Source organism: Oncorhynchus kisutch, unplaced genomic scaffold (genome assembly GCF_002021735.2).
Source record: "Oncorhynchus kisutch isolate 150728-3 unplaced genomic scaffold, Okis_V2 Okis07a-Okis12b_hom, whole genome shotgun sequence".
Classification (NCBI taxonomy): domain Eukaryota; kingdom Metazoa; phylum Chordata; class Actinopteri; order Salmoniformes; family Salmonidae; genus Oncorhynchus; species Oncorhynchus kisutch.
Window position 1 is genome coordinate 5,584,592 of NW_022261984.1, and position 70,118 is coordinate 5,654,709.

Sequence of the window (70,118 nt, forward strand, 5' to 3'; positions counted from 1 at the left end):
TTAGGGTTACACAGTGTTATAGGATTAGGGTTACACAGTGTTAAAGGATTAAGGTTACACAGTGTTATAGGATTAGGGTTACACAGTGTTATAGGATTAGGGTTACACAGTGTTATAGGATTAGGGTTACACAGTGTTAAAGGATTAGGGTTACACAGTGTTATAGGATTAGGGTTACACAGTGTTATAGGATTAGGGTTACACAGTGTTATAGGATTAGGGTTACACCGTGTTATAGGTTTAGGGTTACACAGTGTTATAGGATTAGGGTTACACAGTGTTAAAGGATTAGGTTTACACAGTGTTATAGGATTAGGGTTACACAGTGTTATAGGATTAGGGTTACACAGTGTTATAGGATTAGGGTTACACAGTGTTAAAGGATTAGGGTTACACAGTGTTATAGGATTAGGGTTACACAGTGTTATAGGATTAGGGTTACACAGTGTTATAGGATTAGGGTTACACAGTGTTATAGGATTAGGGTTACACAGTGTTAAAGGATTAGGGTTACACAGTGTTATAGGATTAGGGTTACACAGTGTTATAGGATTAGGGTTACATAGTGTTATAGGATTAGGGTTACACAGTGTTATAGGATTAGGGTTACACAGTGTTATAGGTTTAGGGTTACACAGTGTTATAGGATTAGGGTTACACAGTGTTAAAGGATTAGGGTTACACAGTGTTATAGGATTAGGGTTACACAGTGTTATAGGTTAAGGGTTACAGACAGTTTTATAGGTCAGGTGATGCAATCACAAGTGGCAGTCTTTGGAACTCGCACCAATCACATTAGTTCTGCCCTAATAAGATTGAATAACGAAACATGTGATGGGAGACTAGTGATTCATTAAGCATCTGACCCATTTCAGTTGATAGAAAGGTAACGTTCCAGGTCATCTGTTTTTTGCAGTCTTGTTGAGCACATTATCTGATGTCACAAAACCTGGAGAAGAGTTTTCAGCAACCCCATTCATGTGATATACGTGGCTAAATAACAGATGGCAAGTTACATTTCAAGCCCATGATCTCAAAATAGACTTAAAGCCCTCTGCTTTACACCTCTGAAGCCCTCCCATTGTCATGGTATATTTTCATAGAACGATACAGTGCAGAGGAGGCTGGTGGGATGAGCTATAGGAGGATGGGCTCATTGTAATTGCTGGAATGGAATGAATGGAATGGAGTCAAACATGTGGTTTCCATACGTTTGATATGTTTCATACCGTTCCATTTAAACCATTCCAGCCATTCCAATGAGTCCATCCTCCTATAGCTCCTCCCACCAGCCTCCTCTGGTACAGTGTCATTGAACCTCCTTTACTGAATCAAAGTGTATCGATGTGAACAATCCCTCTGTAAATATTGATGGAGATGTTTACTTTCTGCATTTCTTTTTACCGTTTATGTTGATATTTTTACTGGGGAAAAGGTAGATATTCACAACTATATAGCCTCTATAGCTCATGAAGCATTGTGGGAATACATAGATACACTGTTGTTCACTAACTCTGTAGACCAACTAGTGCATAAATAAAACATGGAATGGAACATAGTGTATCAGTTATCAGTATAATGAAAACATGGACTGGACTGCAGTAATGTTCACTAGTTGGCTACACTACAGTAGTTATCAGTATAATGAAAACATGGACTGGACTACAGTAATGTTCACTAGTTGGCTATACTACAGTAGTTATCAGAATAATGAAAACATGGACTGGACTGCAGTAATGTTCACTAGTTGGCTACACTACAGTAGTTATCAGTATAATGAAAACATGGACTGGACTACAGTAATGTTCACTAGTTGGCTATACTACAGTAGTTATCAATATAATGAGAACATGGACTGGACGAGCAGTAATGTTCAATAGTAGGATACACTACAGTAGTTATCAGAATAATGAAAACATAGACTGGACTGCAGTAATGTTCACTAGTTGGCTACACTACAGTAGTTATCAATATAATGAAACCATGGACTGGACCACAAGTAATGTTCACTAGTTGGCTACACTACAGTAGTTATCAGTATAATGAAAACATGGACTGAAATCAAGGTATCTGTCCAGCACTGCCTCAATACTCTGGGGTGGCAGGGTAGCCTAGTGGTTAGAGTGTTGGACTAGTAACCACAAGGTTGCAAGTTCAAACCCCCGAGCTGTCGTTCTACCCCTGAACAGGCAGTTAACCCACTGTTTCTTAGCCGTCATTGAAAATAAGAATTTGTTCTTAACTGACTTGCTGAGTTAAATAAAGGTAAAATGCTGTATTAGTCTAGTGTGATAAATCAGTTGATTTAGAAGGACTACTTGTAAAGGTGCACCATGTGATTTAGTTGTAGAGTTAAAAAAAATTCAGACAGTCTCTAGACTGTAGTATTCACCATTTTAGGCCATATGTATCTGATGGAGAACCGTGATTCATTAACCTCACAAGTAGCCTAGTAATTCATAAACACCTGACCCCTTTAATCAAGAACAAGTGGTGTTTCAGATCCTGTTTATTTTGCAGTTACGCTACGAACTTATCAGATCTCACAGCGCCTGGAGAAGTATTTATCACGTCAGGAAACCCATTCATGTGACATAGCAATCTTGGTAACGCTTCATTTTAAAGGGATTCTAATTACAGTGTAATTAAATATGAGATTACACTAACAAGTATTGTCATTAATTGTAATAATTCATAGTTACACTGTAATAACAACATGCAACTGGTTGTAATTGCAGTCTGTAAGGACAGGGATGTAACAGTGAATGCCTCTTACAGGGGCTGTTATGGTGACCATATTACAGCCACAACGGCAGTCACGAGTCAGGATGGCAGTCAAACTCCATGTGACGGGTTAGTCACGGTAATTAGGCTTCTCTATGCTCTGATGCTGCTGATGGTCATTAGTAGTCTACCAAACTTGATAACTGACTGGTACTCAGCACTCTATTGTCCCTCTAATCTGACATCAATGCAAATGTTATAAAAAATCTAAGGAAAAAACACTTGATGAGAGCCCAAGAGCTCATGTTGCTCAACATTTCTATAGGCTATGAAATTGCGTGAGAAAACAGTGATGTTAAAAAGAGGAGGATCCCATCAGTTTTCTATAGGCTAGGCTTACTATATTTATGTCTCAACTTGCCTAATATTAAGTGTAACAGTATAGCTTCCGTCCCTCTCCTCGCCCCAACCTGGGCTTGAACCAGGGACCCTCTGCACACATCAACACCCTCGAAGCATCACCCTCGAAGCTCGTTACCCATCGCTCCACAAAAGCCACGGCCCTTGCAGAGCAAGGGTAACCACTACTTCAAGGTCTCAAAGTGAGTGACGTCACCGATTGAAACGCTATTAACTCGCACCACCGCTAACTAGCTAGCCATTTCACATCGGTTACATAAGTTGGGAAAAGTGTCCTCCAATCACTATTTCAGTGCATAGACGTCACGTATTGTTTCCCCCCCGCCCCTGTTTGAGACAGTTTTCAGCTCTGCTAACATAATTGCAAAAGGGTTTTCTAATGATCAATTAGCCTTTTAAAATGATAAACTTGGATTAGCTAACACACCGTGCCATTGGAACACAGGAGGGATGGTTGCTGATAATGGGCCTTTGTACGCCTATGTAGATATTTCATTAAACATCAGGCGTTTCCAGCTACAATAGTCATTTACAACATTAACAATGTCTACACTGTATTTCTGATCAATTCAATGTTATTTTAATGCACAAAAAAGGTGCATTAAATTTTGTGCATTAAATTTTGTATACGTAGATAAGAGAAAGCTGGTGACGTTCATAGCAGGAGTTATCAACAGCACTGCTGAAGTAAGTCTGAAACGGAGAAGATTAAGCTAATAGTGAAAGCTGCTGGGAGACATCTGAGTATGACAGGGTTGACATGGGAAGAGGTTGGAGATGACCTCAATCAGCTGAGGGTGGAGCCATGTATTACTGGATCTTAGTTATGGTGGTAATACTACAATGGAATGCTCCAAGCCTGTTGGCCAATGGGCAGGAGTCCAAGCAGTTCTTTGTAGATATGCCAGCTAAGGCTGATGTGATCTGTGTGCAGGAAACATGACTCAAACAGAATGTGTAGTTTATAATACAGGGATATGTAGTGGTTCGTAGGGACAGATATGTAGTGGTTCGTAGGGACAGATATGTAGTGGTTCCTAGGGACAGATATGTAGTGGTTCGTAGGGACAGATATGTAGTGGGAGGGGGGGATGAGCCACCTTTATGAAGCAAGGACTTCCCTACAGGATGCTAGGCAGAGGTATTGAACAGGAATATGTGGTGGTGGAGGTGTGGTTGAGAGGAGGGATGATAGAAGTACGGTCATGTGGTGTGGGGATTTTAATGCCCACCACAACGCATAACTTCCAACATCTGATTCAGTATAAACAGACCCAGGATCTGGTGAGGAGAACTATCCCTCAGTCTGATTCAGTATCAACAGGCCCAGGCTCTGGTGAGGAGAACTATCCCTCAGTCTGATTCCGTATAAACAGGCCCAGGCCCTGGTGAGGAGAACTATCCCTCAGTCTGATTCCGTATAAACAGACCCTGATGAGGAGAACTATCCGTCAGTCTGATTCCGTATAAACAGGCCCTGGTGAGGAGAACTATCCCTCAGTCTGATTCAGTATAAACAGGCCCAGGCTCTGGTGAGGAGAACTATCCATCAGTCTGATTCAGTATAAACAGGCCCAGGCTCTGGTGAGGAGAACTATCCATCAGTCTGATTCAGTATAAACAGGCCCAGGGTCTGGTGAGGAGAACTATCCATCAGTCTGATTCAGTATAAACAGGCCCTAGTGAGGAGAACAATCCATCAATCTGATTCAGTATCAGTAGGCCCAGGCTCTAGTGAGGAGAACTATCCATCAGTCTGATTCAGTATCAGCATGCCCAGGCTCTAGCGAGGAGAACTATCTGTCAGTCTGATTCAGTATCAGCAGGCCCAGGCCCTGGTGAGGAGAACTATCCATCAGTCTGATTCAGTATCAGCAGGCCCAGGCTCTGGTGAGGAGAACTATCTGTCAGTCTGATTCAGTATCAGCAGGCCCAGGTGAGGAGAACTATCCATCAGTCTGATTCAGTATAAACAGGCCCAGGGTCTGGTGAGGAGAACTATCCATCAGTCTGATTCAGTATCAGCAGGCCCAGGCTCTAGTGAGGAGAACTATCTGTCAGTCTGATTCAGTATCAGCAGGCCCAGGCCCTGGTGAGGAGAACTATCCGTCAGTCTGATTCAGTATAAGCAGGCCCAGGCCCTGGTGAGGAGAACTATCCGTTAGTATGATTCAGTATAAACAGGCCCTGGTGAGGAGAACTATCCCTCAGTCTGATTCAGTATAAACAGGCCCAGGCCCTGGTGAGGAGAACTATCCGTCAGTCTGATTCAGTATAAACAGGCCCTAGTGAGGAGAACTATCTGTCAGTCTGATTCAGTATAAGCAGGCCCAGGCCCTGGTGAGGAGAACTATCCATCAGTCTGATTCAGTATAAACAGGCCCAGGCCCTGGTGGGGAGAACTATCCGTTAGTCTGATTCAGTATAAACAGGCCCTGGTGAGGAGAACTATCCCTCAGTCTGATTCAGTATAAACAGGCCCTGGTGAGGAGAACTATCCCTCAGTCTGATTCAGTATAAACAGGCCCTGGTGGGGAGAACTATCCGTCAGTCTGATTCAGTATAAACAGGCCCTAGTGAGGAGAACTATCCATCAGTCTGATTCAGTATCAGCAGGCCCAGGCTCTGGTGAGGAGAACTATCTGTCAGTCTGATTCAGTATAAGCAGGCCAGGCCCTGGTGAGGAGAACTATCCATCAGTCTGATTCAGTATAAGCAGGCCCAGGCTCTGGTGAGGAGAACTATCCATCAGTCTGATTCAGTATAAGCAGGCCCAGGCTCTGGTGAGGAGAACTATCCATCAGTCTGATTCAGTATCACCAGGCCCTAGTGAGGAGAACTATCCATCAGTCTGATTCAGTATAAACAGGCCCAGGCTCTGGTGAGGAGAACTATCCGTCAGTCTGATTCAGTATAAGCAGGCCAGGCCCTGGTGAGGAGAACTATCCGTCAGTCTGATTCAGTATAAGCAGGCCAGGCCCTGGTGAGGAGAACTATCCATCAGTCTGATTCAGTATAAGCAGGCTCAGGCTCTGGTGAGGAGAACTATCCGTCAGGCAAAGAGGTCATGTTGGCTTCGTTTCTGTGACACAATTGGCAGGGCGACACCTGTTGGAGAAGTGTGTGGGATGATTCAGAGGATGAGTGGGGTCAGAGGGGAGTGGTATTATCCAGTGTTGACGAGTGGGAAGGATGTGGCAGTAACAGATGAGGACAAGGCAGAGATGATGGCCGAAGCGATGCTCCAAGTGCATAGCTCTGCAAATTTGTCACAGGAGGGGCAGAGAGAGGACGAGAGAGAAGAATCCTAGAGTGCTGGATTGTAGGGAGGATGTAAATGATGCATTGAATGCCCCATTTACCATGGCAGAGAAGAAAAGGTCAATAGGTAGATGGTGGAGAAATGGCAGGAGCAGTGGAATAGAGATACTAAGGGCAGGCATTTATTTCAAACACAGAGGAAAGTTGGGAGAACTGCAGGAAGGGACAGAAGAGAGAAGGCTATATTTACAAGATTAAGTGTGGGACACAGCCAGTAGATTAAGTGTGGGACACAGCCAGTAGATTAAGGCTGGGACACAGTCAGTAGATTAAGGGTGGGACACAGCCAGTTGAATAAGGGTGGGACACAGCCAGTTGAATAAGACCTTACATGTGATAGGAAAGCATCCAACAGGAAAATGTGAGTATTTCCAGGAAACAGAGAGCGTGGAGCAAGTATTTTATTTTTATTTATTTATTTTACCTTTATTTAACCAGGTAGGCAAGTTGAGAACAAGTTCTCATTTACAATTGCGACCTGGCCTGTATTGATACAGTGTGGACATTATTGGAGGGAAAGAGAGAGGATGAGATCTAGTATGAGGGAGAAAGGGGATACAGGACATTAGTTTAAAGAGTACATAGAGTAGAACGTCATTAGATATAGTCTCAAATATTTTGTTATCTTTTTTTTAAGAGCAGCGGGGCTGGCAGGTAGGATTTAGTTGCTCCCTGTCTCTGGCCCACACTCCAGTACAGTAGGTGGCGGTAAGACACCATAACGTTGGAATCCAACCGCTGATAAACCCCGTCGAAAAAGAAGTTCAGCTGGTGCCTAGCCAAACTCGGCAAGTCGAACCGAACCAGTGCGCTCGAATAGTCTCTTAAAAAAGACCTTCATTTGAAAACCGAGAAGAAGGCGGCAATAGTCATGTTTGTCCATTTTGAGACGCCGTAACCTGTACTTTCTCAAAATCGTCAGAAGTGATTCTAACATAACTCAAGAAATCTGTCATTCATTTTGATGTTTTTGCGCAATTTTACATTTAACTAAGATGTATAGTGCAGTATTTTTCAATGAAAACGAGTCGTCTCCAGTTGGACGACAACAAAGACCTTATTGTAGGGTCCTACTGTTGACAAATCACGGAGGAAGGGGTGTACATAGACTTCGGCCCTGAACTTCGCCTTGCCTCCAGAAAATGTTTTGTGTGCCCGAACATCCGATAAACCCTCGCCGACGTCCAAAACGTCAGAAAATGTCGTCATAATATATGCACGAACTGTTTCGGCTGGGAAGCGTGTGGACGCCTTCGTTATTATTATTATAGGCTATGGTCAGCCGTGAAAATGGGTATTGTCTCTAAACCTGAAGTCAAAGCCGCAGTTTGGGTACATTTTGGTTTTAAGCCAAACGGCAAAGGAGAGCCTCATACTCTTGATGAGACCGTTTACAGGTTATGTCGGATTGTTTGTGTCAAAAGTGGAAACATGAGTAATCTAAAACATCCTACTGTTTTTCTGAGTTTATATCGGCAATGGATACTACTTCTCTGATCTATCATGTGAGTCTGCTCTGCTGTAAGTTATTTGCACTGGCATTGAAATCTACATTCAAATGTTGAATTCCTAACGTTTTAGAATTGTAGGCTTCCATGTGTTTTTCCCCATGACTAAATATTCCCAGTGTCGATTTCTCTCTCTCAATTTCACTCACTTCCATGCTGTGCATTTCGCAAAGGCCAGTGGTATACCACGACATTCTCTGTAGTTTTCCTACATTTTCATGCAGCCCATCCATAGTACTCGATATTTAAATACTTGTATACATATTTTTCTCACTTTTTTTAAAGAACTGCACATTTGGTGACACTTACAAAATTGAGCCCGGTATATCGAGTGCACGCATGCCACGACGGGGTAGGTTACTGGGCGGTCAGTAGAACGAGCGCACCCAAATTGAAAGACCAGCCCTCAACCGAGTGTAGGCTACTGCTACGCGTAGATTATAATGGTCGGTCGTGAGAATGGATCTTGTCTCTAAACCCAAAGTCAAATCCGCAATTTGGGTGCATTTTGGTTTTAAGCCAAACGAGAAAGGAGAGCCTCAGAATATTGATGAGGCGGTTTGCCGGTTATGCCGGAGGATTGTTTTTGTCAAAGGAGGAAACACGAGCAATCTAAGACATCACCTGCGACTACGACACCCTGATATATTTTCTGAGTTTATATCGGCAACGTCTGGGCATGGGTACTATTTTGAGCCATCAGGTGAGTCTACATTCAAACGTTTTTAGAATTGTAGCCTGTTTTTTGGGGGGGCATAATATTGTCGATTTTTTTTTTTCTTTCACTCGCTGTCATGCATGATGTGCATTATATACAACTCAATACTTGAACACGATTTGCTAACGCACCAAAACGCCTGAATATGATTGGTCAACCAGAAATGTCAGTCAAACTCTGTCCTCGATGAGAAAGAAGTATCGGATATCGCCATTAAGGGTCACTGATATCGTACACATTAACTTGTTGTTCGTCGGATATGTTGCTGAATTTTTTGGCAATTAAGTAACAATGTACAGACGCGGTATATTCTGTAAACATTCTAAATTGGTAATTATTGTGTGTAAATCGATAACCGTTTAGGATTTCATCATAGGGAGGCCTAATCTTTAGGCTATATCGTGGTATCCAGGTAAACCTATTTCACTGTGCTAATTAGCAAATTTGAGCCATTGAACGATGGATTTAGTCTCAAAGAAACGAGCTACATCCACAGTCTGGGTTCATTTTGGTGTAAAACCAAATGATAAAGGGGAGCCTGAAAATAAGGAGGAGGCCATTTGTCGGTTGTGCCGAAGGATAGTTCCGTGCAAAACTGGGAGCCCGACCAACCTGAGATCACATTTAAGGGTTCACCACCCTGATGTGTTTTATCAACTCATGTATGGTGATGGTGGTGTTGGAGCCTCCATGCGTCAATCATCAGAGACATCAGGTGTGTAATCAGCAAGTTATTTGCACCGTGTGTGTGTGTTGGGAATTGACAAGGACCTCACCATACGATATTATCACGATACATAAGTGCCAATACGATATGTATTGCGATTCGATATTGTGATTCAATGTCCAAACATATAACATTGCTCACTGTCTGCTGCAAAGGGGCAAGAGAGAGCCATGAACATGAGTTTTGATCAGACACGGGGAGTCCTGAAAAAAAATAAGCGCTGATGTGGTTTTTGCTCATCATTTTTTTAAACATGGAGAACAAGCTATGAAGAAATAATACTGGAGTTTTGGTGCAGATACAACTGACCAGCACAAAAAAAGATTGCGATATTGTTGAAAAATATATATATTGCGATATATCGTCAAATAATATCTCTATGTAACTGTATATACCCCCCCCCCCCCCCCCCCCATAGTGTGTGTGTGTAAGAGAGGGAAAGAGACTGCAGTCTGCTTGCTCATATTCTATTTCTGGGTGTAGAGAACAGAGGTGTCCTGCTGCCAGCCTGATTCCGGTGTGCATTTTCCTCCATCCACAGTCCAGACAGCTTCTACTAATTCCCTCTCCACCTCTACCCAGGTTCAGAGCAGAGTCACCACTACAACAACGACAACGGCTCCCAAGGCAACTTCGGCAGTGGCCATGGTAACTTCGGCAGTGGCCATGGTAACTTCGGTGGTGGCCACGGTAATGACAGACCGCTTCACTTCATCCCAGACATGGTGGTCTGCGGTGAGCCATGGTTGGAGGGCGGTGACCCCCGTGCGGTGGGTTCCATCCCCCCGTGCCTCAGCCTGCGGAGGTGGGGCAGTGGGCCTGTGCCTGGGGGGTCAGCAGAGGAGGAAGAGGCGGGGGTGTTTGCCAAGACCCTGTCACTGCATCAGGGGTGGACGTTTGGACCCTTCGTAGGAGAATTGACCCGCGGCCCTCTGAGTTGCCTCAAATACGCCTGGGCTGTGAGTATGGACAGGTGGATATTAGTCTGGGCTGTCAGTATGGACAGGTGGATATTAGCCTGGGCTGTCAGTATGGACAGGTGGATATTAGCCTGGGCTATCAGTATGGACAGGTGGAAATTAGCCTGGGCTGTCAGTATGGACAGGTGGATATTAGCCTGGGCTGTCAGTATGGACAGGTGGATATTAGCCTGGGCTGTCAGTATGGACAGGTGGATATTAGCCTGATCCACCATCCTGACTAAATCACTGTGTAGAAGAGGTAAGCGGTGTAACTGAATATTGTAGCGACCCTGGTTTATAAGCGCGGATATCGACTCTGCCACTTCAGCATGCTTTTGTGGCACAGTCGATGGCGCGCTGGGCTTCTGGCCAGAAGGTTGAGGGTTCGAGCCTTACTCCCTGCCGGTTTCATTACAATATAGAAGCTGTGTAACAGAATATGTTCAGGGCCTTCAGAAAGTATTCATACCCCTAGACTTATTCCACATGTTGTTATAGCCTGAAATTAAATAATATTCCATAATGACAAAGTGATAAAATGTCTATAAACATGTTTTCAATATATTGAAAATGAAAGACAGAAATATTGACAGAAATATTCACACCCCTGAGTGGAAGCAAATTTGGCAGCGATTACAGCTATGAGTCGTTCTGGGTAAGCCTCTCTAAAAGCTTTCCACACATGAATTGTGCAACATTTGCCCATTATTATTTTCAAAAATGTTCACGCTCTGTGAAATGGTTTGTTGATCATTGCTAGACAACTATTTTCAGGTCTTGCCATACATTTTGCAGTTTGTGGGAAATTAAAATGTTTTGCTCGTGTGGTGGGGTGTGTATGAACGTGGTTACACAGACCCACAAGCCACTGCAGGCCCTCATGATGACTTCCCTGCTATACAATATGGAGAGTGATACTCAGTAATGTGTTGTATTGAATTTGCCCCCAACGTGTTCAGGACTAAAAGTTAATTACTTTGCCACATTTTATGCAGTATTACTTTAGTGTCTTATTGCAAACAGGATGCATGTTTTGGAATATTTTTATTCTGTACTGGCTTCATTATTTTCAGTCTGTCAATTAGGTTAGTATTGAGGAGTAACTACAATCTTGATCCATCCTCAGTGTTCTCCTATCACAGCCATTAAACTCTGTAACTGTTTTTAAAGTTACCATTTGCCTCATGGTGAAATCCCTGAGCGGTTTCCTTCCTCTCTGGTAACTGAGTTAAGAAGTACGCTTGTATCTTTGTAGTGACTGGGTGTATTGATACACCATCTGAAGGGTAATTGATAATGCTCAAAGGAATATTCAGTGTCTGCTGTTTTTATTTTCACCTATTTACAATAGTTGCCCTTCGCGAGGCATTGGAAAATCTCCCTGGTCTTTGTGGTTGAATCTGTTTTGAAATTCACTGCTCGACTGTGGGACCTTACATATATGTATGTGTAGGGTACAGAGATGAGGTAGTCATTCAAAAATCACGTTGAACACTTATTGCACACAGTGAGTCCATTCAGCACAGTTGTACTCCTGAATTGGAGGCTTGTTTAGCACAGTTGTACTCCTGAATTGGAGCCTTGTTTAGCACAGTTGTACTCCTGAATTGGAGCCTTGTTTAGCACAGTTGTACTCCTGAATTGGAGGCTTGCTTAGCACAGTTGTACTCCTGAATTGGAGGCTTGCTTAGCACAGTTGTACTCCTGAATTGGAGGCTTGCTTAGCACAGTTGTACTCCTGAATTGGAGGCTTGCTTAGCACAGTTATACTCCTGAATTGGAGGCTTGCCTAGCACAGTTGTACTCCTGAATTGGAGGCTTGCCTAGCACAGTTGTACTCCTGAATTGGAGGCTTGCCTAGCACAGTTGTACTCCTGAATTGGAGGCTTGCCTAGCACAGTTGTACTCCTGAATTGGAGGCTTGCCTAGCACAGTTGTACTCCTGAATTGGAGGCTTGCCTAGCACAGTTGTACTCCTGAATTGGAGGCTTGCCTAGCACAGTTGTACTCCTGAATTGGAGGCTTGCCTAGCACAGTTGTACTCCTGAATTGGAGGCTTGTTTAGCACAGTTGTACTCCTGAATTGGAGCCTTGTTTAGCACAGTTGTACTCCTGAATTGGAGCCTTGTTTAGCACAGTTGTACTCCTGAATTGGAGCCTTGTTTAGCACAGTTGTACTCCTGAATTGGAGCCTTGTTTAGCACAGTTGTACTCCTGAATTGGAGCCTTGTTTAGCACAGTTGTACTCCTGAATTGGAGCCTTGTTTAGCACAGTTGTACTCCTGAATTGGAGCCTTGTTTAGCACAGTTGTACTCCTGAATTGGAGCCTTGTTTAGCACAGTTGTACTCCTGAATTGGAGCCTTGTTTAGCACAGTTGTACTCCTGAATTGGAGCCTTGTTTAGCACAGCTGTACTCCTGAATTGGAGCCTTGTTTAGCACAGCTGTACTCCTGAATTGGAGGCTTGCTTAGCACAGTTGTACTCCTGAATTGGAGCCTTGTTTAGCACAGCTGTACTCCTGAATTGGAGCCTTGTTTAGCACAGTTGTACTCCTGAATTGGAGCCTTGTTTAGCACAGTTGTACTCCTGAATTGGAGCCTTGTTTAGCACAGTTGTACTCCTGAATTGGAGCCTTGTTTAGCACAGTTGTACTCCTGAATTGGAGCCTTGTTTAGCACAGTTGTACTCCTGAATTGGAGCCTTGTTTAGCACAGCTGTACTCCTGAATTGGAGCCTTGTTTAGCACAGTTGTACTCCTGAATTGGAGCCTTGTTTAGCACAGTTGTACTCCTGAATTGGAGCCTTGTTTAGCACAGTTGTACTCCTGAATTGGAGCCTTGTTTAGCACAGTTGTACTCCTGAATTGGAGCCTTGTTTAGCACAGTTGTACTCCTGAATTGGAGCCTTGTTTAGCACAGTTGTACTCCTGAATTGGAGGCTTGCTTAGCACAGTTGTACTCCTGAATTGGAGGCTTGTTTAGCACAGTTGTACTCCTGAATTGGAGGCTTGTTTAGCACAGTTGTACTCCTGAATTGGAGGCTTGCCATAAGGTTGAATACTTATTGACTCAAGACAGTTCAGCTCTAATTTGATATTTATTTGTAAAAATGTCTAAACATATTTCCACTTTGACATTATGGTTTAATGTGTGTAGGCCTGTGACACATCTCCATTTAATCCATTTTAAATTCAGGCTGTAACAACATTTTGAAAACGTCAACGGGTGTGAATACTTTCTGAAAGCGTTGTAAGCTGTGTAACAGAATTGTATTTTTTATTTATTTTTACAATTATTTAACGAGGCAAGTCCGATACGAACAAATTCTTATTTACAATGACGGCCTACCAGGGAACAGTGGGTTAACTGCCTTGTTCAGGGGCAGAACAAAAGATTTTTACCTTGTCAGCTTGGGGATTCAATCCAGCAACCAAATGACGTTGGCGGCGGCTTACGGTAGAGAAATGAACATTAAATTATCTGCCAACAGCTCTGCTGGACATTCCAGCAGTCAGCATGCCAATTGCACGCTCTGTCACCTTGAGACATCTGTGGCATTGTATTGTGACAACTGCAAATTTTAGTGGCATTTTATTGTCCCCAGCACAAGCTGCACCTGTGTAATGATCATGTTTAATTAGCTTCTTGATATGCCAGACCTGTCAGCTGGATGGATTATATTGGAAGAGGAGAAATGCTCACTAACAGGGATGTAAACACATTTCTGCACACTTTTTTTTTTGTGAGTATGGAACATTTCTGTGATCTTTTATTTCAGCTCATAAAACATGGGACCAACACATGTTGCATTTACATTTAGTTCAGTATAGTCTTGATAAAGGCTGACCTATACACTAAACTACATGCAAATGTGGTCAGTTTGGTCTTCAAATCAGCTAATAGTTGATTCTCTTCTCTTGTTCCCAGATCAAAGAAAATGATTCCTACTACTTCGTAGATGCCTCGGATGAAAACAAATCAAACTGGATGAGGTGAGAAGTTAAGTTTGAAACAATGATGTCTGCATTTAGTCTCTCAGGTTGTCAGCGATTTGTTGAACCTTTTTCAATTTAAACATGTATTCCTGTAGTGATCTTATTAGTTAACCCAGTGAATATAACAATGTCATTTATTTAGTCATTTATGTTTAATGTCCAAACAGACATCCCTACTTCATATTTATCTCATATCTATTTAAATATCATCTTTAGTCAAGATATACATTTAGATAAAGATAAATGCAGATTCTCCATTGAGAATAATTTTTTGTGCAGGATTAGACTTAATCTGTGTCTGGGGAAACTGCTGCATTGGCTATGCAATGTTAATATCACTGCATTGTCATGCCTCTCATCCCTGTTCAGGTATGTAGCGTGTGCTGCCTGCGAGGAAGAACACAACCTGACAGTGTTCCAGTACCGCGGTCAGATCTTCTACAGGGTCTCCCAGCCCATCCCTGAGGGGACAGAACTCAAGGTCTGGATTGGCCAGGAGTACGCTGCCATGCTGGGTCTAGGGATCGGTACGTTTGGTGATTGGGAGTTCTAGCGCAACGGAATTAACGTTGTTCGGCGTTATTAACTGCTATAATATTATTTATTACTTGATAACAATTGGAGCTTCCTAGTATTCGTCCCATGTGATGGAAAAGTACGTTTATGGTAATAATTATGGAATTACGCTGTTATCTTGTAGTAAAAGGGAGCTGATCAGGGAGCTACAAAATAAAGCGTTGCCTATATTTTAACTCACACGAACACTTAAACACACTATTCTCTCTCTTACTGTCACTCTCACAGGTGAGAACATCAAGTGTGAATTCGGGGACAAGGAAATCCTACTGCGGATCTTCCGTGACATCCAGGTCGTGCCAGTGGGCGGAACTAGCAGTCTCCCAGACGCCAATGGCTCTTACAGCTGGTCAGACAACAGCCAATCAGGGAGCCCCCTGCCAGTCATCAGTGATGTCAGTAGCGGGTTACAGACTGATACCACTGACCCCACCCCTGTCCTCAACCCACCTCAAAACACCAATCAGACGGGACTGGCAACAACCGTGAAGTACGACTTTGTAAAGGGTGCTGAGATACTGCTGAGCCCCTCTCAGCCCAACAGCCCCGTATGGGAGTTCTTTGGGTTTGAGCCGGACCCCAACGGCCAGCCGCTGGACAAGGACAAAGTCATGTGCAAGCTGTGTGGTCAACAGGTGGACTACAGTGCTACTGTCACCCAGCTGGAGAACCACCTGGTCCAGATGCACCATATGAAGCGTCGGGACGTCATCAAGGACGGCAACAAGCCCTGGGTTTCGTCCTCGCGCTTCAGGCCTTACCCCACTACGGGCGGCAGAGCACCTCGTTCTAGCAGCCCCTCAACCCACAGACCCACCAACAGCAACTACAGTAATGAGGACTGGACTTGGAGTGGAAACGGCAGTTCAGCAGTGACCGATACTGTGACCGCGGGTTCCACCGCTACACCGGGACAGAGAACGCTCTCTAACTTCCTGACCAATCAAACCACCACAGCCATCACTAACTTCCTCATCAAAGACTTGTTGCCCCCGGGTACAGTGGAGGGGGAGGGCTTCAAGCAGCTGATCCAGACCCTGCTGCCGTCCTGCAAGGAGATTCCTTCAGCTTCTCTACTGGAGGAGGTGCTGAGGGACGTCCACACCGAGGGAAGAAAGACCTGGGCCAAGCTGCTGACCAACAGCACTGGGTTCAATGAGGAAGACACTTCCAAGCCTAATATTCCAGTTCAATTCAAACCCAGCTCCTCAACAAGAAAAGCTGCCCGTTTCCACTCACAGACCCAGAACCAAGTATCTCACCACGTAGCTGTTAGTGCTGACGTGTGGTGTCATGACTGGCAGGGAGACCAGGAGAGATACGCCACCCTGTGGGCCCATTTCATCAACGCTGACTTCACTTCCCATAACCTGGCTTTGGCCACGCAGCGTCTGGGTGAGACGGGAACTGGGGATATGGATCTGAGCGTGGTCGAGGCTACAGTGAGGTCCGTGGCTCAGGAGTGGGACATCTCTCAGCCCAGTTTCATCCTGCTTGGGGGCGAAGAGATGGAAAAGACGAAGGTAGGTGCGAAGAAGAGAGAGAGAAGTGGAGAAGGGGTGGGTGGAGGTGCCCGTCACCACCACCCGAACTCCACCACATTCCTGGAGATGGAGGACTCCATATCCTCTGATGATCTCTCAGGTTTGGAACGAGCGATCGAACGAGCCAACTCCACCAGCGAGGAGTCCCACTCTCCACCCATACCCTGTTTCTTCACAGCTGTTCAGAGCTGCATAGAGGAAGTCATGAGTCATTCCATCATCTCAAAGACCCTCAGTGTATTCCAACACCTTCTCTACAGCCTCTTCTCCCTCCATCATAAAGACATGGTAACTCTTCACCCAGCCAGGAAACTGATCGTAGTCCTACAGAAGCAGGAGACGGCTGAGCTGAAGGCTTGGGCCTATGGGAAACCAGGCTGGAATGGGCTTTACAGTGTGGTTAAGACGCTCCTCCGCTATCAAAACATGATCTCTGAGACACTAAAACAAATAGACAGTGAGATCCAAACTGGACAAGACACAGGAAGTCCCACTGACTTGGATTCGGGGGCGACTGCCGCTTTGAAAACCGCTGACAAACATGACACAAACTCCACTTCCGCTGGCCGTGCTAACTCTGACACCACCGACAGCTCCAACTCATCGGTCCCCGTGCCTCCCAAGCGATCTGACTGGAAGGTGTTGGAGGATCTCTCCTCCTTGCTGAAACCCCTAGACGTGGCGTGCTGTACCCTGGCCAAGGAACCGTTCCCCAAGCTCTCGCTGGTCAAGCCCATCCTCACCGGCCTGCTCGACCGACATTTCGCCCCCCACCCCCGCCATCGCAACGACTCCACCATCTTGAAGGAACTCAAAAAGAAGATAAGGTGGGGCCTTTCCCGCCGATACAACGACCCCCAGATCAACCAGGTATTGTGTGTAGCGTGCGCCCTCGACCCCCAGTTTCACGGCCTGGGCTTCATGGACGTCAGAGAGCAGGCGACCACCTTCGCCTGGCTGAAGAAAGAAGTGGTCCGGATCGTAGAGGAGGACCGGAGGAGGGCCGAGGCAGCGTCTCCAGGGGGCAGGAAGAGGAAGAAGAGGGGATCCTCCTCGACCACCTCATCAGGAGAGATGGAGGGAGACGTCCTGAGAAGAAGCAAAAGGCTGAAGGAGATCACCCCGGTCAGTTTCAAAGAGCGAACAGAGAGTGATTCAGACGAGGAAGCCACCGATAGCTCTGTGAACGACGACAGTGAGAGTGATAACATGGAGCCGAAACTGGAGCCCACCTCCCAGCAGACTGGCATGGAGTTCCTTCTAGGGGACCTATTCGGCTCCCAGTCCCAGAACAAGCAGCCCTCAGTGGAAGAGACAGTGGACATTGAGCTGTCCGTCTTCAGAGCAGAGAAGGGGGCCACCCTGGGCGTGGAGCCTTTACAGTGGTGGAAGGCTAGGTCAGGACAGCTCCCCCTGCTGGCCAAAGTGGCACGTGCCTACCTAGCTGCCCCGGCTGTCGCAGGCAGTGCCGTCCAGATGTTCCTGCAGGATGGAGGGGGGGTGATTCAGAGGAAGAGAACCAATATTCCTCCAGAGGGCCTTGACCAGATGCTGTTTCTGCACCATAACGGTCTGACCGCGACCACACAGGGTTACACAACGGTCTGAAAGGATGAACACAACTTGCTGACTGTCACTCAATACATAGATTTAACTATGGGGCTTCTCTCTCCAAGTTGATGAGATGGACTTTGTGAAGACTATCACTCAATCTCTGAAACTTAAAAGACGTAACCTTTCTTGGTTAAAATGTTGGACTGTTATACATGTTACTGTTGTGTTTTCAGTGTGTAGATATAAACAAAATTCAGAGAGAAGTCCCTTTTCGGTTAGTGCCTTATCATTCTTTGAACCGTTAGCATAACTACTGTACACATGTATTGTTTAAGTATAAAAGAATGTTTTACTGAATGCATATACTGTTGTTTAAACTAGTTTACTGTCTGAAGTCTGATGGGACTCCTACTTCTGAACCTATTCATTTGTTTTAGGAAAACTCTACATTTATATTTTTTACATTTCAGAATTGTATATATTCATATTTGGTTAAACAACAAGGTTGCATTTTCATAGTGTCTGTAGGATTAATTTAGTTCTCTGAGAATAACACTATATAATATATTGCAGCTAAAACAAACAGATGTGTTGGTTCTGTGGAGGAAACCAGACGTAACATACATTTTTTTTTTTTTTTACCTTTATTTTACTAGGCAAGTCAGTTAAGAACAAATTCTTATTTTCAATGACGGCCTAGGAACAGTGGGTTAACTGCCTGTTCAAGGGCAGAACGACAGATTTTGTACCTTGTCAGCTCGGGGATTTGAACTTGCAACCTTTCGGTTACTAGTCCAATGCTCTAACCACTAGGCTACGCTGCCGCCCCACATTATGCTGTAGACCGAACAAGAACAAGAACATGTAACTTTTATAGTCTTAACTGTTTAATCAAATGTTCTGAGGCTTAAATGTTAGAATAGTAAACTAACACATTTGTAATCCTAAACGTGGTCACATCATCAGTTCTTCATCCTGTGTCACATCATCAGTTCTTCATCCTGTGTCACATCATCAGTTCTTCATCCTGTGTTTGCATGTTAGAATGGCTGTTATTTATGAAAGAAACTTGTAGTATATCTGATCAGTTTGTAAAGTCATACAAATAGCATTTATCACTGTGTACATTCTGTCAATGGCTTTTGGGTATTTGTAAGTAAACTTTGTTTCAGAGAGATGTTTCAATGGGTCTTTTCATTGACACTCATATCAGGGTTTACTTCAGCCAACTGTTAGCATGGAGGAGTAGTAGCTATGAGTGAGTGAATTAGTTACACGCTGGAGCAAAACATTTTGCAACTAAAAGGGTCCCTGTCCCTGTTCTATAATTCAACTAAAACATTTTCTTCTGTTTGGTCTTCACCTGGGAGTTACTGGTGCTGCTATAGTTGTGATGTCTGGTCTGGCCATGGAGGTGACTGGTGCTGCTATGTGTTTAGCTGCTACGAGTGAGACTTGTCAGGGATTTACTAGTGTTACTATGGGTTTGGATACTATACTGGTGCTATGGGTGTTGCTTTGGATGATACCACAGGCATGTAAATTAGTCACAGAGGATGTTTTGCTGTTTGGCCTGTAGATGGTGCTGTGACTCTACCAGGAGTTCCATCTTCATTTTCTTCCGCCGCTAACTGAAGTACTCTGCTCTCTCCGTTCTCGGTACTGGACCTTTAACGGTAAGAACGTCGGCGACCTGACTTTTCGACAGCTTGGTTATCTCCGCCAGTAACGCTTTATGCAGAGAACCCATACAACGAGCCAACGGCACTTCAGAGATGGACGGAAATAAAACCACGACTTCCTCTGTTGACATATGTAAAGATCCGTTGTTTTTGAAGTTGTGTAAAACTAGATCGCATCACGTCGATCACTTCATCCACCCTTCGACTCGGAATAAAATTGTAGCTAAACGTGGTTTCCTCCATTTCTAAAGCTGTTGAGAAACTCAGGATATTGGGTGTTCATCGGCAATTTCAACTCTTGCCTACACGAGACGAAAACCTTGAATACCAATCTTTATCAGCCTAAATTTATATGTGATCGCCAACTGGTTTGTTTTGGACTGCGTGATTCAATTTAACCGGAAACCAGTTTGTTTTCATTGACGACTTCCGGCATGACGTAGTCTGCCATGACTTATTATGCTTAAAAATGAGGACACAATAATGGATAATCATTTTTATTGACAACTATCCAACAAAACATACTGATGGAATATGGGATTACTGTAAAACATAAGAATAAAAAAGCGTTTTATTATTTTACATATTCACATATTCCCTTTAAACAATTAGAAATAAGACAATTCCTGTTTCCCTTGGCTCAGGACCATCATGTAATGTGCCCTACATTTTGGCCTCAGCCAATGTGATGGCAGCACCGCCGGCCATATCCTCCCTCTGATTGGTCAGTTTCCTGCAGTGGTAGAAGATGTTGATTGGATGGATGAACGCCAGTAGAGTGAGGAGAGTCAGAGCGATGTTCACCTGAGGAGGAAAGATGACAAAGGCAGCCCTTTTGAGAGCGTAGTCTTAACCGTGTACAAAGTAGGCCAACTGCAAGTTACATGGTTTTTGTGTTATGAGGTTCAACAAAGACATTTCAATATTTACTTTTTGGCAAGTACAGCACAGTACATCTACTAATCTCATCCACCCTGCCGGCTCTCTCGCGATAGCAACTGAGCCTGGGGACGAGGTTAGTCATCTAGTGACCGTATGTTTGTATGACCCACTCACATAGAAGGGGTCTCCACCTAGGGCTCCTTTGACCAGGGCGAAACAGGGGTACTGCAGCAGTGACACCACGGCAGACAGAGACATCACCAAACCATACAGCTTCCCAAAGTGGACCCCAGGAAAACTGGTGAGAGAGGGCAGGAAGGAGAAAGACATCAACTGAGGGAAGTATGAATGAGGAGCACTCAGTCACCTTCCTTTATTGTAAACTTTAGTCTTTCAACTGTATTTTCACATTTTACAATGTCAAGTCTATTGTCTTTATTTGAGTCCCTTGTTCCTTCTTCTATAATCTTCCTTTTTATTTCCTGTCAGATCTCTCTATTAATCTGTCCCCACTATCTGTCTCTCTCCCTCTTTCACTCACGCCATGCTGATGAAGGCTGCGTTGCCTCCGTAGAGGAAGGAGCGGTTGAGGACCTGCAGGATGAAGGTGAGGTACTGAAGAGGGAGAAGAGGAGAGGAGGCGCAGATGGAGAAGAGGAGGCACTGGAGGGAGGTGAGGAAGAGGGAGAGAGAGGAGGAGCGCAGGTCTGCCTCCTTATCTGTTTCTCCTATAGAGGGAGGTGAGAGAAAGGTTGGGTGAGGATAATGATGCTGGACACACACACACCAGAACCATGGCCATGCTCATGAGGCATGAAATAGGATTAAAAAGTATATATTCTAGACTGAAACAGAAGGTAGGCCTACTACCTGAACAAATAAGGATACCCATTTTTGTCTTTAATTGCTTAACATTTAGCTACTTTGTGCTCTATTGAACACCATCCTGTTGTTGCTAAGCTAGAGCCATGTGACCCACCTGGAGCCAGAGGCTAAGCTAGAGCCATGTGACCAACCTGGAGCCAGAGGCTAAGCTAGAGCCATGTGACCCACCTGGAGCCAGAGGCTAAGCTAGAGCCATGTGACCCACCTGGAGCCAGAGGCTTCCCCTTGTGTCTGTCCATGATGAGGCCGTTCCAGGGAGCACAGAGGACCCCACACAGCTGGGTGAAGGCAAAGGCATTGGTGTACTGACTCACTGAGAGAGAGGGGGGAGGGGAGAGAGAGTATTTAGATTCATTCAGTGAACCTATGCTTTGGTGTGTGCATGCGTGTGTTCGTGTGTGTGATTTACCCAGGGCTGAGTCGTTGTCGGCCAACCGGTTGAGCATGGGGTTCAGTGTTCCGATGAAGAGGTAGTGTCTCAGCTGCATGACAGACAGCCACACCAGATGCCACAGGAAGAACCACGACTGCACACAGCTCCTGAAACTGGCCACTGAGAGAGGAGAACATTTGAGTCAACAAAATGCACCTTCCATTCCCCAGCCAGATTAAAGATTGTGGTTGGCCAAAGACACCTTTCCCAGAGTCTTCCGACTGCTGCCCATCATCAGGCTGTAGGGGCATGTCGTCAGTCTCAGCTAGCCCCTCCCCCTCTGATGTCATCCCCGTCTCTTGCGTCTTCTCAATCTCCTCTACGTTGTAGCTGTTGGACTTTCCAGGGCTTACGCTGTTGAAAAGGAAGCATCAGAGTATAATCAAATATGTTTTATCATCAGGGTCACCCATCTGATATGAATGGATGTCATTGAGACTAACTGAACAATTCAATACCATTTGTTAAATGCCAAACACTAATAATAATTTAGTTTTGCATTTATCTATGAACATGTACAGGACTTTTTCCTGCCCAAGTAATCTGACAAGGAAACACTCCATGGTCTGGAAACCCCCCAGGCCCTATGCGAGCCGTAGTTCTCTAGGTGACAACTACAACCCCCATACATACTATGGCATTATGTATCATAGGGCCTGGTCAGATGAATACTGTCGTATGTGTGGGAGTTGTAGTTCTGACCCATAGGTGAAGCCCTCAGGGAGTGGGTAGTTGGTGTGGGTGGGAGTTGGATGTAGTTCTCACCCATAGGTGAAGCCCTCAGGGAGTGGGTAGGGAATGTGGGTGTTGGGCATGAGGAAGAACGTCCTGAGGAGGTGGATGACACTGCAGACAGAGAGAATGAGGAAGGAGGAGCGGAGGGAGACCCCTCCTTCATACATCACCTGAGACGGAGGGAGAGAGAGATGGATAAGCAGAGCCACCAGCTATTAAACGACCATGACTACATATAATACAAATATTATCAATATATGGTATATATCTACAATATATACAAATGTAATCAATATATGGTATATATCTACAATATATACAAATATAATCAATATATGGGATATATCTACAATATATACAAATGTAATCAATATATGGTATATATCTACAATATATACAAATGTAATCAATATATGGTATATATCTACAATATATACAAATATAATCAATATATGGGATATATCTACAATATATACAAATGTAATCAATATATGGTATATATCTACAATATATACAAATGTAATCAATATATGGTATATATCTACAATATATACAAATGTAATCAATATATGGTATATATCTACAATATATACAAATATAATCAATATATGGTATATATCTACAATATATACAAATATAATCAATATATGGGATATATCTACAATATATACAAATATAATCAATATATGGGATATATCTACAATATATACAAATGTAATCAATATATGGTATATATCTACAATATATACAAATATAATCAATATATGGGATATATCTACAATATATACAAATTCATCTGTTTTATACACTTGGCCTTTTTAAGGCAGTTATCTAGTAACCTGACAAGCAGAACATTTTTCTCTCAGAGGCCTCTGTCCTGTAGGCTACAGTATGTGTGAGTTCTGTGATACCTTGATGATGAGGAAGATAGCCGAGGAAGAGTCGAAGGCTCCATTATAGAGGGTGATAATGGTGGAACGATGGGAGCCAAATAGGTTCCCAACCTATGGTAGCGAACAACAGTTCAACAACTGTGGACATTCATCCAAGAAGAACACATCCACCCATATAGTACACAGTATAAATACAGTGTCCATATAGTACACAGTATAAATAGTGTCCATATAGTACACAGTATAAATACAGTGTCCATATAGTACACAGTATAAATACAGTGTCCATATAGTACACAGTATAAATACAGTATCCATATAGTACACAGAATAAATACAGTGTCCATATAGTACACAGTATAAATACAGTATCCATATAGTACACAGTATAAATAGTGTCCATATAGTACACAGTATAAATACAGTGTCCATATAGTACACAGTATAAATACAGTATCCATATAGTACACAGTATAAATACAGTGTCCATATAGTACACAGTATAAATAAAGTATCCATATAGTACACAGTATAAATACAGTGTCCATATAGTACACAGTATAAATACAGTGTCCATATAGTACACAGTGTCCATATAGTACACAGTATAAATAAAGTATCCATATAGTACACAGTATAAATACAGTGTCCATATAGTACACAGTATAAATACAGTGTCCATATAGTACACAGTATAAATAAAGTATCCATATAGTACACAGTATAAATACAGTGTCCATATAGTACACAGTATAAATACAGTGTCCATATAGTACACAGTATAAATACAGTGTCCATATAGTACACAGTATAAATAAAGTATCCATATAGTACACAGTATAAATACAGTGTCCATATAGTACACAGAATAAATACAGTGTCCATATAGTACACAGTATAAATACAGTGTCCATATAGTACACAGTATAAATACAGTGTCCATATAGTACACAGTATAAATACAGTGTCCATATAGTACACAGTATAAATACAGTGTCCATATAGTACACAGTATAAATACAGTGTTCATATAGTACACAGTATAAATACAGTGTCCATATAGTACACAGTATAAATATAGTGTCCATATAGTACACAGTATAAATACAGTGTCCATATAGTACACAGTATAAATACAGTATCCATATAGTACACAGTATAAATACAGTGTCCATATAGTACACAGTATAAATAGTGTCCATATAGTACACAGTATAAATACAGTATCCATTTAGTATACAGAGAAATACAGTATCCAATTAGTATACAGAGAAACACAGTATCCATATAGTATACCGTATAAATACAGTATTTACTGAATAAATATCAGTTTTATGTGTCAGACAAAATAGTGTGTGACATACACCTGTTACACAGACAAAATAGTGTGTGACATACACCTGTTACACAGACAAAATAGTGTGTGACATACACCTGTTACACAGATGTAATGAATACTGTTTGTCCTGTCTGGAACTGTGTTGAAACTGAGGAGTCGTGGCATGCTGCTGTACCTGTATGTTTGTGATGAGGAACAATATACCTCCCACTGCGATGAAAGACAGGGCTGGGAACAGCAGCATGGACAGAGCTATTAGAGAGAGAGACACACACAGACAACATAGGCCAAGTTCAGCCTGGATCAATATTTACTCATCCAACATCCAACACTAGGAATGTGCTCTTCCTAATGCTTTTGCAGGTCCCCGTCCCCAGTCCACCTGGTCGTACTGCTGCTCCAGTTTCTGCTGGTCTGCCTGACATGCTACCTTATCCAGGACCTGCTGTTTCAACCCTCTCCCTCCTTCTCCCGGTGTCTCTCTCTCTCGACCTCTGAATGCTCGGCTATGAAAAGCCAACTGACACTTACTCCTGAGGTGCTGACCTGTTGCACCCTCTACAACCACTGTGATTATTATTTGACCCTGCTGGTCATCTATGAACGTTTGAACATCTTTAACAACGATCTGGCCTTAATGGCCATGTACTCTTATAATCTCCACCGGGAACAGCCAGAAGAGGACTGGCCACCCCTCAGAGCCTGGTTCCTCTCTAGGTTTTGGCCTTTCTAGGGAGTTTTTCCTAGCCACTGTGCTTCTACATCTGCATTGCTTGCTGTTTAGGGTTTTAGGCTGGGTTTCCTTACAAGCCCGTTGTGTCATCTGCTGATGTAAATAGAGCTTTAGAAATACATGTTATTGATTGTCTTTGTTCATTTATCAAATACACGAACGCCAAGAGCTTTTCTGATTGAATAACCACCGTTCTACTGTACAGTCTATGTTCACCTGAACTGGAGAAGGCAACCATCAGTGTACCAGTGGTGTAGAGACATCTGAGGGGAATACAGAGCAGAGGTAGATAAACAGGTGTCACACAGTGGGTTATGGTCTGTTAATAAACTTTAGTCGAGACACATTTCTCAGTGGGTCAGAAGACAACCTCAATAAACCTGTAGAACTAAGCTTAAAATATGCATACACATTCTACAAAAACAATGGCTGAGTAAACCAGGAATGGACCCTCACCTTCCCACCCCCTTTAGACTCAGTGACTCACTCACTCTCTCTCTCTCTCTGGTCTAGGCGACGGTATAGGTATAAACTTACTGAAGAATTGTAATTAATTGACTATGTGTAAATAAAACTCTGTGGATGTCCTGGAAATACTGGTCAGAGGTCAGGACCTAGTTATATTCTTTAAATGTTGACATTGTAAGAATTATTTGCAATGGATATGCCATGTATCACATTGTATATGGGTATATTGCCATCCTTACCTGACCAGGGCAGGAACAACTCTGGGCCCTAGCAATGAAGCCTGGATTTCTGTAGTTGAAAAAAAGACTCACATTCCCAGAAGCCTCGTTGCCATGGTGCCGAAGCGGTCGAAGATGAATCCGTTGGGAAGCGTGAGGAAGTTGTTCATAAAGGAGGTGACAGTGAAGACAAGAGAGAACTGTTCATCCTGTCCACTACAGTCTGAGAGAGAGATGGAGGAATGGGGAGAGAGATTAGGGAGAACTGTTCATTCTGTCCACTACAGTCTGAGAGAGAGATTAGGGAGAACTGTTCATCCTGTCCACTACAGTCTGAGAGAGAGATTAGGGAGAACTGTTCATTCTGTCCACTACAGTCTGAGAGAGAGATTAGGGAGAACTGTTCATCCTGTCCACTACAGTCTGAGAGAGAGATTAGGGAGAACTGTTCATCCTGTCCACTACAGTCAGAGAGAGATTGAGGGAAGGGGAGAGAGATTAGGGATGATGAAGACCAGGGAGAACTGTTCATCCTGTCCACTACAGTCAGAGAGAGATTGAGGGAAGGGGAGAGAGATTAGGGATGATGAAGACCAGGGAGAACTGTTCATCCTGTCCACTACAGTCAGAGAGAGAGAGAGATATGGATGGATGGATGAGGAGAGAGAGTGTGGGGGAGGGGGGATGGGGCAGAGAGAGAGATGAATACAGAGAGATAGAAGTAGAGATCCAGGTCCTTCAGTTTTCTAGTATGAACTCCTTAGCTGTGCTTCGTATTCTATTACATTCCAATCTATACTATTGTATTCTATGTCATATTGAACTGAATAGCATTGAACTACTCACCTGTTTCCACTGTACTGTTGGGTCCAGTAGTCCGATTGACACACAGGTCAGTGAAGTATCCGTCTGTCTTCAGGACGAAGACCAGCGATGCCCAGCCGAAGACCACGCCGGCAAAACACAGACACTCAACCAGCCCTGTGGCCAGGGTCAGCCTGTACCGCAACCCCACTCCACCCCCACCGCATCCCAGCATCCTCCCTGATTAACAGGCTGGCTGACTGGCTGGCTAGCTACCTGCCTGGCTGACTGAGTCCTTGCTCTGACTGGCTGGCTGGCTGACCGACTGATAGCTACCTGCCTGGCTGACTCCCTGCTCTGCCTGACTGACTGGCTGCCTGTTTAACTGTCACTCAAAGGACTGTTCTTGTTGTCTTATTAATGTGGGGTTAGTGGGTGACTGTATTCAAAGAGACCCTTTTTCTATCCTCTGACTCGTCTTACTTTTCTATACGCCCTCCCTCGCTCTCTCTCCCTCGCTTTCTCCCTCTCTCTCTCTCTCCCTCTCTTTCTCCCTCGCTCTCTATCCCTCTTGATAGTTGTTTTGAGTATTTGAGAGTGTCTGGCTGAAAAGTAGCTGTATCACTAGAAAGAAGTGCTGGGTGGGAGAGATAAGGCGTGGCATTCCAATTCAAACTGCACTTATCAGAAAATATACGGGTTAACTCCCCTTCTCAACACGTTTTTGAAATGTATTTTTTAGGATGGAAGACTTGTGTTACTCTGGATAAGAGCCTCTGTTAAATGACCTAAATGTAAATCTAAATGTAGAAGATCATTAGACTGTCTATAGAATGACTTGCAGTATCAGAAGAAATGACAGATGACACGTTTTATGACACGTTTCAAACAACTCATCCTTGAAGTGGTAGTGGTGGCCATAGTAGAATTTGAGATCATAGCACACTAACACGAGTTGTCATAATAGTACGCCTAGTGGTTAAACCCACGAGGAGTGTGACGTTTCTCAACCTGCAGTGTAAACTGATGAACAGTTGCTCTAATAACCCCTCTGTCTGTAGATGTGTTTCTCTTCCTCTTTCTTTCTCACTTCCTCTCCTTTCGGCCCACTTTGTTCCACTTTGTGTTTATTTCCCTCTCTTTTCTTCAGTGTGTAACTCATGACTTTTGTTCATTCCTTTGTTGCCATTTCATAAATGATCCTGTCATTTGCTTTGAGAGAGGCGATTGTTCATCTTCCCCCTAAAATATACAAGTAAAGAGGCATCACAACACGTGGCAGGTGTAATAATGCAATAACAATTAATAATACATAGTGCACATCAAACACATTAAGGATAAATAATTATAATACAAGGTCGGAAATCGGAATAATACAGTCTAGGGACTATCGACTACGGTCTAATGCGTAATAAATCCGCTAATGGTATGAGAATGTGCACTGAGCTAGAGCCTACATTACAGTGCGGGAAGACTACAACAGACACAGTACACTCGACCTATAACGGTAAACCACATCAGATTAGCTACAGACTAATCCGCCATGCGGTCATTGCATTACTGTGTTATTTTTGCGCGCAATCTGTAGTATGGTGCCAAAACGCCTAACAATAGACAGTAAAATAGTTAGGTTATAGCGGGACGTTGGCCAGTATACGATACGGTGCTGTCATAAAACAATAAAAACGTGTATGGCTATGGTAGAGCAACTTTTATGACAATTATTACACTGGCCACAGTTCAACCATGCAGCATTGATCATAAATCGTAGGCTATAAAAACGATGCCATACATAGGCTGTAGCCTATACATTCAGATATTAGCCTATATACCAGCCACTCACCTTGTTTAATGATCCCACTTAGTTTAATGTCGATCCTCTTGTTGATTTGTGGTAGAACTCTAAACAGAATATCGTCATTACGCGCAGGCGCCGCGATGTCCCTGTCCATTCGCTGTCTGTCTTTCCACCTGCGCTTCATGGTGCACGCGACGCAAGCGTTGGCCAGGCATTGGGGACTTGGCTAAATGGCCATGTTGGAACCATGTCCATGGACCAAAATATGGTGGTGAATTGTCTCCAGTTGCTTATATCTAATTATCAACTGGGTGGTAGAGCCCTGAGTGCTAATTGGCTGAAAATATTAGACATATACCAGGGGTATGACAAAACATGCATTTTTCCAGTTCTAATTACACTTGTAACCAGTTTATAATAGCAATAAGGCACCTCGGGGGTTTGTGGTATATGGCCAATATACCACGGCTAGGGGCTGTGTCCAGACACTCCGTGTTGTGCCTAAGAACAGCCCTTAGCCTTGGCCATATACCACACCCCCTCGGCCCTTATTGCTTAAATATATACTCTAAAAGTAGGCCTAGCTACTCACAGCTGTGTGGGATTTCTGATGATAATGTCATTAATTGTAAAATGGAAATACAAACTTGGAATATGATTTGACAGCAATAATAAAATACATCTTCTGGAATTAAAAAGTAACTTGACCAATGAAAGCAGCTATCTCAACCATCAGCATTTTACTCAGAAACTGCCTAGCAACACAGCAGGCTACAATAAAGGCCAATCCACAGAACAGATGTCTACTGTATGTATTGAACTCTTGAATTGACGTGGAATCGCCTTTTTAAAACTGGTTCAAGTCTTTCCACATAAAACTTTACATCATATGTAAAACAAGTCAATTACAGCACGCACGCACGCACGCACGCACGCACGCACGCACGCACGCACGCACGCACGCACGCACACACGCACACACACACACACACACACACACACACACACACACACAGGGCACTTCCATCACGTGTGTGTCTTCATGTGAGCTCGGAGGTGTGCGCCATGCGAGAAGTGGCGTCCACATAGTGCGCAGGCGAAGGGTCGGACCCCCGTGTGCAGCAGTTCATGCCTCCTCAGGTGACTGGGTCTGATGAAGCTCCGCCCACACATGGAGCAGTGATGCGTCCTCTCTCTCGTGTGGTTGAGGGCGTGCCGCTTAAGGCAGCTGATGTAGGGGAAACCCTTCCCACAATGTTTGCATACGAACCTCCCCTCCTTCTCTTTACTGAGGGGAGCTCGAATTCTGACAGTCCCACCATTTCCTCTTTGGTCTCCATGGTGACCAGGCATGAAGGTGACAGAGTTTTTCCCCGGGAACGATGCGTAATCGTCTGTGGTCGTTGTCAAGGAGGAAGTGTGTTGTTGTAGTTGGTTTTCTGACGAGTAGGTGAAAAATAGACCAGAGGTGTCTGTGTAGCCACCGTACCCCAGGTTCAGTGCTGCATACTCGGGGTACGTTTGGCCCAGATCCCCCTGGTCGACCTCCAGGCCTGGTTCTCCTCCCGGTAGTGGGTTGAGGTCTGGACATGGGCTCTCTGGCTCCCTCTTGAGGCAGATCTCAACTACTACAGGCTGTTCCTGGTCAAGGCAGTGAGAGCTGCTACTGAGGTCATGGTCCAGAGTTCTATGTTCCAGTTCTATGTGGTGTCCCATAGTTCTATGTTCCTGTTCTATGTGGTGTCCCATAGTTCTATGTTCCACTTCTATGTTGTGTTCCATAGAGTCAGTGAGCTCATCTCTACCCCCTGGTGGTGTACTCTGGAACCCCCAGTCCTCCTCAAAACTGCTCTGATCAGTGGGATGCGGTTGCCGGGCGACCAGTGGAGTGGTGGAACGCTCAGGAGCTTACATGCAGGAGAGGGGACAACACGGGATAGAGAACAGAAGGCAATGTCATCATCATCATCATCATCATCCTCACCACCACCACCATCATCACTATCACCATGCAATATTGCATTTTCCTTCTCTCTCGGTAGCTAGGTTTCCATCCAATTTAATGTGAATATTCTCAAATCTGCATAAGAAAATATGTACATTTTCCCACCAGTGGTGTGTTTCCACCAAACGAACTTGTTGGGGATTTAAAAACAGGATCTCAGTCTGGCTTTCAACTTGAAACAGTAGAATGCACAAGGTGCAACTTCTAAATTGGGTGGTACATTATCAGCTTTCCTCTTGTCATGTCAGTCATTGCACACCTTAGAGAGCTATTTATAACTTGTCAGAAACGTCCAGATCAACTAAACCTTTTTTTTGCTAGGTTTTTTAGCCCATAGATTTTGTTGAGTCACTCAAATATCACATGAATACACATTAGACATGGCAAAATGTAAAGAATTGCAAGAAAATTACCTTTAAAAACAGCAAAATATTCTCTGCACCCCATTACAAAATGTGTAGAATTGCTGGAAATATACTTTAAACCTAAATTATTATGGAGCTAGAATATTTGTCAAACGGCAGTCAAGCATCCCCAGAATCAGACCAATGATATTAATCGGAAAGGAGCAGCACCACCCTGAAGTTCATCATGTTATTTCATCTGTAGCCTAATAAACTGCATGATTTCCCGAGTCGTAGTGGGAGTAGCACACACACAACATACCATCACGTGACTCCAAGTTCACCTCGATATGACGGTTATAATTTCAATATTGGCGCAGAGGCATTTCAATCCCCATTTCTCGCATAATTCATTTTACAGACAAAAAGGTCCCACCATGTCGAATGAACAAATGATCTGTTGGCATTTAGAAAATTGTACTGAAACTTCCTGTTTCCATCCATCGTGATAAAAAAAAAGTTCGGTATGACTTTCCTTGTATAAAAACTGTTGATGGAAACGTGGTTTGTCTCTCTCACCATTCATCCTCAGTTCATTTGGAGCACCACATTCCCCTGGGCCGTCCTCCTCCAGTCTCTCTTGTTTGACGGTAACTGGTTCAGCCGTCTTGTCTGTTACAGTGGTCTGTTAACGGACAGACGGTGATAGTGTGATCAATGCATTGTTAATGTGAGGCGAATTACATAAACACGTACTTGCATGTATGCCTGTGTAATGCATTAATACCTTTATCCTATACATGCCTATTAGCCTGTTTTTGACAATGTTTTATCAATCCTTATGTAAATTATTATACCTTATAATTCAGCTGTAAATAATATCAGTGCCATGCCCACGATTAACTATTTTACTGCTGATAAAACAAAAAAGTGTAATGTGCGGCTACACTACCTCGTCCGTCCTTAGTCCCGCCCGCGCCGCGGGTCCATTACTCCACTCGCTGCTGCAACCCTGCTGCGTAAAGACTGGGTCGGGCTTGTGTTCTCTGTTGGTTTCTGCATGGAAAGAGAAGGGACCACATTACTTACATTTTCCGACTGTCGATTTTAAATCACCAAGCATTTCAAATGAAATACATAAACACGTACGGGGCGTGTGGAGCGGTAGGGAACCCCCGTTCCAAAGTCTCTCGCGCAGCACAGCGCCAACTCCGTCCCCGCCGTGTTCAATCGTAGATGTCCTTTTCCGGTGTCGGTTTTCAACTACTTTCAGCTTTTTCATCAGGATTTCGTTATCGTGTTTTTTCCGTGACAGTTCCCCACGTAAAAACGCGGAGTACTCGTCCACCAGTTTGGTTATCTCCGCCATGGCGGCGGTGGATAGAGCTTCCATGATGGACGACAACTGCGTCTGAAACATTACGGTCTCCGACATTCTAGCTAGAATAGCCTAGCTAGCTAGATATTGATAATGCCAATTTTTAAAGGGAAAAATAGCGATATTGAATTGTAATATGTTTAAACACTGTGGCCTGTAAGTGGACACCTGGTTGGGTAGTTTAAACCCCAGATCATATCGGTTAACAAATCCGTTCCTGTGTCTACAATAATAATGCAACATGACGTGATGACGTCTCATTCAATTTACCGTAAGTACATGAGAGAGTTGCATGCGAATCTGGAGCGCATGCTGAGAACTGCTCTACAGGCTCGCCTAATATACATTATACATTTGATTTATTTAACCATTATTTAACTAGGCAAGTCAGTTAAGAACAAATTCTTATTTACAATGACGGCCTACCCCGGGCAAACCCTCCCCTAACCCAGAGGACGCTGGGCTAACTGTGCATCGCCCTATGGGACTCCCGATCACGGCCGGTTGTGATACATCCCGGGATCAAAGCAGGGTCTGTAGTGATGCCTCTAACACTGAGATGCAGTGCCCTAGACCGCTGCGTCACTTGGGAGCCACATATTTAACCCATTGTGATTGATATTTTGACCATTCAAACCTAAACTATACTTTGGACTTTGTTGTTTCACAGTTTAGTTGTATTCTTTATTACAATCAGACAGGTTAACACACACATTACAGTAGGTCTTCACTTTGGTCACTGTCCTCCTTTGCCCTGCCTTGAACAGTCAGTGGCATTGTCCATGATGTAGTGTCAATTGTTCTGGATGCATCCCAACAGTCTAAAGATGCTTTCTCTCCTCGTCTTCTCTCCTTCACCTACAGACAAGTGAAAGCAAGATGGCGAAGGGAAGGCATCCTACAGAGGCACCTGTCTGTGCCCCAATGCACCCTATTCCCTAATATAGTGCACTACTTTTAACCAGGTCCCATCAAAAGTAGTGCCTTATCTAGGGGATAGGGCACTATTTGGGACACAGACCCTGTTTTCCACCAATTTTATCAGGAGACAAGGAGAGGAAGCGACTTTAGACTATTGAGACGCACCACTACTGTTGTTGGTTGTCGTCACATCCCCACCAGCCTGTTGCACGTGACCTTTGACCCTGAGTTTGTCACTTCCTCTTCGGCGGTAGCCCTCCTCTGACTGGCTAGAGAGCGGCAGTGGAGGTGGACGTGGAGGGTGTGGATGAAGGTGAGGAGGGTGAGGAGGGTCAGACCCACGTTCACCTGGAGGAGAGGAGGGAAGAAGAACACACAGATTGAGCCCCCCTTGTGCAGAGCCTGTGGTCCCAAAACATCCTCTCCAGTACTCCAGCCATTCTACTTACTTAATGTATTACAGTTCTAGCACATCTGATTCCATCAATCTAGTCATCACCAAGCCCCTCACTAGTTGAAACAGTTAGTTCTGGAATACACCAAATACATAGAACAACAGAGGGTACTCGAGAGGCTTGGTAAACACTCAAAGGTATATAACCCTAGTTTATTACACAGGTATGAGGCCCCTACTGTTTTCTGTAGGATAAAGAATTTGACTGACTGACTCACATAGATAGGGTTCACCGTGGCGATGAACAGGAAGTGACAGAACTGCATGACAGCCACCCAGACCAGGTGCCACAGGAAGAACCAGGACAGGACACAACTCCTAAAACTGGTAACTGAGAGAGAGAGAGAAGGAGGGGTGAAGGACAGAGAGAGAGAGAGAGAGGAGGGGGTGAAGGACAGACAGAGAGAGAGAGAGAGAGGAGGGGGGTGAAGGACAGAGAGAGAGAGAAGGAGGGGGTGAAGGACAGAGAGAGAGAGAAGGAGGGGGTGAAGGACACAGAGAGAGAGGAAGGGAGGAGGACAGAGAGAGAGAGACGGAGGAAGGGAGGAGGACAGAGAGAGAGAGACGGAGGAAGGGAGGAGGACAGAGAGAGAGGGAGAGATGGAGGAAGGGAGGAGGACAGAGAGAGGAAGGGAGGAGGACAGAGAGAGAGGAGGGGGTGAAGGACAGACAGAGAGAGAGAGAGAGAGAGATGGAGGAAGGGAGGAGGACAGAGAGAGAGGGAGAGATGGAGGAAGGGAGGAGGACAGAGAGAGAGGGAGGGAGGAGGACAGAGAGAGAGGAAGGGAGGAGGACAGAGAGAGAGGGAGGGAGGAGGACAGAGACTGGGTGTTGGTTGGGGCAATATTCTATGATGCTTGTGTGGCTGTATGAGGTGTCTGTGAGTGAATGACGTTGCTCACTTTCTCAGTGCTTTTTAGTAACTTTTACAATATGTAGGACTATTTCATGCCAATAAAGCCCTTTATATTTAATTGAATTGACTGGGATGACCAGGTTTCTTACCTCTCTCGGGCTGATCGGGTCTGGAAGGTCCTGCTTTGTCCTGCAACTGCAGCGGGGCACTCTCAACCTTCTGTAACACAGCATTCTTCTGATATTTGGCATTCACATCTCCTTTTCTCTCTCCTCCTCCTCCGTCCTTTTCTCCCCTCTCTCCCCCTCTCTCCCAACGCCGGCCACCGCAGCTCACCCTGTCACAAAGAGCTGAGTCAGAGTCACCGCTTTAAAATCATGGCGGCGACAGTCCTGCTTGGCTTCCATAGTGGTTGGTCACCATGGTGACTGTTAGTCTGGTTGTGGGGTGTGGAGGTGCATCGTGTGAGTCATAGTTCTTCTGACCCGTAAGCATATCTGTCGGGGAGTGGGTAGGGGATGTGGGTCTTGGGCATGAGGAAGAACGTCCGGAAGACGTGGATGACGCTGCAGACGGAGAGAACGAGGAAGGAGGAGTGGAAAGACACCCCTCTTTCATACAAAAACTTCAGAGATAGAGAGAGAGGGAGAGAGAGGAAGAGGGAGAGAGAGGAAGAGGGAGAGAGAGGAAGAGGGAGGGAGAGAAAGAGAGAGGAAGAGGGAGAGAGAGAAAGAGGGAGAGAGAGGAAGAGGGGGAGAGAGAGAAAGAGGGAGAGAGAGGGAAAGAGGGAGAGAGAGGAAGAGGGAGAGAGAGGAAGAGGGAGAGAGGAAGAGGGAGAGAGAGGAAGAGGGAGAGAGGAAGAGAGAGAGAGAGGAAGAGGGAGAGAGAGGAAGAGGGAGAGAGAGGAAGAGGGAGAGAGAGGAAGAGAAAGAGAGAGGAAGAGGGAGAGAGAGGAAGAGGGAGAGAGAGAAAGAGGGAGAGAGAGGAAGAGGGAGAGAGAGGAAGAGAGAGAAAGAGGAAGAAGGAGAGAGAGGAAGAGGGAGAGAGAGAAAGAGGGAGAGAGAGGAAGAGGGAGAGAGAGGAAGAGAAAGAGAGAGGAAGAGGGAGAGGTTATATACAGCATGTATGAATCCTTACTTCACCGCTTTTGATTATCAGTGATTACTTAAATCATTAATGTTTTTGCCTGAGCTAAATTTGCATCTGTCACAATGGAATAAAGCAGTCAGTCAAAGGTCAGATTAAGGAGAAGCAAATCATTAATGACCGTTTGGATTCATGTTTCATCTAGAGATGCTACATTTGAGTTGTTGTAGTCCCTTCTGAAAACAGCAGGTGCTGACTGTGCAACAGTTCAAGCACCAGAATGCTGTCCCAAATTGAGGAATATTCAGGAAGTCAGAAGGTTTTCAACAGTATAAACCTTCATTAAACATGTCCCACATCAAGGAATATTCAGGAAGTCAGGAGGTTTTCAACAGTATAAACCCTCATTAAACCTGTCCCAAATTGAGGAATATTCAGGAAGTCAGAAGGTTTTAAACAGTTCAGACCCTCATTAAATCTGTCCCACAATGGCTTCCAACACTCCAACACTCTACTCAGCAAACTGGATGCAGTCTATCACAGTGCCATCCGTTTTGTCACTAAAGCACCTTATACCACCCACCACTGCGACTTGTATGCTCTAGTCGGCTGGCCCTCGCTACATATTCGTCGCCAGACCCACTGGCTCCAGGTCATCTACAAGTCCATGCTAGGTAAAGCTCCGCCTTATCTCAGCTCACTGGTCCGAATGCAACACCCATCCGTAGCACGCGCTCCAGCAGGTGTATCTCACTGATCATCCCTAAAGCCAACACCTCATTTGGCCGCCTTTCGTTCCAGTACTCTGCTGCCTGTGACTGGAACGAATTGCAAAAATCGCTGAAGTTGGAGACTTTTATCTCCCTCACCAACTTCAAACATCAGCTATCTGAGCAGCTAACCGATCGCTGCAGCTGTACATAGTCTATTGGTAAATAGCCCACCCTTTTTCACCTACCTCATCCCCATACTGTATTTATTTATTTACTTTTCTGCTCTTTTGCACACCAATATCTCTACCTGTACATGACCATCTGATCATTCATCACTCCAGTGTTAATCTGCAAAATTGTAATTATTTGCCTACCTCCTCATGCCTTTTGCACACATTGTATATAGACTCCCCCTTTATTTCTACTGTGTTATTGACTTGTTAATTGTTTACTCCATGTGTAACTCTTTGTTGTATGCTCACACTGCTATGCTTTATCTTGGCCAGGTCGCAGTTGCAAATGAGAACTTGTTCTCAACTAGCCTACCTGGTTAAATAAAGGTGTTCTCAACTAGCCTACCTGGTTAAATAAAGGTGTTCTCAACTAGCCTACCTGGTTAAATAAAGGTGTTCTCAACTAGCCTACCTGGTTAAATAAAGGTGAAATTAAAAATTAAACAATTAAATAAAATCATTGTCAGCGGAAAACATCTATAAACACACTGTCTGTATCTGAAATGACAACCTGTAATGGGAAATTATTGGAGAAATGATTTTCTTGTATTTCATTTTCTGTTGATATGGATTGATATGTAATAAACATGATTGTATGTGTGGCAAGATGCAGACAGATGCTTTCCTTTGGGGAGAGAAACAGGTGTTAACCATGTTTAATTAACCCTGTTAGTCTATACTTATCAGTTGGAACTAAGTACTGACCCACTGGACAAAAAGTGGTTGAATCCATGTTGTTTCCACATCATTTCAAGCCAAACCATCTACGTAATTGACGTTGACGTCTACGTAATCAACGTGGAAAACGAATTGGATTTGACAGGTCTTCAACGTCATATATTGTCACCCCAAACGTTTTACTTAAATCCAACGACGTGGTGATTGTTTTGGTTAGTTTTTTTTTTTTGCGTTGAATTCACGTCAGTTGACAACTCAACCAAATGTAAACGAAAACTAGACGTTGAACTGACGTCTGTGCCCAGTGGGGACGTCCCAACCTTTGACCTGTTGAACTGACGTCTGTGCCCAGAGGGGACGTCCCAACCTTTGACCTGTTGACCTGACGTCTGTGCCCAGTGGGGACGTCCCAACCTTTGACCTGTTGACCTGACGTCTGTGCCCAGTGGGGACGTCCCAACCTTTGACCTGTTGAACTGACGTCTGTGCCCAGTGGGGACGTCCCAACCTTTGACCTGTTGAACTGACGTCTGTGCCCAGTGGGGACGTCCCAACCTTTGACCTGTTGAACTGACGTCTGTGCCCAGTGGGGACGTCCCAACCTTTGACCTGTTTAGCTGCCGGTATAAATGTCTGCTGGTGTTGAATGTGGTTCAGGTTTGGAACCAGACACACTGTGCCTCTGTGACACTGTGATTCTGTAGCAGCTGATGATGAGAATTCCTACAAGTCTCTCAGGCTGGTGTTTCCAGAATCTTCTGTGACAATGTGATTAACATTAGAAATGTTCTCTGCTTCTGTTCTGGAGGTTCTCCCTGAACTCTTGGAATAAACCGGATAGATTTTTGATCGATTTTTAATATAACTGCTCTCCTTTTGGTTCACCTGGAAATTCATTTCACACCCTGTCCCAGTGCACTACTTTAGACCGGGGCTCATAGTGTAGGGCTCTGGTCAACAGTAGGACACTAATAGGGAATAGGGTGCACTACTTTAGACCGGGGCTCATAGTGTAGGGCTCTGGTCAACAGTAGGACACTAATAGGGAATAGGGTGCACTACTTTAGACCGGGGCTCATAGTGTAGGGCTCTGGTCAACAGTAGGATACTAATAGGGAATAGGGTGCACTACTTTAGACCGGGGCTCATAGTGTAGGGCTCTGGTCAACAGTAGGACACTAATAGGGAATGGGGTGCACTACTTTAGACCGGGGCTCATAGTGTAGGGCTCTGGTCAACAGTAGGACACTAATAGGGAATGGGGTGCACTACTTTAGACCGGGGCTCATAGTGTAGGGCTCTGGTCAACAGTAGGACACTAATAGGGAATGGGGTGCACTACTTTAGACCGGGGCTCATAGTGTAGGGCTCTGGTCAACAGTAGGACACTAATAGGGAATGGGGTGCACTACTTTAGACCGGGGCTCATAGTGTAGGGCTCTGGTCAACAGTAGGACACTAATAGGGAATAGGGTGCACTACTTTAGACCGGGGCTCATAGTGTAGGGCTCTAGTCAACAGTAGGACACTAATAGGGAATGGGGTGCACTACTTTAGACCGGGGCTCATAGTGTAGGGCTCTGGTCAACAGTAGGACACTAATAGGGAATGGGGTGCACTATTTTAGACCGGGGCTCATAGTGTAGGGCTCTGGTCAACAGTAGGACACTAATAGGGAATGGGGTGCACTACTTTAGACCGGGGCTCATAGTGTAGGTCTCTGGTCAACAGTAGGACACTAATAGGGAATAGGGTGCACTACTTTAGACCGGGGCTCATAGTGTAGGGCTCTGGTCAACAGTAGGACACTAATAGGGAATGGGGTGCACTACTTTAGACCGGGGCTCATAGTGTAGGTCTCTGGTCAACAGTAGGACACTAATAGGGAATGGGGTGCACTACTTTAGACCGGGGCTCATAGTGTAGGTCTCTGGTCAACAGTAGGACACTAATAGGGAATGGGGTGCACTACTTTAGACCGGGGCTCATAGTGTAGGGCTCTGGTCAACAGTAGAACACTAATAGGGAATAGGGTGCACTACTTTAGACCGGGGCTCATAGTGTAGGGCTCTGGTCAACAGTAGGACACTAATAGGGAATGGGGTGCACTACTTTAGACCGGGGCTCATAGTGTAGGGCTCTGGTCAACAGTAGGACACTAATAGGGAATAGGGTGCACTACTTTAGACCGGGGCTCATAGTGTAGGTCTCTGGTCAACAGTAGAACACTAATAGGGAATAGGGTGCACTACTTTAGACCGGGGCTCATAGTGTAGGTCTCTGGTCAACAGTAGAACACTAATAGGGAATAGGGTGCACTACTTTAGACCGGGGCTCATAGTGTAGGGCTCTGGTCAACAGTAGGACACTAATAGGGAATGGGGTGCACTACTTTAGACCGGGGCTCATAGTGTAGGGCTCTGGTCAACAGTAGGACACTAATAGGGAATGGGGTGCTATTTCAGACAAAGTCATTGTTGCAAAAACGACGCTCACCAGTTAGTTGACCCCCAAAAATAAATGTTGGGCATCAATACATTTTTTTCACAATAATAAAACATTCTCACGTGGCCAGAGCCTGGTCGCCATGGTGCCGAAGCAGTCGAACAGGAAGCCCAGAGGGAAACGCAGGAAGTTCGTGGAGAAGGAGGCGACGGTGAAGACCAGAGAGAACTGTTCATCCTGGACACTACAGTCTGAGAGAGAGAGAGAGAGAGAGAATGGCGGGATGTCGGAGAGAGAGGACTGTTCATCCTGTCTCCTGCCTACTACATTTTGAGACAGAGAGAGAGAAAGATGGAGGGCTGGGATTGGAAAGAGGGCGAGAAGGAAAGATGGATGGAGAGACCAGAGAGAACTGTTCATTCTGTCTACTCTCAGAGAGAGAGCAGGGATGGGGGAGAGAGCTTTTGCGAGCTTCAGTCGCTTTTGTGTGTGTGAGAAAGAGGTTGTGTGTGTGAGAGAGAGAAAGTGTGTGTGTGCGAGCTCATGACTCACCTGCCTGTATGATGTTATCACCGGGCCACTCCCCTGACAACGTGATAATGTCACCGGGGTCGGTGGCATTGGCAGTGATGTCACAGAGGTCACTGAAGTAGCCGTCGTTCTTAAGGATGAACACCAGCGACGCCCAGCTGTACGCTATCCCCGAGAAACACAGGTTTTCAACGAATCCCGAGGCCACCGTCAAACTGTGGCGCAGCTTGGCCCCGCCCCCACATCCCAGCATGCTTTCTGCTACCACTGCCGCTTACTTCCTGCTTCACTTCCGGGTTCCTCCTATGGGACTTTGTGTTGCTGGTCAGAGGGGTGGTGGTGAAGCTCGGTAGTAGTGGTGGTGGGTCCCTCAATTTCTGACCACAGCATTGGTGCCCCCTTTCAGCCCCAGGGGTATTTTTGGAAAGTAAGAGGAGATGAGGCGGGACTAGCTCCAAAATATGAAGTACTAAAATAAATGAGGGCAGTGAACCCCCCTGCAGCTAGTTTACCTCACACTTCACCGTGTTGATCTGCATTGACTAGAATTAGTAGAACATGAACACAAACTAGTAGACCTTGAATAGAACTACTGACAGCCTGACTGCCTGTTAGAGAACACAGGTGAGTCCGTCATGTTTACTACAACTGTGTCCCAAACGGCATACTATTCCCTATATAGTGCACTACCTTTGACCAGCCCTGGCCCTGGTAGTGCACTTCAGTAAATAGGGAATAGGGTTCCATCAAGAACTCGGCAGGATTAAAAAGCCAGTATTAACCTTAACCTTTCTTTCACTACATCTGGCACTATAGCACTAGGTTCTCACACACAGTACACACAGTACACACACACACAGAGGGCACTGCTCCTGAAACTCTGTTGCATAGTATTGCTATCTAACAGCAAATACACCATTAACCCAGATACACTGGGCACAAAAGCAAACATACTCACAAGATGCATACTATGCACACACACACACTCTACCTGTAGAAAGGCCAACAGTGGAAGCCTCTGTCGTCTTCTCTCTCAGAACACAGTGTTCATCGTAGTTCTCTAGTCTCTATAGTACCACATAGTTCTCTCTGTCTGCTCACTGGTTCTAACTGGTTCACTGGTTCTAACTATCTCACTGGTTCTAACTGGTTCACTGGTTCTAACTGTCTCACTGGTTCTAACTGGTTCTAACTGTCTCACTGGTTCTAACTGGTTCACTGGTTCAAACTGGTTCACTGGTTCAAACTGGTTCACTTGTTCTAACTGTCTCACTGGTTCTAACTGGCTCACTGGTTCTAACTGGTTCACTGGTTCTAACTGGTTCACTGGTTCTAACTGGCTCACTGGTTCTAACTGGTTCACTGGTTCTAACTGGTTCACTGGTTCTAACTGGCTCACTGGTTCTAACTGGTTTAAATTGCTTGCCTCCCTAAAAGGCTGCCCCAACACCGATTGAAGCCAGGTTCCCAAAGTCCATGTTGTCGGCTGGAGAGAATACCTCAGTGTGTTCCATGTTGGCTGGTGTCCCAGTTGGCAGTTTTATGCGGAGTCACTGACTGAGGTTGTGTCCTGGTTGCAGCTATGTGCAGGCTGACACAGGAAAAGGCCTGACGCTTTATCAGACACATTATTGGCAGTGGCTGGAGGGAGGAGGGGGGGCTTCAGTGTGTCAATCATCCTCTACTTAGGCTCTCATTAGTTCATTGGAGTGCCTTGGCTCCTCCCAGTGGTGTGTCTGTCTGTGGCTGTACCGTCCTTATCCCCAAAGATCCTGCTCTCAGACACACATGCAGTTCCTCTGTCTGCCTTCACAACAGTCCAACCAGACCAAGGGAGTGCTGTGAGCCGTGACAAGGTCAGAGGTCGTCTCGTCTACTAGCCGCTGTCAGAACTAACAGCTAACAGGTTACAAAGGTTTACATTAGTTTAAGTTCTGTTTGTTTACCTCTAGCTCTGGTCCATATCATCTGCTTGTTTACCTCTAGCTCTGGTCCATATCATCTGCTTGTTTACCTCTAGCTCTGGTCCATATCATCTGTTTGTTTACCTCTAGCTCTGGTCCATAGCATCTGTTTGTTTACCTCTAGCTCTGGTCCATAGCATCTGTTTGTTTACACCTAGCTCTGGTCCATAGCATCTGTTTGTTTACACCTAGCTCTGGTCCATATCATCTGTTTGTTTACACCTAGCTCTGGTCCATATCATCTGTTTGTTTACACCTAGCTCTGGTCCATATCATCTGTTTGTTTACACCTAGCTCTGGTCCATATCATCTGTTTGTTTACCTCTAGCTCTGGTCCATATCATCTGTTTGTTTACCTCTAGCTCTGGTCCATATCATCTGTTTGTTTACCTCTAGCTCTGGTCCATAGCATCTGTTTGTTTACCTCTAGCTCTGGTCCATATCATCTGTTTGTTTACCTCTAGCTCTGGTCCATAGCATCTGTTTGTTTACCTCTAGCTCTGGTCCATAGCATCTGTTTGTTTACCTCTAGCTCTGGTCCATATCATCTGTTTGTTTACCTCTAGCTCTGGTCCATAGCATCTGTTTGTTTACCTCTAGCTCTGGTCCATAGCATCTGTTTGTTTACCTCTAGCTCTGGTCCATATCATCTGTTTGTTTACCTCTGGCTCTGGTCCATAGCATCTGTTTGTTTACCTCTAGCTCTGGTCCATATCATCTGTTTGTTTACCTCTAGCTCTGTGGGTTGAGGTATGTCCTCAAAAATGGCATCATATTAACACATGAATCATTTACCACCACAATCTTCATCTCAATAATTCCCCACCTGCAAATCAAAATGTGTTTACACTCACACCCCTGACGAAACATATTACAATCAGAGTGCAGTATAACTGCAGTGTTCTGACGAAACATATTACAGTCAGAGTGCAGTATAACTGCAGTGTTCTGCCAACAACATATTACAGTCAGAGTGCAGTATAACTGCAGTGTTCTGCCAACAACATATTACAGTCAGAGTGTAGTATAACTGCAGTGTTCTGCCAACAACATATTACAGTCAGAGTGCAGTATAACTGCAGTGTTCTGCCAACAACATATTACAGTCAGAGTGTAGTATAACTGCAGTGTTCTGCCAACAACATATTACAGTCAGAGTGTAGTACAACTGCAGTGTTCTGCCAACAACATATTACAGTCAGAGTGTAGTATAACTGCAGTGTTCTGCCAACAACATATTACAGTCAGAGTGTAGTACAACTGCAGTGTTCTGCCAACAACATATTACAGTCAGAGTGTAGTACAACTGCAGTGTTCTGCCAACAACATATTACAGTCAGAGTGTAGTACAACTGCAGTGTTCTGCCAACAACATATTACAGTCAGAGTGTAGTATAACTGCAGTGTTCTGCCAACAACATATTACAGTCAGAGTGTAGTACAACTGCAGTGTTCTGCCAACAACATATTACAGTCAGAGTGTAGTACAACTGCAGTGTTCTGCCAACAACATATTACAGTCAGAGTGTAGTACAACTGCAGTGTTCTGCCAACACTTCGTCCAAAAAATATGTTTTTTTTTAATGCAATAATTTCGCAGTGTAACTGCAGTTATCTGTAATTTCTGCCTCCAAAATACCGTTACTGCACTTATACTGCAGTTTCAAAACTGCAATCTTTTTTGTAAGGGACATAAATGCATATTGCAACAATAACAGCTGTTGATAATAGATGTCATAATCACATTTGCAGTTTTGAAAAACATTTGGTTTGAAGTAGGCTACTGTAGGCCTCGTTGAAATCCTGCAAACAGGTCTTTGGAAACATCAGTAAAGCTAAATTAGCATCATAAAGCTGCCTAATAAATATTCCCCTACATATCGTCTCATTTGGTTTACGTTCAAATTCACATTACTAGGCTACATACATAACCTACCTCGTTCTTCTCTCTGTCAAATCGAACAGAGTTGGCCTAGACGAGGGTTTGTGAGACAATGCTGTTTTTGTTCTTTAGGTAGGCCTAGGTTACAATATACAGTTGAAGTGGGAAGTTTACATACACTTAGATTTGAGTCATTATAACTTGTTTTTCAACCTCTCCACAAATGTCTTGTTAACAAACTATAGTTTTGGCAAGTCGGTTAGGACATCCACTTTTTGCATGACACAAGTAATTTTTCCAACTATTGTTTACTGTAACGAATCTCTTCTTCGTCTGAGGAAGAGTAGTCAAGATCGGACCAATATGCAGCGTGGTAAGTGTCCATGTTAATTTATTAGAACTGAACACACAAAACAAAATAACAACGTGAATGACAGAAACAAAACAGTTCTGTCAGGTGATACACACAAAACACAAAAAACTACCCACAAATCATAGTGGGAACACAGTCTACCTAAGTATGGTTCTCAATCAGAGACAACGATTGACAGCTGCCTCTGATTGGCAGCTGTCAGAGACAACAACCCCCCCCCCCCCCCACACACACACACACACACACACAAACGGCTTCGTCTGAATGTATCTATGTGCCAATAGGACACAATCTACTGTCATTACTGTATTACAGTACAGTGACACTTGCACAATCACAACAAAGGTCTTGGACTCTAACTCTGTGACTCTCAGATGGAACCCTGTACAGCTGCTTCATCGTAAGTTGGTGTTGACGCAAGATGTGGCAGAGTGTTGACATACTGACACGGTTGATATTATGTAATGTTGTGTGATCTGCCATGATTTGCTCTCGTAGTTGATATAGGTGGATGGTCTTGTTTACCAACACTAGACTGACAATGGCCAGTTCTTGTTCGTGGTGAACAGACGTTGCCGTCCACCCTCAGGAGGTCGTCTGGCAGTTCTCTAGAAAATGCAACGATATGGTGTCATTGGTTAGGTTATTTTTGACATACTGTACTGTCACACGGTACACAGTAACATCACAACTGTATTACATGTACTTCACAGCACTATACCTGAGGAGCATAGACCTAATATTGTAGGACTACATTGTATTGTACTGGGATGCAGAATGATGTACAACGACTACATAGGTACAATCTAGTGTAGAAAGTTGAAGACATACCTGTTCTCCAGTCTAAAGGTCCGTATTATGGATGCTACCACGTAGAGACTCCGGTTGGGCTGGAAGCTCTGTCCAGTCTCCCTCATCGCCAGGCCATGATTTATGACACGGTCCACCAAAGTGGCCCTAATGTCGTCAGAAATATGTCACTGTCTATTGCCTGGTCCCCTTCTTTATTCTTGTCCTCGTCGTCGTCGTCGTCGTCGTCGTCGTCGTCGTCGTCGTCGTCCTCCTCCTCCTCCTCTACCTCTTCCTCTTCCTCTCGCTCTTACTGCCTCCATGTTTGCAAAGTTCTCACAAAAGAGGTGATCTTACCTGAGGTCAATATGTAGTGGTGAGGCTCAAACTAATTGGTGTTCAATTACTGTAGAAGTGTGTGTGTGTGTGTGTGTGTGTGTGTGTGTGTGTGTGTGTGTGTGTGTGTGTGTGTGTGTGTGTGTGTGTGTGTGTGTGTGTGTGTGTGTGTGTGTGTGTGTGTGTGTGTGTGTGTGTGTGTGTGTGTGTGTGTGTGTGTGTGTGTGTGCTGCCAATTTCAGGTATGTTTCGCATTTTGAATAGAAGTGTTTTCCCAATGATTGCAAGAGATTACATTCTTGAATGAAGTGTCTAATGTAACAAACAGTGTGTAGTGTTTTGTAAGGTGTGTTGCAGAATTCCAAACAAAGTGCAAAGCAGAACATGTGTTTGTACTTTTGGTGCCTTTGTTTAAGGGATGATTACAACAGTTAAGGTTTTGATGCTTTTGTCTGAGCATTCACTTTCAGTGTGTCAGCAATCGGCAAAAACTGTAAACAGAATATCCAGTGTTTGTTAAGAGAGAGGGTGGGGGGGGAGAGAGAGAGAGGGAGATAGATGGGGGAGGAAGGGATGATCATTGCACTCTTGATTTCTAAGAAAAGGGTTTTCATTGATACACTCAAACACAAACCACACACGTACACACATTCAGCCAATCAAGAATTAGCTGATTAGAAATCCCAGGTGTGTTTGAGAATTGCCGACCTGCGGAGAACAGACTCTCTCACACACATTATTTCTCTCTTTGTCTTCTCTCTCTCTCTCTCTCTCTCTCTCTGACTCTCTATCTCTCTCACACACATTATTTCTCTCTTTGTCTTACTCTCTCTCTCTCTCTCTCTCTGACTCTCTATCTCTCTCACACACATTATTTCTCTCTTTGTCTTACTCTCTCTCTCTCTCTCTCTCTCTCTCTCTCTCTCTCTCTCTCTCTGACTCTATATCTCTCTCACACACATTATTTCTCCCTTTGTCTTACTCTCTCTCTCTCTCTCTCTCTCTCTGACTCTATCTCTCTCACACACATTATTTCTCCCTTTGTCTTACTCTCTCTCTCTCTCTCTCTCTGACTCTCTATCTCTCTCACACACATTATTTCTCTCTTTGTCTTTCTCTCTCTCTCTCTGTCTAGCTACACTACTCAGTCTGTTGCAGGGAGGGAGTAGGTGTGCAGGGAAAGTGGTTTTACATAATTTAGGCGGGGCCACAATAGCGGGCCCTGACTGGGACATCAACGAAGCAACTGTGGTGTGCAGACAGCTGGACTGTGGTTCTGCAGTTTCAGCAACACGAGGCAGTTACTTTGGCAGAGGATCTGGATTAGTCACACAGATTTATTTTTCATGCAGAGGATCTGGATTAGTCACACAGATGTATTTTTCATGCAGAGGATCTGGATTAGTCACACAGATGTATTTTTCATGCAGAGGATCAGAGTCTGAACTGCATCGATGCCCATTCTCATACGCCGGCTTCGGAAGCTTTTCTCACGGCGAAGGCGATGCCGGTGTGGTCTGTTCAGGTAAGACTTGTTGGTTAGATGGTGTGGAGTTGTTTGTCTTTTTACTGAGTCACTCTTGTTGTACATGATGTAATAGCTTTCTGAAGTGAGGAGGAGAAGTTTCCATTGGTAGGACATTTACAGACACTTTTCAGCTTTCAGGTTCTAGCATTGTATTGATACTCAGGAAACATATTTGTTTTGTGTGTTTGACTATTTCCGTGATAGTTTGGCTCCATTAACACTCAGAGAAACTGCTCTATTGCATTAAATGATGACTAATTAATCAAATAGAAATCCTCAATTATAATGAACTGCTATTGTATTTCAAAGTCCATAAGAGGCTGTAGGCCCTTCATCTTTGAAATAGAATAACAATAAACCTCATAAACAGGGCAGGTATCTATTTGTGTTGCTCTGTGAGGGAGGGTGTTATTAATCACTTCCACTTACTTCCACATTGATGATGTCATCACATCTAAATGAGGAAGGTCATTAGATGTTCCATCCTCTTCTCCAGATCTCCTGGTCCAGCCTGATATCTCCCTGAATGCCTCAACAAAAGGGGTGTCCAGGGGCTACCCGGGGCCCGAGCTGTTATGGGGCCACAGCTTCACCATGTCCTGCTCCACTCAGCCACAGTACCCAGGAGGCTCCTTCCTCCTCACGTTCACCGGCTCCAACAGAACCCAGATCCAGCCAGCTGTCATCCTCTTCCCTGCTGCAGATGACTCCCACCAAGAAAACTACAGCTGTGTTTATAAGAATGATGTTTTCTCTCATAACTTCTCCTCTGAGAGTGAGCTCCTCTCTCACTTTAACTGACAGACTCTGATTCACAGATGGTTCTGATGCTAATCACTAGGATGCCAACCAATACGTGTCTCTGTTCCAGGCTCTCCTCTGCTAGCTGTCATCATCAGACTGGTCATAGTGCTGCTGACCACCACAGCTACGTTTCTGCTCTGCAAGTCAAGAGGCAGGTAAACAAAAGATTTATGCATAGAGGTTGAATACGAACTAGTTGGGAGATGGACTGTCATGGTGTGTGTGTGTGTGTGTGTGTGTGTGTGTGTGTGTGTGTGTGTGTGTGTGTGTGTGTGTGTGTGTGTGTGTGTGTGTGTGTGTGTGTGTGTGTGTGTGTGTGTGTGTGTGTGTGTGTGTGTGTGTGTGTGTGTGTGTGTGTGTGCGTGCATTTGTGCGTGCTTGTGTGTGTGTGTGTGTGTGTGTTTATTGAGATCCCTTTCGGTAAACAGTAGTCTCCTGGTGCTGTCTCTTTAGGTCAGTAGGTGTCAACAGAGAGCTGGATAGCGGTGCGTGGAGGGGTTGCCCCTGCATCCCAGGAGGGAGGGCTGCTGGCAGAGAGAGGGGAGAACAGCCCAGAGGACAGGAGGAAGAGGACGAGCAGGAGGCAAGTCTTTGAACACACTGCCCAAGATCAGGTTACACACACACACATCTTCAGAATAAGCTACTTAAGATATAGGTCATTTCCACTGACTAATTTCTGAGTAATTTCCACAAAATGAGGAAATGGACATGAGTCGGGGTGGGGGGGGGGGGATGGTGCATTTCTAACCTTTTAATATCTCTCCAGTTTGTCCACACATTGAATAATCAATGTAAAGATATAGGTCATTTCCACAGTTCTGAGTACAGTATGTCCTGAGTCATTTCCTGTATATAAAACCCTGATACTAGCTGGGACTGGTGGGGGTGTGAGAAAGAAAGGTGGAGTAGAGAAAATGTATATGATGGAGAAAAAAATGAGACGTGATTTTAATTTCATATTTTGGCAACTTTCTCATCGATATTTACTCATAACTCTTTTCTTGAATTACAAATTTGTACACATGTTGCAGTTTAGTGCTGCTTTTCATAATTAATGTATCCTATATCCCATAACCTGTGTTTTTACGAATTTATGGTTGTGTCACAAAGGTCACCCTATTTTGACCAGTGCCCTATAGTGCAGTATGTATGGAAAGTGCACTAAATAAAAAATGGATTGATGTAGAAAATAATTAATGCTTGTGTAAATAATAAATAAATATATATATATATATATATATGTGTGTGTGTGTGTGTGTGTTTTTTGTATCAAAAACTGCATGTTATCAGTGCATAGTACACACATATGGGTTTGTACAAGTGCAAGACTGATACAGATACTGTAAATTGTACATTTTCAGATTTTAAATGTTCTCATTAATATTTACTTTAATATTGTTTTTTATATTAGCTACAGATGATAGAAACTACCACTACAGTAACTACTACATAGGACATTCTGTATGTGATATTATGAATTGGGGTGGCAGGGTAGCCTAGTGGTTAGAGTGGTGGACTAGTTCAAATCCCTGAGCTGACAAGGTACAAATCTGTCGTTCTGTCCCTGAACAGACAGTTGACCCAGTGTTCCTAGGCCGTCATTGAAAATAAGTCATTTGTTCCTAACTGACTTGCCTAGATATTTTTTTAAATCTTTGACTCTATTCATTGATTGGCCTATCTGGTAAATAGAAGGTCATTGATGTTACAGAAAACATTTAACTCATTCAGAAACTAAAACTTTGATTCGAGTGTATTGTATTTTTATCAAATAAACCACCTTACTTTACAACGCATGCTGGTGTTGGGGTATTGCGCAACAAATGGTAATTACGGTAAAGAACCCAACCCCTATCCTGTGTGTGTGCTCGTCATCTCGCACTCAGGGAAGGGAAAATAGGAAAACTGTCGGGGAGGAAGAGCAGTCAACACGCCGAGGAACATACCTATTATCTATTCTAGATTGGTCCTAAAAGAGTACACAGTCAAGGGGGGCTAAGCTAGTCACTTTCAGCGTTAGTTTACCCATGTGTGTGTAATCTAGGTAAAGCTATTTGCTGAATAGGGGAAATTCGACTTCACTACTCGGTCGTGCAGTGGGCTAAGAACGCCCAGAATTGGAGTTGCAACAGCAGCAGTTGGAAATCTGAGTCTGTTTCGATAGGCCTGGATCCCTGTTCAAACAACGTCTGGGGACTTGCATGAAAACAACAAAAGAACCACCCGAAATTGGTAATTCAGTACATTGTTTTTCAATCGTTTGATTTAAGTGTCTGAATGTATACAAAAAAATAGTTAACGTTAGCTAGTTAGCAAGCGGTCGCTAGCGGTGTTGTAGTTTGGTTAGCTAACGTTAGATGTCTACAGTTAGCGAATTTGTAGCTTAGCTATAATATAGCTACTGTATTCGGCTGTATTTGTTTTGCACTCATTGCACTACTGTCCAATAATAGCGACTTGCTTAGTTACCTATTAATAAGCTAACATTAGCGTAAAACAATCGTCGTTAGCTTGCTAAGTTAGTTAGCTCGTTGGCTGGTTTGCTAGCAGAAACTAACGTTTGCTTGAGAGCGAGTGTGACGTTTGTCACCTAGTTAACGTTACCCAACTAGCAATTGAGTTATGTGAAGTTTACAAAATTGTCTACCTAACAAACATTTTATGGATTTAAGTTCCATGTACTTCACAGACTCCCGGCAGTTGGCCACACTGTAGTCGTTAGGTCAAAGCCCGTAGGCAGAGTGAGCTACCAGATACTCCTCGTACACGGACGTTGGGCCGCTCACGAAATATGAGTCAAAGTCCACGTTAATCATTTTATCATAGGTCTCTCTTACATCACCATCATGTGTAGATGGAGTTTTTGCTGTCACCCCCCCGTCATGCTGTTAATGTGTAGCAGTGGTGTAGCGTTAATTACTCTAGTGAGAAGTTGTTCTCGACTAGCCAAGGTAGCTAACTAACGTTACATTGTTTAGGAAGTGTTTGCTCTGTACTAAACTTTATCTCATATCATATTTGCCAAGAGTCTTTGTAAGAAATTGCCTGTGGAAAGGATGGGATATATCGAGATGTATGTGTTGAAGTCATGAAACAGCTGCAAAGTGTACTAACGACTACTGTAACGTTACACGGCTGTGTACAGTAATAATTGTCCAACACCATCCGTGTTTTTTTTCTTCTCCTTTTCTGTTATGAAGGGGTGGCTCCCTCTTTCATGTCTTGGATTTCTTTGATATATTCACAATGAGAGCAAGATAGAAAGGGGGGCGGGAGAGGAAGAGAAGAACCTGTTTTGTGGGTCTTGGCCACGTTTTGGAATAGGATGGGTTTACATAGTCATTTAGCAGAATCTCTTATCCAGAGTGTCTTACAAGAGCAATCTGGGTGAAGTGCCTTGCTCGAGGGCACATTGGCATATTTTTCATCTGGTCGGCTCGGGATTTGGACCAGCAACCTTTTGGTTTCTGGCCCAACACTCCTATCCGCTAGGCTACCTGCCAATGGGTGGGGTAGAGTCAGGCGTGATTATTTCATTTGCACACAGACGTGACCAGGGCCATGCATTGGTTTGTTCTGCTTTATATTGTATGCTACAGTTCCATGGTTTGTCGCTCCTCACCACCAGTATCTATTGATCAAAAAGAGCACCGTACATACACATGCCGTCAACATTGACCAGTTGAAATTTGGGAGAAGCAGAGGGAACGCGTTAGTACATGCTCTCTTTTCAGTAGTAGTAGGTTACTTCACCCCTTCGCCAAATTGAACACGTCTCATTTTGCCCTCAAATTTGCCCTCTGTCGTTGAGTTCATACTAGAAGTTATTTCAAAGTGACTTGAGAGTTGTAGCCTAGCAATGTAGTAGCCTAGCAATGTAGTAGCCTAGCTCCAGCACACAGGCGGTGATTTTTATGCCAGGAGTATCATTCATGATCCTCTTTAACGACAGCCTTTCAAGTCACGCTATGGGTGTGGCCCAGACACACGGCTGCTTGTACTGTATTTGCACCTTCCTAGGTTTGGCGCTACACCTGAGATGTGTTTATATTTCAACTGTTAACTTTGTGTTAAAAAAAATACAATACTTTGCCAGTGGTTTTCAGAGTGAACATGTCAGCCATTTCATTTCCTGGTCACCTTTACTGGTCGTGCATGACTCCACTCTACCTGTATGTAAACAACGGGTGTGGCCATTTCACATTCTCTTCCCTCCATATATTTGATTGAGCATGACATCACACTGCTGTGTATCTGACTCCCTTTTCCCCAGTCAAAGAATTAACATGGCTAACTTTTTACTGTTACTTGGAAAGTCTGTCTTGCACTGCTCAATGTGCCTCTACTGTGTGTGTCCGTGTCAGAGGCCACCATACTCTGGCTAGTATTTAGTTTGCCTGCGGGGAGTGTTACATAGGCATAAGTCTAAGACTGGCACTGGTGGTGTTTGGACTGAGGCCAAGGTTAAAACACACACACCAACTGCCCGTCTCTGTCGTCAGCCATTCAAATGTGTCTGAGTCTGGAGCACCAGTATAGGGACCAGACCACAACAAGACTTTACCACACAGCAGCGATGTCACTCAGTAAAACCCTGGGGAATCAAGTTTGTGTGTGGTCTAGAGGTCGACCGATTAATCAGAATGGCCGATTTAATTAGGGCCAATTTCAAGTTTTCATAACAATCGGAAATCGGTATTTTTGGGCGCCGATTTGTCGTTTTGAAAAATTATTATTATTTTTAGACCTTTTTATTTAACTAGGCAAGTCAGTTAAGAACACATTCTTATTTTCAATGACGACCTAGGAACGGTGGGTTAACTGCCTCTTTCAGGGACAGAACGACAGATTTGACCCTTGTCAGCTTGGGGGTCCAATCTTGCAACCTTACAGTTAACTAGTCCAACGCAATAACGACCTGCCTGTCTCATTGCACTCCACAAGGAGACTGCCTTTACGTGAATGTAGTAAGCCAGGTTAAGTTGCTAGCTAGCATTAAACTTATCATATAAAAAACAATCAATCATAATCACTAGTTAACTACACATGGTTGATGATATTATCTAGTGTGTCCTGCGTTGCATATAATCTGACTGAGCATACAAGCATTAAGTATCTGACTAAGCGGTGGTAGGCAGAAGCAGGCGCGTAGACATTCATTCAAACAGGACTTTAGTGCGTTTTGCCAGCAGCTCTTCGTTGTGCGTCAAGCATTGCGCTGTTTATGATTTCAAGCCTATCAACTCCCGAGATGAGGCTGGTGTAACCGTCGTGAAATGGCTAGCTAGTTAGCGCGCGCTAATAGCATTTCAAACGTCACTCACTCTGAGCCTTGGGGTGGTTGTTTCCCTTACTCTGCATGGGTAACGCTGCTTCGATGGTGGCTGTTGTCGTTGTGTTGCTGGTTCGAGCCCAGGGAGGAGCGTGGAGAGGGATGGAAGCTATACTGTTACACTGGCAATACTAAAGTGCCTATAAGAACATCTAATAGTCAAAGGTTAAGGAAATACAAATGGTATAGAGGGAAATAGTCCTATAATAACTACAACCTAAAATTGAAGACTCATGTTAAAAGAAACCACCAGCTTTCATATGTTCTCATGTTCTGAGCAAGGAACTGAAACGTTAGCTTTCTTACATAGCACATATTGCACTTTTACTTTCTTCTCCAACACTTTGTTTTTGCATTATTTAAACCAAATTGAACATGTTTCATTATTTATTTGAGGCTAAATTGATTTTATTGATGTATTATATTAAATTAAAATAAGTGTTCATTCAGTATTGTTGTACTTTTTTGGTCCTCCAATAACCGGTATCAGTATCGGAGTTGAAAAATCATAATTGGTCGACCTCTAGTGTGGTCCTTGCATATTACTACCCAATCACTATAAAACTATTATTTCCATGTAGTATGGAAACCTACTGATCAGGCCTCATGTCAGTGGAAGCTAACTGCTACTGATTGAGGACTTTTGTATCTGGAGATTTAACTGGTCACGCTGAGACTCCTTTTTTTTTTTTTTGAAAATGTTTTTTATAATATCTTTTTCAGATGTGGTTTATTTTTTTATATTTTTTTACTCATATTTTACCGGGTAAGTTGACTGAGAACACGTTCTCATTTACAGCAACAGCCTGGAGAGAGGGTGAATAAGCCAATTGGAAGCTGGGGATTATAAGGTGGCAGTGATGGTAATGAGGGGTCAGATTTGGAATTTAGCCAGGTACTGGGGTTAACACCCCTTACGACAATTACCATGAGATATTTAGTGACCACAGAGAGTCAGGACACACGTTTAACGTCCCGTCCACAAGCCTGCACCCTACACAGGGCAATGTCCCCAATCACTGCCCTGGGGAATTGGGATATTTTATTTTAGACCAGAGGAAAGAGTGCCTCCTACTGGCCCTCCAACACCACTTCCAACAGCGTCTTGTCTCCCATCCAGGGACTGACCAGGACTAACCCTGCTTAGCTTCAGGGGCAAGCCAGCATTGGGATACAGGGTGGTATGCTGCGGGCATTAATCTAGAGCAGTTGGTGGTATTTACCTACAATCCTACATGCATGTGTTGACTGAGAATGCATCATGCACATTGGCGGGTTAGTTTTGTGTGTGAGAACTGTGTAGGGTCGGGAGCAGTAAATAGCTGTCTAATACCCATGCTATCCCATCAGTGGACACACAGGATTCACCACTGGGCTAACTGCTTTAATAATGGAGGGGCTAACGATGGCCCCACCTGCACTTAAGGCCTGCACTGGACTGGACTTGTTAGAAACATCAGCATTATGGTGATGAAGCCTGATGCTCAGAGATCTCCATATATGCATACAGCCTAGGCTAGATACTTTGTTCTCCTTGAAATGGGAAATGATTTCCACAACCTGTAAGTAATGTAATATAACACAGAAACACAACACCACAGTACAGCCATACACGGCGGCAAGCAAATCTTTAGGTTGACTCAGCGTGATATCTCTGCTGTCTCATTCAACAGCCTTTAGGGTGACTGAGCCTGATATCACTGCTGTCTGTTTCAATAGCTGTCGTGTGTGTCTTAGAACACACTACAAAGAATCTAGAATCCTAGCCAACTGATCACTGGTGTCGCCTTCAGTCTTTCAACAGCTGATAGAAATATCCTAGAACCCTACCTGGCATGCTGAGTGAGGTCAAAATGACATGCAGCACATTGAGGATGACAGAGCATCATATCACTGGTGTCTCACCTCCAGTCTCTGAACAGCTGCTGTCTCTGTGTCTCACAACACAGTCTAAGGCTGTGTTTAGGCAGGCAGCCCAATTCTGATATTTTTTCTCTCCAATAATTGGTCCGTTGACCAATCTGATTGGATGTGATTGGCCAAAAGACCAATTAGTGGGAAAAACATCAGAATTGGCCTGCCTGTCTGAACGCAGCCCTAGAATCCTAGAAATCTGGCACATGATTTTAGGGGCATGGCCATTTGGCTTCAAAATGTGTTCAAACTGCCAGGGCAGTGTTAAAAAAGAAAAAAGAAACTCAGTCAGGCTTCCAACTTACTCTTAAAAGTTGTAATAGTAGAATGCACAAGGTGAAATTTCGAAATTGGGTAGTACATCATCAGATCTTGTCATGTCAGTCATTGCATACCTCAAAGAGCTATTTATAACTAGTCCATGTCATCTGTTTTTTAGCACATAGATTTTGAGTCACTCAAATATCACATGAATAGACATTAGACATGGCAAAATGTATAGAATTGCAAGAAAATGAGCTATATAACAATGTTCTCTGCACCCAATGACAAAATGTGAATAATTGCAGAAAATAAGCTTTAAACCAGCAACATTTTCTTTCCTCCAACAAGCGGGGTGCAAATAGTTTGTGTCATGAACATTAAATTCTCTGGCAACAGCTCTGATGGACAATCCTGCAGTTAGCATGCCAATTGCACACTCCCTCAAAACCTGAGACATCTGTGGCAATGTGTTGTGACAAAACTGCACATTTTAGCTGTCTTTTAGTGTCCCTCGCACAAGGTGCACTTGTGTAATGATCATGCTGTTTAATCAGCTTCTTGATATGCGACACCTGTCAGGCGGATGGATTATTTTTGCAAAGGAGAAATGTTCACGAACAGAGAGGTACATTTTCTTTTGAGAAATACGCTTTTTGTGCTTATGGAAGATTTCTGTTGTCTTTTATTTCAGCTTATGAAACATGGGACCAACACTTTATGTTGCGTTTTTGATGGATACATACACACGTTGTTACGTTACAGCCTTATTCTAAAAGGTATCAAATAAAAACAATCGTCAGCAACCTACACACAATACCCCATAATGACAAAGTGAAAACTGGTTTTTAGACAGTTTTGCAACAACAAAAAATATATAATACAGAAATACATGATTTACATAAGTATTCAGACCCTTTGCTATGAGACTCGAAAGGTGCATCCTGTTTCCATTGATCATCCTTGAGATGTTTCTACAACTTGATTGGAGTCCACCTGTGGTAAATTCAATTGATTGGACATGATTTGGAAAGGCACACACCTGTCTATATAAGGTCCGATAGTTGACAGTGCATGTCAGAGCAAAAACCAAACCATGGAGGTCAAAGGAATTGTCCATAGAGCGCAGAGACAGGATTGTATCGAGGCACAGATCTGGGGGAAGGGTACCAAAACATTTCTGCAGCATTGGAGGTCCCCAAGAACATATTGGCCTCCATTCTTAAATGGAAGAAGTTTGGAACCACCAAGACTCTTCCTTCAGTTGGACACCCAGCCAAACTGAACAATTAGGGGAGAATGGCCTTGGTCAGCAAGGTGACCAAGAACCTGATGGTCACTCTGACAGAGCTCCAGAGTTCCTCTGTGCAGATGGGAGAACCTTCCAGAAGGACAACCATCTCTACAGCACTCCACCAATCAGGCCTCTATGGTAGAGTGGCCAGACGGAATCCACTCCTCAGTAAAAGGCACATGACAGCCTGCTTGGAGTTTCTCAGACCATGAGAAACAAGATTCTCTGGTCTGATGAAACCAAGATTCCAACTCTGACCTGAATGCCAAGCGTCACTTCTGGAGGAAACCTGGTACCATCCCTATGATGAAGCATGGTGGTGGCAGCATCATGCTGTGGGGATGTTTTTCAGCAGCACAGAGACTAGTCAGGATCGAGGGAAACCTGAACGGAGCAAAGTACAGAGATCCTTGATGAAAACCTGTTCCAGAGCGCTCAGGACCTCAGACTGGGGTGAAGGTTCACCTTCCAACAGTACAACAACTCTAAGCACACAGCCAAGACAACGCAGGAGTGGCTTTAGGGACAAGTCTTTGAATGTCCAGCCAGAGCCCGGACTGAACCCAATCGAACATCTCTGGAGTCAATATTTATGCAGCAATGTTGTGAAGTGGCCCAGACATGAATCTGATCGAAAATGTCTGAAGAGACCTGAAAAAAGCTGTGCCGCAATGCTCCCCATCCATCCTGACAGAGCTTGAGTATCTGCAGAGAAGAATGGGAGAAATTCCCCAAGTATAGGTGTGCTAAGCTTGAGGCGTCATACCCAAGACTCAATGCTGTAATCACTGCCAAAGGTGCTTTAACTATAAGTATGGAGTAAAGGTTCTGAATACTTCTGTACATGTCATATTAGTATTTCTCATGTTCTCAACTTTCATTATCCAGCAGCCAATCTTTTTAACAATCAACGCTAATTGTTGCATCTTTAGATCTTCCCTCTTCATTTTTAAAGGATATTTTCATCTCTGTCATGTGAAACTATTCGGTGTGCTTTGGAGAACGGTGTTTTCCCGCTAATTGGAATTTGGAACATATAATGTGAGTAAATAAGTTATTAGGCTATCTGTTTGGGATATTTATTTTTCGCACAGAATGACAATCTGACCAATAGAATAGGTCAACTTTTGGACTATGGGAGATAGTAAATTGACAGGCTAGGGCTTTTGCTATTTGTTACTCATCTTGATGTCTGATGAAGGTGAATGTGGACAGTGGTTCTAACATCCTGGGAGAAGGAGGAGGAGGAACACCGTAGCATCCTGACGTGTCCTTCTTCACTCCTAGCCTACTTCAGAGCTGAGATGCCTGGGAGGAGGAACACCGTAGCATCCCTGACGTGTCCTTCTTCACTCCCAGCCTACTTCAGAGCTGAGATGCCTGTGAGAAGAAGGAGGAACACTGTAGCATCCCTGACGTGTCCTTCTTCATTCCCAGCCTACTTCAGAGCTGAGATGTCTGGGAGAAGGAGGAGGAACACCGTAGCATCCCTGACGTGTCCTTCTTCACTTCCAGCCTACTTCAGAGCTGAGATGCCTGTGAGAAGGACCCAGTCACGAGACTGGCGTTGGCTAATAACAATTGAGATATCTGAGAGAGCCATGTGAGTGAGAGGTGCTTTGGAGCATGGTGCCTGGCAGCCGGGAGAAGGGAATTCTAATGATTATATTCAGCCCAAGGGCACAACGGACACTGGCTGCAAGGCATGGATTTTCGGGGGCGTTGCGGCCACACCAGGGGGTCGTCGATGCCACTGGGACATTTGAGGCCTGTATGTGGTACAAGGCTACCCATCTGAACCTGTCTTGTTAAGGGTGTTTTGTCCCTGTCAGTGTAAACCCATGAGCCCAATTTAAATGCGTTAGCCTGCTTTAGAGGTACCTTGAAAATATGTTTGCTGATAAATGAGGCCAACTTTTATCATTCTTTCTAGTTCTTATATTTCTTATTTTTTTGGATGAGTGTGTTTTGTTCTGTATCATTGCACTGTCGGTGATAGAAACAAGCATTTCGCTGCACCCGCGATAACATCAGCAAAACATGTGTACGTGACTAATAACATTTGATCAGAGATGTGAAATCATTAGAGGAATAGAAAGAAAGGCCCCTTGCTCTTGCTACCACTCCAGGGCTGAGAGGGAGAGGTAGAGAGGGAGAGAGAGGGACAGATGAGTGGATAAGTGAAGGATTAGCCACAAACACGACCTGAACAGCTGAGGCAGGATGTGACATGCCAGAACTCCCGTTGGAATGTGTGACGGAGGTGTGTGTGTGAGAGGGGGGGGGGGAGACAGTTTGTGTCAAGCGGAAAGAAAAGGGGAGGGTGAAGAGATTAAGCAAGTTCACTGAAACTTGATGTTCTGTTTTTAGTTTTCAAGGATAAAGCTCATGTCACCATGACCAGATACCAGACCTACTGTAATACACTTTGTTCATCCACGCACCACAGACAGCTGCAGACTGGGTGGGGGGTTGCTACTGTACAGTAATGATCCGGCCAGTGGCTGACTGGAGACAGGATTGAAGGGGGAAATGATTTGGATGGCTGGTCCTCCGGTATGACTACAGCTCAACAAGGATCTGATTCCATGTAGACTAATGTGGTTCTGTTTTGAACTAGGTATGTGAACGGTTATTCCAATAGCCAAACGGACGTTAGGATTGAAATACTTTTGTGAGTATGACATTTTGAGGGTTTTTTTGGGCGGGGGGGCTATTTTAACATGAACAAAAACTTTTCCTGATTTACATTTTAACATCCATGTGACATTGTTACATACCATGACATTTCAAATTTTAGTTTAATTAAACAAACTTTTTTGGGTAGTTTTTATGACGCCACAGACTGGTAGTTGACCGGTAGCCTTCACTGTTGAGCTTGTTGTTTGTGTTGGCCAATCAAAGAGGCTCAATGTGGAACGAAAATTCACTAATGCAACGCTAGATGGAATAAAATTACCCAATTTAGAAGTTAGCCAAATGAGAGGGAGAAAGCTACAACCAGCAACCAACAGGTAGGCTGTTTTATCTGAATGGGGTTTGGGGGGAAAGTGCAGCATGTGGCCGCAGCATTAGCCTAGCTGTCTACACCGAGTGTACCAAACATTAAGAACACCTCTTTCCATGACAAACTGACCAGGTGAATCCAGGTGAAAGTGATGATCCCCTTATTGATGTCACTTGTTAAATCTGATACAGTCAGTGTAGATGAAGGGGAGGAGACGGCTTAAAGAAGCCTTGAGACATGGATTGTGTATGTGGGGGGGGGGGGGTTGAACTCTGTGTTCCTAATGTTTTGTATAGTCGGTGCAAAGCTGGCTCTTCTCTAGGCTACTCTATCCAAGACAGGGACTTCTATGATGATACGTTGTATGATGATGAATAACATTGTGACTGCTACCAGTTAGCTAGTCTTGGCTGTAGCTGAGTTGCCTTGGTCTCTCCTTTTCCTCCGTCTGCTCGCTCCCTTCTCCTACGTTACCAACCGGCCCATCCGCAGCAGTAGTCATAGCGTGCCAGCCTCCCTCGTGCAGAAGAGCTCAGGTTATCTGACAGATTCATGATACTATTTGAGTAGTGAAATTCTTTCACTTTTTTTAAATTTTATTTTTTACATTTTCCCAAGACTTGACCAGGAAGTTAATCTCTGTGGGTTTCTGTTTGGTCCAGTTAGTCCAAGTTTCCTGTTCTGAATCCTCTAGCTACGTTTGGTTCAGTTAGGCCAAGTTTCCTGTTCTGAATCCTCTAGCAACGTTTGGTTCAGTTAGGCCAAGTTTCCTGTTCTGAATCCTCTAGCTATGTTTGGTTCAGTAAGTTTCCTGTTCTGAATCCTCTAGCTACATTTGGTTCAGTTAGTCCAAGTTTCCTGTTCTGAATCCTCTAGCTACATTTGGTTCAGTAAGTTTCCTGTTCTGAATCCTCTAGCTACGTTTGGTTCAGTAAGTTTCCTGTTCTGAATCCTCTAGCTACGTTTGGTTCAGTAAGTTTCCTGTTCTGAATCCTCTAGCTATGTTTGGTTCAGTAAGTTTCCTGTTCTGAATCCTCTAGCTATGTTTGGTTCAGTAAGTTTCCTTTTCTGAATCCTCTAGCTATGTTTGGTTCAGTAAGTTTCCTGTTCTGAATCATCTAGCTACGTTTGGTTCAGTACGTTTCCTGTTCTGAATCCTCTAGCTATGTTTGGTTCCTTGACATGTTGTTTAAAGGTCCAATGCAGCTGTTTTTCTCAATATTAAATCATTTGTGGTTAACAATTAAGTACCTTGCTGTGATTATTTTCCATTAAAATGGTCAAACACAAAAAAATAGCTTGTTAGCGAAGAGTAATTTCTCAAGCAAGAATGTAGCTAGGGCTGCCTGGGAGTGGGGCTGCCTGGGAGTGGGGCTGCCTGGGAGTGGGGCTGCCTGGGAGTGGGGCTGCCTGGGAGTGGGGCTGCCTGGGAGTGGGGCTGCCTGGGAGTGGGGCTGCCTGGGAGTGGGGCTGCCTGGGAGTGGGGCTGCCTGGGAGTGGTCTGAGTGGGGAAACTCAAAACGAGCTCTTATTGGTCTATTAACAAACTCCATCCCACCAAAACAGGCTGAAGTTCCAGGCAGTCTTTTCTAATAGCTCTTACACTAAAAGGGCATTATGATTTTCAGTGTTATTTCAACCTCCATACTGTGAATATAACACAGTGTCTTTAAGGTCTGTTCTGTCTTTTACTGTCGTTCTAGTTTCTGGTTCTGTTTTGGGCTCAGCCAGGAGCTGATGGGTGTAAACAGCCAGGAGCTGATGGGTGTAAACAGCCAGGAGCTGATGGGTGTAAACTCTGGGCCCAGAAATAGACTTCTAGAACCCGTGGTGCTCTCTCTCTCTCGCTCCGTTTCTCATTCTCTCCTCTCTTTATCTCGCTCTCACCTGCCTCTGTGGAAGACAAGAGGTGCTAACGAGCACCACCTGCCACAGCCCTTCCCTAAGAACATGTGATTCTCCCCCCCAGTCATCACACTCCTATTGTAACTCAACTTATTTCCTTCTGCTTCTCCCTCTTCCTCCTCTCCCGTTCTTCTCTTTCCTGTATCTCCTCAACCTCCCTCCTATCCTCCCTCTCTCTCCTTCTCGTCCTCCCCTCTCTCTCATGCTGTTCATCTCTAAGTGTGGAGGTGATTAGCATCCTGTCGCCCTGCTGCTTCTCTGTACAGCATCACTGTAATGTGTGTTTGTGGGTTAACTGTCTCTGTCTGTGTCTCTCTCTCTGTGTGTGTGTGTGTGTGTGTGTGTGTGTGTGTGTGTGTGTGTGTGTGTGTGTGAATATAACGGAGTATGGAATGTTGTTTAAAAACGGTTTATTCTTTGTGTGGTGCTAGGTGGTTTATCCCTGTCCTCTCTACTCAGTGTGGTGCTAGGTGGTTTAACCATGTCCTCTCTACTCCGTGTGGCGCTAGGTGGTTTAACCCTGTCCTCTCTACTCCGTGTGGTGCTAGGTGGTTGAACCCTGTCCTCTCTACTCCGTGTGGTGCTAGGTGGTTGAACCCTGTCCTCTCTACTCAGTGTGGTGCTAGGTGGTTTAACCCTGTCCTGTCCTCAGTGTGGTGCTATGTGGTTGAACCCTGTCCTGTCCTCTCTACTCAGTGTGAATGGAGCAGTGTGAGAGTGCAGCCTCTCTCCTGGCCTCCGTGCGGGAGCAGGAGCGTCAGTTTGAGCGTCTGACTCGCGCTCTGGAGGAGGAGAGGAGGTGCGGAGGCACCCTCCCACGCCCTCCCCCCAATCTACAGGTAACGCCCTCGCCCCCATGGGATCACCCATCACCCCCATAGCATTCATGGGATCACCCATCACCCCCATAGCATTCATGGGATCATCCATCACCCCCATAGCATTCATGGGATCATCCATCACCCCCATAGCCATCATGGTATCACCCATTCCATCACTTCGTCCTCGTTTCATCACCGTTCAACCGTCCTTGTAACTATCCATGCCGTCACCTCCATAGCTGCCGTTAGGGTTGCAACATTCCGATATCTTCCAGGAGGGAATAAGCAGGAAATTGGAGGATTTGAAGTAAACAGAATTGTGCAATCCTACCCCCATGGTATCACCCATTGCCTCACCCCAACCGTCGTCCCGTCTCGTTCCATTGGTCAACTCTTCCTGTAGCCATCATTGGTCAACCCTCCCTGTAGCCATCATTGGTCAACCCTCCCTGTAGCCATCATTGGTCAACCCTCCCTGTAGCCATCATTGGTCAACCCTCCCTGTAGCCATCATTGGTCAACCCTAAGACATTCCTAAGGCTCATATGATAAAACATTATACTGTATTTTCAGTGTTAATGATCCCAGTCCATGGCTGATCCTGAGGTCAGAATATTACAGATCGTTCAGACAGTAGAATTGCAGTATTTATTTCAGGTGTACACTGAGCAGAAGGGAGAACAGAGGAGGAAAAATACACTTTATTGTTTACAAATAGTATACTGCTGCCCGCTTGATTCATAACCGGTTGGGTTTTGTCCAATCCCTGGTCTAGGTTACTGTTCACCATGTCCACTTCCTGCTTAGTGTCTGTGACTGTGTCAGGCTTCCCTGTCTGGACGTAGTGACTTCATAGCTTTAGATTACTTGCGAGCACACACACACACACTGTCTGGTAAGCAGACACACTGAGGTGTGCCATTTTCCCACCCTCAGGCATTTTATAAACACACTACACGGTAAACACGTAGTCTCCTCTCTCAGGGTTGGTCTGGTCAGTCAGTGTTGTATCTCTGGAGAACAGACAGGGTTGGAATGTGCCTGGTCTTCACCCTGTTTACAGAGCTGACAGACACACACACACACACACACACACACACACACTGAGAACCCCACTGAGACACACACACACAGCCAACTGACAACCCACTGACAGGTTCTCGCACGCCCTGCTCTCTCGGAGGCTCTTCCTGTCTTGCTGGCAGCAGTGTTGCTCTGAACCGGTCTCTCCTCATCCTCCATGTCTCACCCATTCTGTCCTTCATTTGTTTTTTTCATTCGCTTCATCAATTGTTTTATCTGTGCCTGTTGTCTGGGGTTGAATGAATGGGATGTGGTGGTGCCTGTTGTCTGGGGTTGACTGAATGGGATGTGGTGGTGCCTGTTGTCTGGGGTTGAATGAATGGGATGTGGTGGTGCCTGTTGTCTGGGGTTGACTGAATGGGATGTGGTGGTGCCTGTTGTCTGGGGTTGAATGAATGGGATGTGGTGGTGCCTGTTGTCTGGGGTTGACTGAATGGGATCTGGTGGTGCCTGTTGTCTGGGGTTGAATGTGGTGGTGCCTGTGTGTGTGAAAGGAGCCTGGGGCTCTGATGTCATGACATTCTCTCTGTGTCCTGCGTTAACCTGCTCCTCTGAATGTTTGGAATAACTCTGCTCCTCCTTGGCCACTGGCCCTGCGGTTGACACACATACACACACACACGCTGTCCTCTTGTGTAAACTACTCCTGTCTTCCCCTCCGCTCTACAGAATGGGCGTGTTTCTTGTGATGCGGACATAGAGAGGCTCACACTGAACGAGGGATACGTCAACGGGACACATGTAAGCTGTGTGTGTGCCGGAATATGTCTTCCTCTTTGTATCTGTGTGACTGTATGTATCTGTGTGTGTGTGACATGTTTGCCTGTGTTAATTAAGTTTGCGAGTGCATTTATCTGTGTGTGTGTGTTTATATTGTGTGGGTGTAACGGTGTCTGTCTCTCCGTTCTTCAGTACAGGATGGAGCCTGGTCAAGTCGTCCAGGAGACGGTTACCGTGGAGGAGGACCCGCACGAGGTGCCCCCCGTCATCTCTGTGGAAACCAGCGAAGATGGCACCACGCGCCGCACAGAAACTACGGTACTACCTTTACCCTCTCTCTCCCCTGACTCATGTCATCTCCTCCGTGTCTGACACTAACCTCTCTCTCCCCTGACTCATGTCATCTCCTCTGTGTCTGACACTAACCTCTCTCCCCTGACTCATGTCATCTCCTCCGTGTCTGACACTAACCTCTCTCCCCTGACTCATGTCATCTCCTTCGTGTCTGACACTAACCTCTCTCTCCTGACTCCTCGTACGGTCATCTCCTCCGTGTCTGACACTAACCTCTCTCTCCTGACTCCTCGTACGGTCATCTCCTCCGTGTCTGACACTAACCTCTCTCTCCTGACTCCTCGTACGGTCATCTCCTCCGTGTCTGACACTAACCTCTCTCTCCTGACTCCTCGTACGGTTATCTCCTGCGTGTCTGACACTAACCTCTCTCTCCTGACTCCTCGTACGGTCATCTCCTGCGTGTCTGACACTAACCTCTCTCTCCTGACTCCTCGTACGGTCATCTCCTCCGTGTCTGACACTAACCTCTCTCTCCTGACTCCTCGTACGGTCATCTCCTGCGTGTCTGACACTAACCTCTCTCTCCTGACTCCTCGTACGGTCATCTCCTCCGTGTCTGACACTAACCTCTCTCCTGACTCCTCGTACGGTCATCTCCTCCGTGTCTGACACTAACCTCTCTCTCCTGACTCCTCGTACGGTCATCTCCTCCGTGTCTGACACTAACCTCTCTCTCCTGACTCCTCGTACGGTCATCTCCTCCGTGTCTGACACTAACCTCTCTCTCCTGACTCCTCGTACGGTCATCTCCTCCGTGTCTGACACTAACCTCTCTCTCCTGACTCCTCGTACGGTCATCTCCTCCGTGTCTGACACTAACCTCTCTCTCCTGACTCCTCGTACGGTCATCTCCTCCGTGTCTGACACTAACCTCTCTCTCCTGACTCCTCGTACGGTCATCTCCTCCGTGTCTGACACTAACCTCTCTCTCCTGACTCCTCGTAAGGTCATCTCCTCTGTGTCTGACACTAACCTCTCTCTCCTGACTCCTCGTACGGTCATCTCCTGCGTGTCTGACACTAACCTCTCTCTCCTGACTCCTCGTACGGTCATCTCCTCCGTGTCTGACACTAACCTCTCTCTCCTGACTCCTCGTACGGTCATCTCCTCCGTGTCTGACACTAACCTAGTTGTATCTGTTTCTCCTGCCCCTCTCCCCAGGTAAAGAAGGTAGTGAAGACTACCATGACTCGTACAGTCATCCCCTCTGTGTCTGACAACCTCTCCCTGGATGGAGGGGGGTCTATGACAGGTGTAGGGGGTTACACCACCCCCATGGAGCGGGTCTACAGACAGCCAGGTCCTCCCATGGACTACCCCACCAACACCGTGCCCCGAAACTACCACTACGGACCCCCGGGAGGGTACGAGGACTACCGCCAGGGCCCTCCCTCCATAGGGGAGACCTATGCCAGCCTGAGCAGGGGAGCACGCATGGACGACCGCTACAGGTAGGACAGGTGGATCTGTTGTCTCTTTATCCATAGATGTAGAGTTGGGAGACAACGGGTATATCCTCTCCTTTCTCCCTCCTCTCCTCTCTACTTCTCCCCTCCAGGCCAGCTGATGGGTACCGGACCCTGGACTCAGGATACAGAGCCATCAGCAGGAACCAGCTGGACCCATACGCAGCACAGCCACAGGTGTGTTAAATAAAGTGGGTCGTATTGGCAGTGTGTTGTAGCTGTCTGGACTGCAGAATGTGTGTTAACGTGATGATATTGTATTGGTCAGGTGGGTCGTATGGGCAGTGCGTTGGAGCTGTCTGGGATGCCGAGGTTTGTCCCAGAGCCGTACGGTCTGGAGGATGACCAGAGGAGTCTGGGGTATGACGAGGCAGACTACGGCATGGGACCGGCCATCCACTACGGAACAGTACCACGCAACCAACAAGCCTTCAACCACGGACCGCCCCGCAGGACAGGGTACATGTCCCAGTGTGTGTGGAGGGAGTGTGTGCAGTAATGTCTGGTCTCCTTCTCTGTATCCCTGGTTGTTTATTCAGTCAGTGTAGTGTCCGCTCCCTACTAACCCCTACCAGTGTAGTGTCCGCTCCCTACTAACCCCTACCAGTGTAGTGTCCGCTCCCTACTAACCCCTACCAGTGTAGTGTCCGCTCCCTACTAACCCCTACCAGTGTAGTGTCCGCTCCCTACTAACCCCTACCAGTGTAGTGTCCGCTCCCTACTAACCCCTACCAGTGTAGTGTCCGCTCCCTACTAACCCCTACCAGTGTAGTGTCCGCTCCCTACTAACCCCTACCAGTGTAGTGTCCGCTCCCTACTAACCCCTACCAGTGGAGTGTCCGCTCCCTACTAACCCCTACCAGTGGAGTGTCCGCTCCCTACTAACCCCTACCAGTGTAGTGTCCGCTCCCGACTAACCCCTACCAGTGGAGTGTCCGCTCCCGACTAACCCCTACCAGTGGAGTGTCCGCTCCCGACTAACCCCTACCAGTGGAGTGTCCGCTCCCGACTAACCCCTACCAGTGGAGTGTCCGCTCCCGACTAACCCCTACCAGTGGAGTGTCCGCTCCCGACTAACCCCTACCAGTGGAGTGTCCGCTCCCGACTAACCCCTACCAGTGGAGTGTCCGCTCCCGACTAACCCCTACCTGTGGAGTGTCCGCTCCCGACTAACCCCTACCTGTGGAGTGTCCGCTCCCGACTAACCCCTACCTGTGGAGTGTCCGCTCCCGACTAACCCCTACCTGTGGAGTGTCCGCTCCCGACTAACCCCTACCTGTGGAGTGTCCGCTCCCGACTAACCCCTACCTGTGGAGTGTCCGCTCCCGACTAACCCCTACCAGTGGAGTGTCCGCTCCCGACTAACCCCTACCAGTGGAGTGTCCGCTCCCGACTAACCCCTACCAGTGGAGTGTCCGCTCCCGACTAACCCCTACCAGTGGAGTGTCCGCTCCCGACTAACCCCTACCAGTGGAGTGTCCGCTCCCGACTAACCCCTACCAGTGGAGTGTCCGCTCCCGACTAACCCCTACCAGTGGAGTGTCCGCTCCCGACTAACCCCTACCAGTGGAGTGTCCGCTCCCGACTAACCCCTACCAGTGGAGTGTCCGCTCCCGACTAACCCCTACCAGTGGAGTGTCCGCTCCCGACTAACCCCTACCAGTGGAGTGTCCGCTCCCGACTAACCCCTACCAGTGGAGTGTCCGCTCCCGACTAACCCCTACCAGTGGAGTGTCCGCTCCCGACTAACCCCTTACCTCTTCTCTCCCCTCCCAGGAGCTATGAAGGGACTCTGGACGGAGACATGAGTGGAGCAGGGGACATGTACTACTGGGGAGGTGCACCCCTGGCCCAGGGAGAGAGGGGTAGCATGGCCTCCTTGGACAGGTGAGACTCCTTGGTGTTGTATTGTAGATATATCAGGGGTATTCACATCCAAGCCTGCAGGTCCGGACCAGGGCTTAAAATGAACACCCACCACCTGCCAAAGCGGGTACATTTTGTCATTGGTGGGTCAGATGTCTGTTTCACCAGCCATGTTGGTGGGGGCCAAGGCTCCACAGTGCCAGCATTTCACTCACATTTGTGAATAAAAATAGTCAAGTATGATTAAATGCTGCAGTGGCTATTTTCAAAGTATTTCTGCAGTTTTTGTTTCACAGCTGGTAAATGAATCACACAAAGTCAAAGAACTAGGAATCTTATAGCCTATCCCACCTCGCACAGTGTCAGGAGATGAGTGAAAAATTCATTTTTAGAAGCTTTGTGCACCGGCATAAAAGTTGGTCTAATTTTCTTGAAGATGAAGTCTACTGAAGTAAGACTTTGTCCTTGTGTTTCCTGGTTATTTATATTGGTTTTGTTCACAAGTTCGGTTGTTGTTCAATGTTTGAGTTTCAACTGTTAGAGAAGAGAAGACAACCCTGCTGCTTGTCACTCAATCTCACAGGACAAACATTACCGTTACCACGGTAACCTCCTGTCCTTAAAGGGGCAGGGGATCATTTTTGTTGCCAGGTCACTAAAAATGAAATGAAATGAAACAATATACCACATTACTTCTTAACAGTAATACATGTTATTGTTTTAGAAACATTACGAAGCATGCACATCTGTATTTTTGTTTGTGTAATTTTAGGGGAGGAAATATTTTTGATGGTAAAAAAAACTGAGTGGCTGGTAGGTCTTTAAATCTACCTGCCACAGTGGCTGGTGGACCAAAAAGTGCATTTTAGGACTGGTCCTGACCACTGCTGTTTTTCTGTTCTACCTGATAATGAATTGTACCCACCTGGGGTCCCAGGTCTAAGTCAGTCCCTGATTAGAAGGGAGGAATGATATTCAACAGTGGAACTGGATTCAAGGTCCAGATGTGGAATTTGCCTGCACCTACTGTATGTCGCTTTGGATGAAAGTGATGTATATATTCTCTTACCTGATTGGTCAGCACCCTGAGGAAAGGCCCCGCCACTTCCTGGAGACAGCCTGAGCTGCCGGAGGTCATCGCCATGCTCAACTACAGACTGGACCCCGTCAAGAGCAACGCTGCCGCATACCTGCAGCACCTCACCTTTAAGAATGACAAGGTAATATATATATACACCTGCAGCACCTCACCTTTTAAGAACGACATGGTAATATATATATACACCTGCAACACCTCACCTTTAAGAATGACATGGTAATATATATATACACCTGCAGCACCTCACCTTTAAGAACGACAAGGTAATATATATACACCTGCAGCACCTCACCTTTAAGAACGACAAGGTAATATATATATATATATACACCTGCAGCACCTCACCTTTAAGAACGTCAAGGTAATATATATACACCTGCAGCACCTCACCTTTAAGAACAACAAGGTAATGGGCGCGTTCCTCTGCCTAGGTGTTGCTGACGCCTGACAGATCTTACAACGACTGGATCGGTTTACCACATAATATGTTATAGCAATCTGTCAGTCGATGACGTGGCACGTAACCATTGGTTGATGCAACGTCTGAGCAGGGGAATGCAACCTATATATATATATAGATATATCTATATATATATATCTATATATATATATATATATATCTATATATATATATCTATATCTATCTATACTACCTTTTTCTTCTTTATTTGACCTTTATTTAACTAGGCAAGTCAGTAAGAACAAATTCTTATTTTCAATGACGATCTAGGAACAGTGGGTTAACTGCCT

General features: G+C 45.0%; 5 protein-coding genes across 27 annotated transcripts in view; 2 read left to right on the forward strand and 3 right to left on the reverse strand.

The window, feature by feature from the left end:
- The first annotated feature begins 7,341 nt into the window (after positions 1–7,341).
- LOC109881463 (uncharacterized) lies at positions 7,342–19,225 on the forward strand. 4 transcript variants are annotated; one of them, XM_031814651.1, is made up of 5 exons: positions 7,342–7,986; positions 10,001–10,377; positions 14,309–14,373; positions 14,746–14,903; positions 15,181–19,225. In XM_031814651.1, the coding sequence occupies exons 1-5, from the start codon at positions 7,944–7,946 to the stop codon at positions 18,102–18,104; spliced, it is 3,567 nt and encodes a 1,188-aa protein (XP_031670511.1). In that variant the 5' UTR covers positions 7,342–7,943; the 3' UTR covers positions 18,105–19,225. The 4 variants fall into 4 exon arrangements, with proteins under 4 accessions (XP_031670511.1, XP_031670512.1, XP_031670510.1 ...); XM_031814652.1 differs by having other exon boundaries at positions 7,345–7,970; XM_031814650.1 differs by lacking the exon at positions 7,342–7,986 and adding an exon at positions 8,015–8,676.
- A 988-nt stretch (positions 19,226–20,213) lies between these two features.
- LOC116360097 (solute carrier family 43 member 3-like) lies at positions 20,214–32,893 on the reverse strand. 3 transcript variants are annotated; one of them, XM_031814671.1, is made up of 13 exons: positions 28,966–29,155; positions 27,165–28,364; positions 26,412–26,541; positions 25,849–25,895; positions 25,075–25,151; positions 23,579–23,671; positions 22,698–22,837; positions 22,135–22,286; positions 21,909–22,052; positions 21,705–21,812; positions 21,156–21,342; positions 20,789–20,912; positions 20,214–20,536 (listed from the first exon to the last, which is right to left on the reverse strand). In XM_031814671.1, the coding sequence occupies exons 2-13, from the start codon at positions 27,355–27,357 to the stop codon at positions 20,396–20,398; spliced, it is 1,536 nt and encodes a 511-aa protein (XP_031670531.1). In that variant the 5' UTR covers positions 27,358–28,364; positions 28,966–29,155; the 3' UTR covers positions 20,214–20,395. The 3 variants fall into 3 exon arrangements, 2 of the variants coding, with proteins under 2 accessions (XP_031670531.1, XP_031670533.1); XM_031814673.1 differs by having other exon boundaries at positions 26,412–26,937; positions 28,966–29,097; XR_004206904.1 differs by lacking the exons at positions 20,214–20,536; positions 20,789–20,912; positions 21,156–21,342; ... (6 more) ...; positions 25,849–25,895; positions 26,412–26,541 and adding exons at positions 31,849–31,954; positions 32,222–32,325; positions 32,419–32,893 and having other exon boundaries at positions 27,850–28,364; positions 28,966–30,827.
- LOC116360099 (uncharacterized) lies at positions 23,705–25,043 on the reverse strand. The gene is made up of 2 exons (XM_031814675.1): positions 24,995–25,043; positions 23,705–24,960 (listed from the first exon to the last, which is right to left on the reverse strand). Exon 2 carries the CDS (start codon positions 24,789–24,791, stop codon positions 23,709–23,711), a length of 1,083 nt encoding a protein of 360 aa, XP_031670535.1. The 5' UTR covers positions 24,792–24,960; positions 24,995–25,043; the 3' UTR covers positions 23,705–23,708.
- A 384-nt stretch (positions 32,894–33,277) lies between the features above and the next one.
- Positions 33,278–42,174, reverse strand: LOC109886043 (solute carrier family 43 member 3-like). Of its 5 annotated transcripts, none has more exons than XM_031814680.1 (8): positions 41,556–42,174; positions 40,843–40,963; positions 40,586–40,729; positions 40,156–40,284; positions 35,364–35,503; positions 35,028–35,215; positions 34,241–34,353; positions 33,278–33,916 (listed from the first exon to the last, which is right to left on the reverse strand). In XM_031814680.1, the coding sequence occupies exons 3-8, from the start codon at positions 40,652–40,654 to the stop codon at positions 33,755–33,757; spliced, it is 801 nt and encodes a 266-aa protein (XP_031670540.1). In that variant the 5' UTR covers positions 40,655–40,729; positions 40,843–40,963; positions 41,556–42,174; the 3' UTR covers positions 33,278–33,754. The 5 variants fall into 5 exon arrangements, 4 of the variants coding, with proteins under 4 accessions (XP_031670540.1, XP_031670539.1, XP_031670542.1 ...); XM_031814679.1 differs by having other exon boundaries at positions 33,278–33,505; positions 33,734–33,916; positions 40,586–40,963; XM_031814682.1 differs by lacking the exon at positions 40,843–40,963.
- A 7,883-nt stretch (positions 42,175–50,057) lies between these two features.
- Positions 50,058–70,118, forward strand: part of ctnnd1 (catenin (cadherin-associated protein), delta 1) — a 73,811-nt gene continuing 53,750 nt past the window's right edge. For 7 of the 14 annotated variants that reach the window (XM_031814656.1, XM_031814657.1, XM_031814660.1 and 4 more), the window contains exons 1-9: positions 50,100–50,475; positions 62,653–62,795; positions 64,530–64,601; positions 64,773–64,898; positions 66,099–66,388; positions 66,496–66,580; positions 66,672–66,862; positions 68,180–68,290; positions 69,351–69,489. In XM_031814656.1, coding sequence (XP_031670516.1) covers positions 62,658–62,795; positions 64,530–64,601; positions 64,773–64,898; positions 66,099–66,388; positions 66,496–66,580; positions 66,672–66,862; positions 68,180–68,290; positions 69,351–69,489 — 1,152 coding nt within the window. In that variant the 5' untranslated portion in view covers positions 50,100–50,475; positions 62,653–62,657. Of the gene's footprint in view, positions 50,476–62,652; positions 62,796–64,529; positions 64,602–64,772; positions 64,899–66,098; positions 66,389–66,495; positions 66,581–66,671; positions 66,863–68,179; positions 68,291–69,350; positions 69,490–70,118 lie in introns of all 14 variants that reach the window. The other 7 variants (XM_031814654.1, XM_031814669.1, XM_031814662.1 and 4 more) reach the window with 7 other exon arrangements.

Excerpts from the sequence above, each read along its gene's own strand:
- LOC116360099 (XM_031814675.1), bottom strand. The coding sequence starts at position 24,791 with ATGGATACTGTATTTATACTGTGTACTATATGGACACTATTTATACTG.
- LOC116360097 (XM_031814671.1), bottom strand. The coding sequence starts at position 27,357 with ATGCTGGGATGCGGTGGGGGTGGAGTGGGGTTGCGGTACAGGCTGACC. Across the intron at positions 25,152-25,848 it reads GGTTGCCTTCTCCAGTTCAG|CTCTGTCCATGCTGCTGTTC; the intron begins GTGAACATAGAC and ends TCTCTCTAATAG. Across the intron at positions 21,813-21,908 it reads CGACAACGACTCAGCCCTGG|TGAGTCAGTACACCAATGCC; the intron begins GTAAATCACACA and ends CCTCTCTCTCAG.
- LOC109886043 (XM_031814682.1), bottom strand. The coding sequence starts at position 40,654 with ATGCCACCGACCCCGGTGACATTATCACGTTGTCAGGGGAGTGGCCCG. Across the intron at positions 40,285-40,585 it reads TGATAACATCATACAGGCAG|ACTGTAGTGTCCAGGATGAA; the intron begins GTGAGTCATGAG and ends TCTCTCTCTCAG. Across the intron at positions 34,354-35,027 it reads ACCCGATCAGCCCGAGAGAG|TTACCAGTTTTAGGAGTTGT; the intron begins GTAAGAAACCTG and ends TCTCTCTCTCAG.
- LOC109881463 (XM_031814649.1), top strand. The coding sequence starts at position 9,151 with ATGGATTTAGTCTCAAAGAAACGAGCTACATCCACAGTCTGGGTTCAT. Across the intron at positions 9,407-10,000 it reads TCAATCATCAGAGACATCAG|GTTCAGAGCAGAGTCACCAC; the intron begins GTGTGTAATCAG and ends ACCTCTACCCAG. Across the intron at positions 14,904-15,180 it reads CATGCTGGGTCTAGGGATCG|GTGAGAACATCAAGTGTGAA; the intron begins GTACGTTTGGTG and ends TCACTCTCACAG.